This window comes from Pipistrellus hanaki (assembly GCF_964339955.1).
Source record: "Pipistrellus hanaki genome assembly, chromosome: 1".
NCBI lineage: Eukaryota > Metazoa > Chordata > Mammalia > Chiroptera > Vespertilionidae > Pipistrellus > Pipistrellus hanaki.
In genome coordinates, this window is record NC_140503.1 from 205064778 (window position 1) to 205136866 (window position 72089).

The following is a 72089-nucleotide window of genomic DNA, read 5'->3' on the forward strand; positions in this document are numbered from 1 at the left end:
AATAAATAAATAAATGCAGAAAAATGAATGTCTGATAGTATCTCCTCCAGCTTGGAAAATAGCAAAATTATTTACCTGATCATTAAAACCAGAAATGGGTTGTGGGGAGGACATTTTGAAGCCCCTTTTCTGTCTCACTTGTCACATTCTGTCTCTTCTCAATCTTTTGCAAGTGATTCTGTTAGTGCCATCTCTCCACCCAAGTCAGAATTATCTTTACAAATTTCAAATCTGACCTTGTTGGTAATCCTTCAGTGGCTCCCTATTATAGGTATCAAGACATTCAAACTCCTTAGAAAGGCTTATAAAATTGTATTATCTCTGCCTATATTTCTAATCTTATATTCTAATATTCTTTACACATCGAGTTGCTAGACTTAGCAAAAGGAAAAAGAGGACAACCACTTAATAATTTTTGGTATATGTATATCTTATGCAATATTTATACTAAAATAATATTCTTTGTTGATCTGAAATTTAAATTGAACTAAATGTTCTGCATTTTATCTGGAAACCTCACTTACATAGGTACCAAATCCAGCTTAAAAATATACTCATTCACTTTCCCAAATGTACTCAACTATCCAGCTCAGATATCAGCTTTGTGAGAGTAGGGCCATGTATTCAATCTCAATGTTTCCCATATTATCCATGTTAAACTCAATAAGTATTTGTTAAGGGAGGGAAGATAGGGCAAGAAGGAAAATAGAAAAGGAGAGGAAATAGGAGAGTGAGAAAAAAAATACCTTTAAATAGGACAGACTTACACTTCCCCTGAAGTAAAAAAAACTTTTAGTTCTAAATGTCTCTAGAAAGCCTTCCTTAACCCCCATCTCCTCCTAGATCATGGACATGCAGCTATAAAAGCACACATTAGAGTTATGCTAGTATTACTTCTGGGTCTCCTACTAGAGACCATAAGTTTATCTATAGCAGAAAATAAATTTCATTATCATTTATTCCTTCCATGTTGCCTGGAGCATTTGAAGCATCCAATATGTTTGGTTAAATGCCTGGTTAAGTAAAAAGTGTGCTAAAATAACTAGCAAAACTGTGATTTTTAAAAAGAGATCCAGAAAATTCTAAGACTATTTGTAAGAAGAATCCAAGCACACTTGAGAGATCTGGCCAACAAAGACCCTTCAACGTAAAAATCTACATTGAAGCAGGCTTCTTGCTCCCACCCTGCGGGAACTCAGGTGCTTTCTGGGCTCTTGCCTAGTATCCTGGTGAGGCTGGCACCACACTGAGTGATTCTCCATTGGCGAGAAGTGACTCTCTTCTTTATTTTTTTTTTATGTGGACAACCAAGGAAACAATAGTTCACAAGATGGGATCTCCTGGGACAAAACACATTCACACATGTAATCATTCATGTGTATAGTCATATATGTGTGTAACCTAGCAATGCTGCCACACAACATCAGATTCTTGTTGAAGGCACTCTTCATATTTAACATTTCAAGTTATTTTTCCACAATTAAAAATAGTAAGTTTTTTTATATAACATATGAAGAAAAAAACATCTATTTTCACTACCTATATAAAACCACTGTTGACATTTTAGTTTTTTTTTAATTTAAGTGATGTGCATTTTTAATTATAATATATTAAAATCAACATAGTTATTTATAATACTGTGTACTTTCCTCTTATTTTAAGAGAGCAAATTTTATTCTGTAGAAAAAAAGTGAGACATTTTAAAAATAATAACCAAGTATATAGCTACTATAACCATAAATAGCTACTTGTCTTTATGTCTTCCACTTTATGTATTTTGATGTGCTTGAAATAATGGCATGTGCACTGTTTTTAAGCACAAATAACTCAGAGATGTTCATAGTTCCTAAATGAGAAACAAAATAAAGATGGGCTTAATGATAGATAATATCAGTCAGTGGGTGGTATATTTCCTTCCAAAAACTCAGGCTTTTCAAATAAATTTTAAAGATGCAGAAATCACTATTCAGTTTCTATGATATTGAAAATAGTCATACATATGTCACTCTGAAATTCTACTTTAATAGCAGTGAAATGACTTTTTGTTGTTTATTGATCCTCTCAGAGGTGCTTTAAACATTTCAGTATTTTAGCGATAATTACCAACTGCTTCAACAAAATAGCAGGAATTATTGTTTAAAGTGGGCATCGATTGTGGACACAGGGTCAGAGAGAATTAACTGCTCTTACCATGGTCCTCGCCATCCTGAAGGAGCTGGCCTGCTCCAACAGTGGAATGGCCTTTTGAAGACTCAGTTGCAATGCCAGCTAGGAGGCAAAACTTTGCAGAGCTTGGGCAAGATTCTCCAGGAATCTGCATGTGTTCTGAATTAGCATCCAACAAGAGATGCTGTTTCTCCCAAATCCAATAGTCACCGATCCAGGAATCAAAGGGCAAAAATGGGAGTGGTAACTAGCAAAATTTGAGCTTCCTGTCCCTGAGGCCTTAAGTTCTGCTGACCTAGACATCTTTAAAAAAAAAAAAAAATATATATATATATATATATATATATATATATATATATATTTTTTTTTATAAAATATATATATATATATTTTTATATATATATATATATATAAATATATATATATATATATATATATTTTTAAAAAATATATATATATATTTTTTTTTTTTTAATTTACTTTTTACAGAGAGGAAGAGAGAGGGACAGAGAGTTAGAAACATTGATCAGCTGCCTCCTGTACACCTCCTACTGGGGATGTGCCTGCAACCAAGGTACATGCCCTTGATTGGACCTTTCAGTTGGCAGGCCAACGCTCTATCCACTGAACCAAACCAGTTTCAGCTGGCCTAGACATCTTAACTCCGGGTTAAAATGCTTTCATCGGGAGACACAAAGGGGACTCCATTGACATGGAAGCTGAGACTGCCATCTGGCTACTTTGGGCTCCTCATTAGTATTTAACTATTGTTAATTTTACATCGTAGAATTTAAGTTTCAGGATATTAAGGAGAAAAGTAACTATCATTCAAGTACTTTACTTTCTTCTCTGAAGCAAAAGTTAGTGCATTTTTTTTGTTGTACTCAATAGAGTTGTTTCCTTGTTAAGCAGAATTACCACCTTGTTATTATTTCTATTTGGAAATTAAGTATGTTTTAAGCAGATCAACATGAATGCCAAGTTGACATGAGGGTCACCTTGGCTGGGCCATGCCAGGCCCAGGTTAGGCATTATCTCTGGGCATGTCTGTGAGGGCATTTCCAGAGGAGATTAATATTTGAATGGGTAAACTGAGTAAAGAAGATTGTCCTCCCAGTATGGGTGGGCATCACCAATCTATTGAGAACCTAAATAGAAACAATAAACAGAGCAAGGGGAATTGCCTGTCTCTCTGATGCCTTGAGCTGGAGCAGGGGTCTTCCCTTGATCTGGAATGGGACTTACACTATGTGTCCTTCAGTTTTGAAGACTACACCTCAAGCTTCCCTGGGGCTCCAGCTTGCAGATGACATGTTGTAGGGCTTCTCCATTTCCATAATAACATGTCACAATTTCTTATAAAAAATGATATATGTACACACATAGAGCTGCTGAGATCTTTAAATTTTGAGCTCTGAAGCTTTCATTTGTTAATATTGATTAAAAAAAATGAAAACAATTTCAAGTCAGGAAAAATGTTAGTAATAAGCTCACACAATAGCTATTGTCACTGATTTGTATATTTTATGAAAAAGCTAATTACTGCATATTTATTATTTTCTTATGGTTAATGTAACATGCCAAGTGTGGAAGAATAAAATCCTTTATGAACAGGAACAATGCCTTATTCCTATAAAGACAAAAGCGGGGGGGAAAGAACAGAAAAGGAAGAATGAGTACCATAACACTTCCAAAGCTCAACTCTGGAAATGAATCCAGAGTGGTAAAAGGACTTGTCCTAAGTCAGCAGTTAAAATTGGAACTATAATCCAGACCTCTTAACTTCTAGGTTATTGTTCTACATAACTTCTAGGCATATTCTCATAAATTGAAAATATACCATTTTCTATGTGAACTTCATTTATTATGTGTTACTTTGCAGTTTCCAAATGCTTTTACAAAGGACATTAGGTCATCTAGTCCCCACAAAAATCCTTGGATACAAGAAGAGGAGGTATTACTCTTTCATTTTGTGGGTGGGGAAATGGAAGGTCAAACTTTCCAACTTGGCACATTGGTTCATTGGCTATTACTCACATGGCCTCCACTAGACACTCAAAAGCAAAGCGGACCCAGAATCCTGAGGGTTGTGAAATTTGGAGGAGAAGAAAGAATTGACTGGCCAATACTGGTAAGAGTCACAATAGAGGTATTCCCAATGATTTAGAAAGTAGAAAAGAAACAGGTAACTTAGAAAGAAGGGCTGCTGGTGGCTGGGGAATCTAGATATAAGTCACAGCCATGAGAGGCTGTGCCCAGAAAGGCGGCCTGAAGAGCTGCCTGAGCCATGTGGTGCTAGGAGGAGATAAACTTGCAGCCACCTGCTGTACCGGTTTGGCTCAGTGGATAGAGATCGGTCTGCGGACTGAAAGGTCCCAGGTACTGGCAGGTACTGGCAGAAGAACAGATGTGGTTCAGGGGCACATCCCCAGTAAGGGGTGTGCAGGAGGCAGCTTATCGATGATTCTCTCTCATCGATGTTTCTAACTCTCTATCCCTCTCTCTTCCTCTCTGTAAAAAATCAATAAATTAAAAAAACAAAAAACTTCTCTTTAAAAAAAAAAAAAGTTGCAGCCTCCTTGTTGTGATGCCTTTGTTTTGTTTTGCTTTTATTCGCTAAACCCAGTTCATAGTATTTTTCCATTAAAAACACTCACCGAGGCTGCATTGCAGGTGGAGGTGCAGATTCGTGGAGTCTGGAGAGAGGCTGTAGAGGGGAGCAGGACAGGGAGAGGTGACCAGAATTCTAGTACTAAGACACTTATGACTCGCCAAACCTAAGCAGCCATTTTTCTCCTGAAGAGCCAGCCCTTCCCAGCAGCCTCAAGGCAGCTAATACACCAGACCCAGCCTACACCTTGAGCTGTACAAAGGAAACAAAGACTCTGAATAGCCCTAAAAAGCCCTCAGGGACTGGGTTGAGGATGGACCATTCAGTTCCAGAAATGGATACAGTATCACCCCCACCTATAGCCCTGTCAGAAATTGTTGCTTGAGTGACTAATATTAACATCAAACAGATAGGCAAAATGAGCAGATTGGTCCCACCTGCTTGCAACCATGGTCTGTGGCAATAGACACAAACAGAGGAGTGGTGTATGACTTCGAACTTCAACATGGTATTCACTACTTAACAGGAAATAGTGAAGTGGCAAATAGAAGAATGAGATCTTAAACCAGCCCCTATATAGGGCATTAAAACTTGGCTGAAGTAAACAACACTTCAATTTTTTATTAATTTTTTTTCTTTTTTTGTATTATTTTTTCTTCATTCTAATTTTATTAAATCAGAAAGATTAAAAAAAAAAAACCTTCCAGAGACAGGGGAGACCTACCAAACATTCAAAGAACTAAAACCTATTCTCCTCAGACTATTCCAATAAATTCTAGCAGAAGGTGCATTTTCAAGCTTTTTCTATGAAGTCAGCATTACCCTAATCACAAAACCAGATAAAGACACTACAAAGAAAGAGAATTACAAGCAGATATCCATGATGAACATAGATGATAAAATCCTCAACAAAATTCTAGCAAATCAGATCCAGCATTACATTAGAAAGTTCATACACAATGACCAAGTGGTATTTATTCCGGACATGCGACGCTGGTACAATATTTGCAAATCAATTAACGTTATACATCACATAAACAAATTGAGAGATAAAAGTCACATAATCATATAAATTGATGAAGAAAAAACATTTGACAAAATCCAACACCCTTTCTTGATAAAAACTCTCAGCAATTTGGGAATAGAGGGATCATGCCTCAATATAATAAAAGCCTTATATGACAAACCTGTAGACAACATCATACTCAATGTGCAAAATCTAAAATCATTTCCCCTCTAAGAACAGAAACAAGACAGAGATGCCCATTTCACCACTCTTGTTTGACACAGTACTGGAAGTGCTAGCCAAAGCAATGAGAGAAGAATTAATAATGAAAATGCATCCAAATTGGAAAAGTGGTAAAACTGTCCTTATTCACAGATGACATGATATTGTTCATAGAAAACCCTAAAACACCATAAAAAAAAACAAACTACGAGGCTTAATAAATGAATTTGGGAATACAGCAGGATACAAAATTAACACCCAGAAATCTAAGGTTTTTTTATACACCGATAATGAATTCACAGAAAGATAAACTAAAAAAACAAAAACAAAAACAAACAAACAAAAAAAAAAAACACCATTTGCTATTACAACAACAAAATTTAAGATACCTAGGAATAAACTTAACAAAGGAAGTAAAAAAACCTGTACTCAAAAACTACAGAATGTTGGGAAAAAAAAAAAAAGAGAGAGAGAGAGAGAAAAAGGAAGACATAAACAAATGGAACAATATACATTTTCATGGACGGTAGAATAAACATCATTAAAATGTCTATTATACTCAAAGCAATCTATAGATTCAATGCAATTTCATTAAAATACTGATGGCATATTTCACAGACATACAACAAACTCTAAAAATTCAAATGGAATGAAAAAAAAAAAAAGACCCCAATAGTCACAGCAATAATGAGAAAGAGCAAAGTTGGAGGGATCACAATACCAGATATCAAGCTATATTACAAAACCACTATTCTCAAAACTGCCTGGTACTGGCAGAAGAACAGACATATAAACCAATGGAACAGAACAGAGAACCCAGAAATTGACCCAAACCACTATGCTTAATTAGTATTTGACAAATGAGGCAAGAGCATACAATGGAGACAAGACAGTCTCTTCAATAAATGTTGGGGAAATTGGACAGATACATGCAAAAAAAATTGAAACTAAACCACCAACTTACACCATACACAAAAATAAACTCAAAATGGATAAAGGGCTTAAATGTAAGATGGGAAAATAGTCAATTAGTTCTAGGTAATTAAATAGTTTTGTGTAGGAATGAAAGCTGAATTGTGGAACTCCCTCCCCCATTTGTTGTATGTCTGTGAAATATATCATTGGTATTTTAATGCCATTTAATATGCCATTGGTATTTCACTGGCTAAGTGAAATAAGCCAGGAGGATAAAGATCAATATCACATGATCTCGCTCATTTGTAGAATTTAATGAACATCATAAACTAATGAACAAAAATAGATCCAGAGACATAGAAGCATTGAACAGACCATCCAAACTCAGAGGGAAGGGAGAGGATGGGGGTGTAAGAGATCAACCAAAGGATTTGTATGCATGCATATAAGCATAACCCATGGACACAGACTGTAGGGGTAAGGGCATGTGCTGGGGGTGGGAACGGCCAGGGAGAAGTCAATGGGGGTAAAGGGTGACTTACGTAATACTTTAAACAATATAGAACTTAAATTTTTTTTAAAAAAATTAGTCCTTATATAAGAGGTTTATACAGTAGACAAGAGTTTCATTTTATAAATAATAAAACTAAGTCTCAAAGAGTAAAGTGTATATATATTATTGTGGGTGGGAAGGAGTTCCACAATTCAGCTTTCATTCCAACACAAAACTATTTAATTACCTAGAACTAATTGACTGCTTTCAAAAACCAAGTATCAGCTACATGGCAGTAGCTTCATATCCCCCCTTTTCAGCATTTTATCAGCAGTGCTTACCACATTTCATAATCTGTAACACCTGCAACAATTAGAAATGCAAATAATAACTACTAGTCCTGAGAGCCTACATTCCAGGAACTGTATTAAGTGGTTTATCATATTTAATCTCATTAATTTCCACAACAGCCTATGACATGGGCTCTCCTGTTCCCGGGTTTCCCTGGACTCAGCACCCCCTCCCTTCCATGACAAACACATCCCCTATGTATTAGTTTTCTATAGCTGTCCTGATAAAATACTGTTACACTTAGTGGCTTAAGACAACACACATTGATTAGCTTACAGTTCTGACGGTCCAAAGTCCTAAAGCCAAGGTGTCAGCTGATCACACTCCTTCCTGGAAACTAGGGGAAAATCTGTTTCTTCATGTTTTCCACCTTTTGAAGGCCACCCACCTGTCTTGGCTCACGGCTCCCTTCTTCCATTTTTAATACCAGCAAATTCCTCTCAGAACCTCTATCTTCACCTTTCCCTTTGGCCACACCCAGGAGAGATGTTTGGCTTTTAAAGACGTGGGATTAGAGTGGGCCCACCTGGGTAATCCAGGCTCCTTACCTATCTCCAGGTCATTAACTTTAACCATGTCTTCAAAGTCCCCATTGTTTGCTGTGCAAGCAAACATATTCACAGGTTCTGAGTGTTACATATCATAGACGTCTTTCAGGGTCAGCTCTTCAGCGACCACTCCATTATGCTTCTGGCTAACCTGAAGGCTAGCTTCCTTTCTCACTTACACTTCCAATGCTCCAAAAGAACCAGAGGTGGAGCCTGCATCATCTTGCTTCCACATTGTTCATTCCCAAGCGTTATTTCAAAGCACCCATTCTTATGAGTTTCTACCACCCACACAAAGCTTCTACCCACTTTTTCATTTTCTCTCTGTCATTAGGCTTAATCATCCACAATAAATGTCCTTCTTGCTACTTATTCCCTCAGCCTCCTTCTCAATTTTGCATGTAAATCTGTTAGACTACTAATCTATAACCCCCTTTTTTTCCCATTTTTCTGCTGGTTTTTGCCTTTTTACCTGTTTTAAAGAGAGAGGAACAAGTTTCATCTTTATGGGCATCAGAGAGCAGAAAAAATTAGAACATTTTCCTCAGTTATTATCCTGTCTCTAAGATTCGCCAAGACCACAGTCAGAAAACAATTTATTTAATTACTAATTGGGACATCTTAAAATGGAAGAACAACAAAAGAGAGAAAAGAATCAACTCTGGATAAAAATGTTTCTGCCAGAGGTCAAGAAAAAAAAATTCTTTGAAATTAGTCTCTTCCAAATATTCCCTTGCTAAGTGCAACCACCACCCCGTCCCGGACCTAACTTGGTTCTTTGCCCTGAGATCATGTTTCTAGTTCCCAAATGAATCATTCATAAAATCTCACCATAGAAATATCCACCCACCTCTGAGGAAAGCCCACTCACATACATAGGGGTTGGCTGAATTGAGTGAATCCATTTTTTCCTCTCCCATTCATTTGCCAAAATTTGAGGGGTTGGGAGTTTGAGATGGGAGTGCAGGAGAAGATAGTGGTAGTTTTGCAATGAAATCTGGAATTCTACCATTAAAAATGGCCATAAATAGATCTTTATTGTTATTTTCACTTTTAAGAGGTTAAGACATAATTATTTTTAAACTAGCGAACCTGCAAACTCAAGCACATATACATAATCCAAGGACAGAAGTTCAGGTGGAGATGTAGTCTAATCTAAATCCAAATTGAAGAAGCAAAATTTTCCCACTTTACTTAACAAGCTCTCTACCAGAGAGTAATTCCCATTTCTTGGTTTGTTTTCATCAACTTTAAGTGCCTTATCAAAGTAACAAACATAATAAATTACCTCTTTGCAGGGGAAACAAATCAGTTTCACTAAAAAGAGATGTTGACAGGAAGCCAGGAAGGCTGGTCAACAACCTTAATTGCTCTAACCACTCACCCTTTAGTTGAGACATTGTTAGCTGAAGCAGCCTCCACCTTCTTTGTCCCTGGTAAGTTTCTGTTACATCCTGCCTAAGGGCTACATGTAAATTTCTGTTTATGTTGCCTAAAATGTTTTCCCCAAAGCCTCAATAAAGGGATGGCAGGGCCAGAGCAGTGCTTCTCCCACTAGAGTTGGACTACGGCCTGGCCCCCATATCGCCAAATTGAATATCCTCAACTCTGAAGTCCCTTCATTTGTGTGAGGCCCTTCTCCAAAACCCAAACCCTGAATTGGTACTCTTTCCACGCGGGCCGTGAAAGAGATTCCTGTACCTCTTTCCTAGGTTTCTCTTTGGTTATCACAGCAAAGGGCTCTAGTTTGTTCATTCCAGTAGAGACAAGAGGAAAACATGTGTTATTCTGTTTTACTTTTGGATCTGAAGGGTTTGTAGTTTCTTTGGGGAAATGTTTGTTTTCTATATGTGTGTTTATTCCACAGTATGCCTTTTATTGCAACTGATCTAAAAATATGGAGTTTGGTGACAATGCCATAGCCTGTTTATAAACTCAGAACCCTGAGTTCAAATTTTATTTCATTGCAAATAATCACTGCAAATTTATCTTCTTAGCCAGATTCCTCATTCATAAAGTGAGGACACTGTCATTTAATCTAAAGCTTTATGTGAGGATAGTGTCACTTTACTAACCCAGCAAATGCATTTATCTGATACTCAAAAAAATGAAAACTTTTATAAACATTATCATAATATTGTCTTACTTGGTTTCTCAGGTACATATTGCTGTAAGAAAAGAATAAATACACTGTAAATATAAATAAATTGTAAAAACAGAAGAGGCCCATGAAGAGATTGAGATCAGATATGAAGGCCCTTCTATGCTAGGGTGAAGACTTTGAACTTAATCTGCCAGATAAGCAGGCTGGTAAAGATTTTTAAAATAAAAGTGCGGCATGATCACATCTGTGTTTTAGAAATGCTTTTGAGTTTGAATATCCCCCTGCCAGGTTCAATCAGGTAACAAAAAAGATGGGCATAAAACAACAGTAATAAGAGAGATTATGATGAACTAAAGAGGAATCTGATGCCGAAGCTAAAAGGAATGGCCACCATTGAACTTCACCCAGCTGGTATTACACATGGAACAGTGAGGTGAGATCATTTGGATTTTTAAGAGAAACTGGAAATGTGGATTTTTATCTAAAAGTATTTGATTTTTTTTCAGTCTGTGCATCTTATTCCAAAATGTACTTTAGACAAAAATAAAAAAGCAAGGCATCAGTGTCCTGCTTTTAAACAATAAGCCATCATTTTGTCACTTGACCTTCGTACAATATGGGACTCTGGAGGCAGGGAAAGCAATGAGGGATCTATTTCAAAATTATGAACCTAAGGCAGGAATAAAAAGAAGGGAGGTGACTGACCATCGGAAGATAGCTCTAGAAGGAAGCCACCAAGACCAACAGAAGCAATCTGACCAGGGGTCTGGACTCTGGTCTGTGATTTAGGCTTCTTGTCACTGTTATGGTTACAGATTTAGGTTTTACTTTTTTTGCTGTTGGTGTTCTGGACACAGAAAGAAGAAATGAAGAGTGTGCCCTGAAACACAAGTTTTCAATTCCACCCCATGGGACTCAGCCTTCCAAATTCAAAATGGCACATGCCAGCTCCAGTTTGAATTCTGAGTGAAGCTGAGAAGAAAGATCCATGTTCTCTTTGTTCCTTTGCTCTAGCCTCTGCGGTATTCAGTTAATGTTCTCTGCCATAAAAAAGGAAATGGTTGGTCTCCTTTCCCTAACTATGCTGTCTCTCTGATTTAAGTACTTTTCACCTGTGAATGTCCTTGCCAACTCCTGAACTTATTCTGTCCCATAAAAGGCACTAAATTAAAGACTGCTTTGGCTCTAGTTTAGTGAAGATTTTAGAAGTGCTATAAGATTTCTCCTCCCTTCAGAGAGCCAGTGAAGTTCACCATAAATGTCACTTCCTTTCTGCAACTGGCCCTAAAAATTCACCCCTTATGAATCTGCTCAGATGACTTCTTTCCCTGAAACTTTTCTCTGGACCCCAGCATCCCTCTGCAGTCCGAGATTGGGTCAGGGCACCTTAACTCTGTACATCATCATCATCTGTCACCATCTAATTCATTTCCTGGCTTGAAAACCTGTAGTTTATGTCCCATGTAGCAGCCAGGTTGGTCTTCTTAAAACACAAGTCAGATCATACCACTACCCAACATCAGTTCTTCACTGGCTTTTTTTAAGCAGTTACAATAAAATCTAAACAGCTTGAAATAATTTACAAAACCCTGGATTATTTGATCCTGTCTGCAACTTCTGCCACTCTGCTCTTTTTCTGATTACATTCCAGTCTCATGGGCTTCTGTGGGACCCTCAGATACCACCACAGTGCCTTTGCATGTGCTGTTCCCTCTACTTACAATGCTGTCCCTTGTCTCTTCACATAGCTGGATATTTCTTACTTTTCTGGTCATAGATACAATGTCATCTCCCCAAAGAGACCACCTCCCCCTGATCATCTAAATGGTAATTTTCCCAGGTTATTCTCTCTCAGCATCTTGATATTTTCTTTATAGATGTGGCCACTATAATAATCTCTTTGCAGACCTCCAAATGCTGGGGTCCAATTGTCTAAGGACCTCAGCTGCTGGTGTCTGAAGTCTATCCATAACATGCTCTGAGGCCACCTTTCCCATGGCTGACCAGGACAGGGACCCTGAGGCAGTGTGTTTCTGGGAGACATGAAATCTCTGACCAGTGAGTTTGACTTGGGGACCCACCATCAGCTTTATTTAAGCTTTCATGGACTGTATAGCAATCTGAGACAATTTCTACTCAACCTTCTTTTTTTCCTTCATTCCCTCTTCCTCCAGAGTCAGACCTGCATCCTATCCAATGTTTTCTCCAGTCTCCTTCAGAATATTTTCCACATTCCCTCTTGGGTCTATGTTTTACTTCTGCTTCCCCCCAATCCAAAACTAACACAAAAATTCTTCACTGAATATTTATGTTGGTTAGTTAGTTAGTTAGTTAGTTGGTTGGTTTGTCTGCTTGTTTGTTAGCTAGTTTATTATTTGCTTGCTAGTTGGTTGATTTGTCAGTTAATCTGATTGTTAGTTTTTAGTTAGTCTGTTTGTCTGTTTAATTGCTTAGTTAGTTTCAATAAAACAATGTCTCCTTGAAGGAAAGACTCTTGTTAGACTCGCTCACTTCCATGTCTACAGCACTAACACCATACTGGCACAAGTAGGTGTTCATTAATATCTGTCCAATTTTGTGCAAAGATCTATCAACATTGATGCATTACACTGGAATTATCTATAAGCCATGTTCATCTCTCACAAAACTGTAAAATTTCTTGAAAATATTTTATTTACTGGGTGTGAATTCAGTGTATTGCCCAGCGGCACAGTAGCAACTCAATCAATATTTGTTGAAGTGAGATAACACTTTTTCCTTCCTCTTGCACTTCCTCACACCCAGTACGCTACACACACCTCAGGCAACACACATCCAATTCTTATCTGTCTTCCATAATGAAATCTCCTTTACGCCAAGCAGTTCATCCTTTTGTGTTCTATATCTTGATGAATGCCCTAACCATTCTCCTAGTTTTCTATGAATTCTGCGTCTCTATTCCTGGCCTATTCCTCCTCAGCATCTCAGGCTATACAAACAATCACCAGGTTCCATCCTTTTCACCTCCTAAGTATCTGCTCATTTAATTAACTTCCCTACATTTCTACTGACACCACCTGGATCTATGCCCCCATCATCTGTTTCCTTGACCAATATAAAATACCACCTTAATAGGTCCTTCTTCCTCCATATTTTCATTTCTCCCATGCAGTCCCTTCCCAACAGTAAGAAAGTTCTCTCTAATGGCATATTAGATCAGTGCACACACTCCTTAAAGCCCTTCAAATCTCAATAGTTTGTGTTAAAGAAGTCTTTCAGGTACTATTATACAGATTCACCAACCCCTGCCTAACCTTCTCCCTCTCTCTACACACATCTCACCCAATCTTCTAACTACACAGAGGTTTTCTGTGCCCCAAACGATTTCCCTCTTCCTTGGAGAACTGTGTTCCTCTAAATCACCCCCATCTTCATTAGGCTAATGTCTGCATGGTTCACTTCCTCCAAGAAGTCTTCTGCAGACAAACCCAATCTAAATAAAGTTATTTTCCTTTGGGTTTCTAAAGGAACCCTAACTACTCCCATCATGATACTGTTTTAGACAATTCGGGCTGCTCTAAACACAGCTTCACTCAAAAGTCTTTGCATATTTTGCTTTCTTGCATGGACTACCTTTTCTCATCTTCCTTCTGGTTGATTATTTTTCATCCTTCAATACCCTATCTTGAGTATTCTCTTTTCCATAAAGTCATTTCAATATTTCTCTCTCTCTCTCTTTCTCTCTTTCTCTCTGTAGATTTGACCATCAGCTTATGTCATCTATAGAAATTTCTTTTAACTTCTTTCATAGCATTTCTTGGTTATCATTCTAAGTCTGTGTCTGCCACTGGATTACCAAATTTTAAAGGGTAGTGTCAAGGTTCAATTCAGTTTCCTTTTCCCAGTGCCTGCTAAATACAAAAAAGGTATTTAATACATATTCATTGAATACACAAATGAATGAATGACTGCATCCATTTTTCAGGGCTTGACAATTTTATCACTGCAGATATCTGTGAACTACAATAGATCAGATTTATTTATATTCTGAACTGCATACATACATAGTTATACAATCTTTCTTAATAAGAACTACCATAAGCATCTAAAGAGGGTAACAAAGTCTTATAATCTCTTTAACTCTGCCTCTCTGTCTTGAACTTAAAAGAGCCCATATACTTTTACTAATTGTTATTGCTCTATCACCATTCTTTCTTGATTCATCAACTTACTAAAAAATTAAAAAAGAAAGTCATCTCAGAAACCAAACAACTCAAATCACAAAATGTTCTTTTCTAAAAATAATATATCCCCAAACCCTAAGGCAAAGCCAAGTGTTTTCTCCTTTTCCATTAATGATAGACAGTTGCAACTTTCTCCTTTTTCATTTTATCTGTGTCGTGTCTGTGTTGCCTGGAGATTTGTGGCTGTTGTTTCAAGAAAAATCAAATGACAATGGGAGATGGATGGTCTCCTTGATTTAAAAAGTGGCACTCAGATCTATCAACCCCCTCAAATCTGAGGAGAAAGTTATTGCACAGCTAGTGTCTACTTCAGAGGCAGGAATCCCTGGGAGCAGCTGGGGTAGGTCATCCCCATCCGGATCTACTCGCATGACCTTCAATGCACTGACAGATATAATAGAATCACAAGGGCACTGAATTTGCCATATGTTTTACTTATAAATCTCATATAGATCATTAAGTAAGTATTATCCTCATTTTATAGTTGAGAAAACTAGATTTCTGAGAAGCTATCTAATGTATCCAATTACTATCTTTGCAACAGAATGAGCTAGCCCCTTTTCAACAGCCTCATAACTCTGTTTTTCAAAAGGGATGATAGGTGGTCAGGACTTTGAATACCATCAAACTCACACAATATCCAGAGGGATTTGTGACATAGGCCCAATGGGTTCTCATTAATACTACTAATTCTGGCATTAGGCCCACATTTCTCCTGCACTGGATCCACATCTGAGTTTTATTAGACCCTTTAATGTCTTTAACTCAAGAACATTGGACCTCAGATCTTCCCACTCCAAGGGAGAAATGATTAGAAACTCATTACCAAAAACCTAGAAGAGAACTGGCCACAACTGTTCTCTCTAGTGCCATTTCCCATGGACAACATCCTGTCCATAGGTTCCAGAGACTAAAGTGCCTGCCAAACAAGATAGACTCCTATGCCCTATCTTACCTGCACATGGATGGGAATACTTACCCTTCCTGGTAAGTATTCCCATCCATGGAGCACTGTGGCTTTTGTGTGTTTACCAATCTACCAGAGCATCTTCTTGGGTAGAAGTTGTGAGAAATGTAAACAGGCCTTGAGCTCCCTCTAGAGGTTGCAATCATGTGACCAACACACAGAGTCCTTGAACACTATAGGTATTTCTTCAGCACAGTGAAATAAAACCATCAGGACACCTACAGAGATGGTTGTTCTCCTTTTATTCCTTGCCAAAAGAACCAAACAACACCCTGTTATTATTTGCCTGAAGATAAATTATGCAAACAATTCTGGGCCTCAGAGTTCAAGAACATGCCATGGAGGGATTGCTGGACAAGCTCTGCAGACCCCAAGGCTTCCTGAACTAAGCAATATGTGGGAGCCGAGAAAGATCAGAAATCATGGGCACACCTCAATTCCCTCATGGAGAACACTGAGCAGTAGATTTCTTCCTAATCTCTTTGTAAAAATAGATTTTGAAAAAGTGAGCATGTTTCTGAATCATACAAGGCATTCATACATTTCATGCTTGCTTATGTAGTTGCAGAAATAGCTCATTCTCTGCTTAAGGACAAAAAATAATCTCCATGGCCTGTTTATCTTATCTGCTTCCCAGGAGAAAGGAGAATCATCACATGGAAGTGACAGAAGGTCTCCATACCTTACCTTCAAAAGGAGGGGTGATTATTCTCAGAGTCCTTCCTTTCAAGGACCTGTCCCACTGGACTGGGAGCGTCCCATGACAGCAACAGCCCTTTTTGTCTTTGAATCCATGATACCAGGACCAGGTCGGGCATCTTTCAGGTTTGCTGGAAAAAAGTCTGGGGATGGGAGGGATGAATATGGAAAAGGTACGCCCATATGATGGGATCTGCCACCTCAAAGGTCTCTTGGTCCATCCTCTTTCTATCAAATTCTCTGAAGACATGAGGAAAACCTTGTGTCAGAAATTTTGTATTTGTTAACATTACTTCTGAGTTACATCCTCCATAGAGCCTCATCTGTACAATGGCTGGCCTTCAATCAAGCCAGCTGTGTTGCTCAAGACCAGATATTTAAAACTATTTTGCATTTAATGAGACAAGGTCTGATGTAAACAGAGCATTGTTCAAACCCATGTAGCTCCACCTAATCAGCCTTAGTCCGTGCAGTCTTTCTGTAGGCACTGACCTTTGGTCTCTGTAGTTGCTGATTCTCTAGATTACCTGATATGTTTTCTTCCCAAGGGGCCTCCTGGAAAGCCCCTATTTGGCCCAAGCCCCCAAATTCCCATTGATGAGCTCTCTGGACACTCATCCTACTGAGTTATAACTGCTCAGTGGATAGCTTCCCCCTCCCTATCCTGATTCTGGAAACAGGGGTCCCCAGTGACTGAACAGAGAGTGAATCCTGAGAGATTAGCTTTCTCTAACCCATGGGTTCTCCAAAGGTCCCCTTGGATGTAGTCTGTGCCCAGCTGTGCAAGGAGGGGAGCACAGGGAACTATTCAGAATCAAGGTCTCCACTCATCGCAGCATTTAGGCCTTCAAAGGCAAGTGAGCCTTCAAGAGAACTGACAGGGCCAGACTTTAGAGAAATGTTTGATATCATCTTGGCTAAATTTGATGATGGTTAGAAGAAAAGAGGATTGAAAAGGGGAAAAAGAAGAAAATTGGGAATGTAAGAGCAGCTGCTTTTGCAAATCAGCCTTAAAAAAGAGCTAGAAAGCACATTTCAAACCCAGCTGGCTTGGCTCAATGTTTGAACAAGAACCTATGAATCAGGAGGTCATGGTTTGATTCCCCAACAGGGCATATGTCTGGGTTGCAGGCTCAATCTCCAGTAGGGCATCTGCAGGAGACAGCCGATTATGATTCTCTCTCATCATTGATGTTTCTATCTCTCTCCCTCTCTCTTCCTCTCTGAAATCAATACAAATATATTCTTTAAAAAAAGAAAGTACATTTCTACCTATTTGGAGGAAATAATTTCAGATACTAGTAAGAAGAGGGCAGATAGTGGAAGGTCCATATGTCCTGAAGTGCTCATGGAAAGTTAGTGATGAGAGAGAGAAAGAGAGAGAGAGAGAGAGAGAGAGAGAGAGAGAGAGAGAGAGAGAGAGAGACTCACAGACACACACAGTTTTTTCTAGCTCAAGCCCTCTGGATTATTTGAATCTCTTGGGTTTGGAAGATGACAGCCAACAACATGACTTGGAAAGAAGGGGAATCTGAGGTGAGTGGTAGGAACACAGTTGGAGCAAGTGCAGATATAACTGGGGAAGAGAGTTTGTGAGGGCAAGTGAGAGGGTGGCTGAAGTTCACCAACAGTGTTCCTTGAGGAAAGGGCATTCCTGAATCAAACTCAATTCACCCTCAAAATGAGCTGATAAAAACAACTTTTCTGTGTACTGAGAGGACACATAAGGATTATATAAGATGATGGTTGTTCAGAAGCTTTGAAAAGTACAAACTCTAAACAAGTATGAAGGGTTATAATATTCTCTTGACTAATGCCCCATCACTTCCTGAAGGCACAAAGCTTGCTTATGGAAGAAACTGTGCACCAAAAACTTTAGGTGAAGGAGGGCCAGATGAATGGAGGTGCTCACAGAATGAATCTCCTGACCATCAGGTGACCTTATTGTACAATTTTAGTAAGCAGTGAGATTGTATTTGATGACATTGATGGAATTGTCCTGGAGTGATGGCACTGTAAATAGAACACACAGTGAAAGCTGAGCCACAGCCAGGTGAAGGGCCCTCAGTGGAAAGTCAGGAGAACTGGATTCTCATAGCAGGTATGACAAAGCATGGGCCCATGAGGTCACTATCATCATGACTGTTTGCACAGTTATAAATGAAAGTGTCCCTGCTTAGTCTTTTCCAAACTGTAATACTCTGTAAGTATGTGCACATGTGTGCACATGTGTTATAATGCTTATGAGAGCTCATCTTATTCATTACTTAATGCTCAATCCCTTGCTGAGCACCTGGCTTACAACAGGTGCTTGGTACACAGCCTGTTGGATGAACGAAGTGCTCAGAGCAGTAGTTTTCAACCCTGGCTGCCCATCAGAGTCATCTGCAAAGCTATACAATTTTGACATCCAGCCCCATTCCAACTGATCAAAAGTAAAGCTTTGGCATAAAAAGTTTTTAAATTTTTATTACGTTTATTGGGGTGACATTGGTTAACAAGGTTCTATAGGTTTCAAGTGTACAGTTCTATAATGCATCATCTGTATATTATATTGTCACCTTTCGTAACCACATATTTGATACCTTTCCCTTTTTCTGCCTCCCCCCACCCTTCCCATCTTCCTTTCCTTCTGATAATCACCAAGCTGTTATCTGTGTCTATTAGTTTTTGTGAAACACTGCCATTTGCAACAACATGGATGGATCTTGAGACTATCATGCTAAGCAAAACAACTCAAATGGAAAAAGTAAAAAACCATGTTATGTAACTCATAACTGGGATATAAAACAGAAAGCCACAAATGAACAAATAAGACAAACAAACAAAAACTCATATTTAAAAAAAAAAAAAAAAAAAAAAAAAAAAACTCCCAGGAACTCTCACAGGCAGTAGAAGTGGAAAACCATTTCAGAGTTTCAAAGATCAGCCAAGCCAGTGATGTCCAAACTTCATTTTCTGCACTAAAACTATTTTTCAGCCACAACAAAATCTTGAGTTAAAAAGTAATGCATGGAAGAGAATGAAGCAGTCTCCCTGAGGGAGATGGGGAAGGCAGGCCTGAAGGCTTTCCTTCCAACCACCGAGCTCCAAGGTGGTTCACAAAACCCACCATCCCTGGGGTCATGGCCTGCTGGAATTAGAAGCATCCAGTCCTGAATTCTAAGCAGGAGCATCCCATTCCACAGAACCCACCCCTCTGCATCCCATGGAACATAATGCAGTCCTCACCCTGAAACTGGCCCGAGACAAATGGCAACTGTTTTTCCTTTCCAGCCCGAATTCAGTACTCTCAGCTCTCAGGGAAAATCAGGCGCAGGCCTTGCAGGATAGAGGAGAGAAAAGAACGCCTAAAATATATAAATAATTCAAGGCTGAGTTTATTCATGATGCTGTGTTTGCTCCAGGCAGTGGTTCATGTAATCTCTCTTACACTGCTGGCCGGGCTGCCTCCGTAGCATTTATTACTGCAGACAACCCATTTGAAGCTGTTCTGATTTATGCATCTACATTCCATTACAGAGGTAAGTTTATAGTACATTGCGATTCCTGCTGCTGACATCATAAGAAGAAGAAGAAAAAAGACTAGAGAAAAGAATATGGGATAGTCATTCTGCCAGTCTAAAGGGGGTAAATGAAATGGACCTGTGTACTTTTATGGCATATTTAATTAGTTATCTGGTACAAATAACTCAAATACAGACACTCTCACACATACCTACATCAGACAAAATCATGTTTACCAAACTTATACTAAGTGCCACCTTATTGTTGTAGGTGATGGAGCTACACTGGTCACTATACTAGACAGAATCCCTGTTCTCAAAACATGTTCTTACCAACAAGCTTCTGGTGAAAATAATGCTACCGCCATCTTTGTCCCCCAACAATGCTCATTGCAGGGTTGACACTTGGCAGACACTCTATATCTGTTCAATGAATGAGTAAATCCAAGGTGAGGAATAAAATGAAGTTATGTTACCAACCAAGGTCACTTTTTACTTCTCTCTTCACAGTAATGCTATCTAAGAGAAACCATATAAAACCTCATTTATTGTTTGTGTGTTGAGGCTGTTCGTCTGGGTGGTTCTGCTCATTTTGGCATGGCTCTCTCACAAAGCTTGCAAATGGCTGGGCTGCCCACTGACCAGGTCAGCCTCTCCTGGAACCAATGGGGTGACTCAGCTCTGCTCCACGTGCCTCTTACCCTCTATCAGAGACAGTGCGTCTTCATGGCCATTGCAGGAAAATGGAAAATAGAGGAAACACACAGGCCTTTCAGGTGTAGGGTGGAACTGAGAAACCATTACTTCCAATGAATTTCATTGGCTGGAAGAAATAATAAGGCCAGTTGAATCAAGGATTAAGGGGTTTCATCTTCAGTGACAGGATTTGCAAAGTTACTGAGTAAAGGACAAGGTCAAAAGGGGTGAAAAAATGAAGCCACCATTACAATATTTTACAAGTACCCAGCAAATTAGCTAAAATCTGTGACTGGAACCAACCTCTTAAGTGAAGAGTACTGTCCCTTCCATTAGCAACTAGGCACATTCCCACCAAGTCTTCAAACAGCTCCCTGGGAAGTTTAGGAAGAAAGTATGTATGTGTCTGGAAATAGTTCAGTGTGTCTTGAGTGTCCTCCTGCCCTTGTCCCTGATCCTCACCTGTCCCACTTAGGGTTGGCACATGCCTCCTATCCCCTCTCCTATCTCTCACTAGTTCTTTTTGCTCCCTTCTTAACTCATCACCTTAGGAGACAAGATGTACTTATCTATAATAATAATAAAAGCATAATATGCTAATTAGACAGACATCCTTTCAAAAGTACTTCCAAACGACCTTCTGGACAAAGCTGTGGCAGCAGGGGACGAGGCAGTGGTGGGGACCCAGCCCCTTGCACAAATTTTGTGCATCGGGCTTCTAGTAGCAAAATAATGAGGCAGAATTTTAGCTATAACATGCTCCAACCTCAGTGCTAAAGACTTTGCACGTCACCTCATTTAATCCTTAAAATGATCATATAAGTTGTTTATAATTATTACTCTTTTTACCATGTGCTCATCAACTGAAGAAAAAAAAAAAAAAGAAGAGGAATACTAAGAGAGATTAAGTCATTTGTCCAAGGTTTTACAGCTAGTAAAGAATCAAGTCAGGTTTCAAACCTCATCGGTCTGAATCAGAGCCCATGCTCCTAACTACTAAGCTTTGTTCCCCTTCCCTGAATCCATAGGGTCACCTTCACTAAACCATAGCACCTACCTTGGCAAAGAATTACCACACTCTTAAACTTTCCCTACTGTATGATTTCCACCAGCTCCCACCAGATATCCCAGGCTGTGTTAGTCAGAATGACTGCAAATGAGACCATAGATCCTATTCTTCTGCAGGCCACTTGGAATTAACAAAATGCATGGTATAATTTGCTCACCCACACAAGCACCAATAATTCTTTGTGTAATTTCCTCTTGTTGATCAGGAAGGAGACTAAATCTGGAGCAGAAGGAAAGTATAAAATACCATCCACATTATTTCAAAAGAATTGAATTTTTACAGAAGCACCTTGATGTAAACATGTGGGAGAGTGTGAGCAGGGGAATACATGGCAGCTCACTTCAATGTCCAGCTGTGGACAGGCATGGAGTTCCCAATAGGTAGGCTGTCTGTCCAATCCCCACCCTCTTCAAGGTATGTTCAGCTACCCTTCTCCCTCCATTTGCCATTTACACCCAAAGAACAACAGGAAAAAATGGAAACCTACCAATGGATCCTTAGGTTTCCAGGCTTGTTTCAGTTCCAACATAGAACCTTAGTGAAAGCTGGATTCAAGATCATGTCCTAAGTTTGAAGCCCTGAGAGGAACATGCTCAGGCATGCTGGAGAAGGAAGAAATGCATATAACTAACTGGTCAACAACCAGCTTCTTAGTGCATTTAGCCACCCAGTGGAGTAGGTGGGAATGACAGGCCTGCTTTACTCCATTGCTCAAAGGAGAGTTCAGTGGGCACCAACTTGCACTTAGAGAAAAGATGGAATTTTCAATAGGGGGCACTCACCACATTAAAGAACAAGAAGGAAGAGAGCCTACTGTGCCCAAGCACAAGGAAGAGTGAAGTGGGAACCCTGTCTGTAAGCCACAGTGACCTCATCTACTAGTGAACAGGTCCTTGAGTGTTAAACTGGGACCAATCACACAGGTCTTTCCTTGGGAGTGACTGGGTGAGAGATTAGGGACTCTCATTCTTTAGCATTCCCTTCATGGGGAAAATGGACAGAAGTCACCTAATTGTTGAAAAGATCCTATGAAACAAAGAAATGGACATCAGCTTGCCTTCTCTCAGTGAAGCCAAGTAAAGGGTGCTAACTTTGAAGACTAGTCAAGACAAAAATAAACACCAGGGAGAATGAGAATGTGGACAAAGAGAAGCTAAAAGAATTTAGGGGCGGCCCATTCATTGTAGCCTTTGCTTTGGCACAGCTGTGATGTATGGGACAGAGTTGGGTCTATAAGTGAATGCAGAGGCATTATCAGAGGATCAGGTGCTAAATGTTTCTTAGCATGAGCTAGAGCTGAGAAGTGATCCAACTGGGAAGTAGGGAACCAGCAAAATGAGGGAGTAGACTGCCAGAGAGGACAAGAGGGAGGTGGCAGGAACCCACTCTGAACATGGTTGTCTTCCCTCGCAGGTGGACTGCTATCTTCCCCAGGGGTCTCAGGCTAGGCTAGGATGGACGCTGTCCAAGGGAGGCTAATTACATCCTCCGTTTTGGTCTCTTTGTTCTATAAAGGCATATACGACCGCATTAGTATGCTCAGCAAAGGGCCTCCTTTTGTTGTGGCAGGTGCTGTAGGAATTCAAAACAGCTGATGCTTCATAAAATCATGAACCTGCAGAGCATCCTGGGAGGTCAGAAAGCCCAGGCCCCTACCTCTCACATCTGGCCCATCTGTTGAAAGATGTGTCAACTTACAAATATTTTTAAATTATGTTTATTGTATTTCATCTTATTTCTCTTTCATCAGAAAAAAATGTGGAGCCTGCAGTAAAGACTAGGAAAGAAAACAAAAATAGTGTCTAACCTTAATCATCACCCAATGAGAGCTGCTGTTAGCATTTTAGTGGAGAGCCTACTCTTCTTCAATTTCTTAGCTATGGGGTACAGGTGTGTTGTTCACGTGTGTCTTCATGTGTGTGTGTGTGTGTGTGTGTGTGTGTGTGTGTGTTCTGTAAATATAAAAACTTGGACTTTTCCTATTACTCTATAATTAGCAAATAAAAATGTGAACAAAGGCATTAAGTGCCATACATTTTAACTAAAGCTAAACATCTTTTTCAAACCTTGCCAAGAAGTAAATAAACTGGCACTGCTAATTTCAATCAGCACTCAGCACCACCATCACCACCCTTGCTATCTATGAAAGAAGACCTATGATTACTGCATGAAAATGCTGGGTGATAGCACACCAACGGCTAAACAGGGGGTTATGAAAGATACAAGGGGATTTCCAAGAAAATAACTCATAAATATTGGTAACACTTGCAAGAAGGAAGTGCTGACCCCACATTCCCTGGATGGCCACCTGGGAATTAGCAGCCTTGTTGATTTGCTCTGTTCTTGCCTACATATCAAAACAGAACTTGAGAGAGATAGCAGGGCAGGGAGAGGGCATCCATGGAGCAGCCTGTAACTTCATTGTCATGGCAAAGGTACATCAACTTTCTGAAGGTCAATAGGACAATATAGAAGATAGTCTTGACCCATCTATCTCACCCTTGACATAAGAGAGTGGGTCACCAAAGAAGAGGACCTGAAAAGCATGAAGCTGTGGGAGAACTCCAAGGGAGATATCTGAAAGAGAGCTGTCAACTAGAATCAGATTTTCTGCAGTTGGGAGTTCCCTAAAGAGGAACCTAAGAAAATTGACAATACACCCACCAGAAGAAAGCCAAGGAGTGGGGAGTCTGCCATGGAGAGTCCTGAGGTCCCATCGCTGGGAACCAAATAAACAATGACAGTTACCAGAGGGAACTGAAACAGTAGCCAGCTCAGCAAGCCATGTTTATCCTTGCCCTCTTCCTCCTCTCTCCCTGACACACCAGAGGCCCTGTCACTGATGTGAGGGAGCAAAGAGAACTGTTACCGGACAAGGAAGGAGGAAGATAATAATGAGCAGACTAGGTTCCTCCCATTCACAGTCCTCAATTCTAAAGAGCCCTGGAAGGAGAGAAGAGGATGAGGTTGCTCTTTTAAGTGGAAAGAACTTGCTATAATTAAAGCAAAAAGGAAATTATGGAAAGATAATATTTATCACAGCATCACTGGTAACAGACATTTTTAAATTACTTTTTTTTTTATCTCAACCAAATAACAAAATCAATAAGGGAAAATGTCTTCCACATTAGAAGTTTACCCCTTTGCCTCCAGACCAGGCGTTTAGATCTCCAAAGGGGAATAAAGTAAACAACTTATATGACGATTGATTTATTTTGCTAGATTAAAATAAATTTAGATCTCAGAAGGGCATTGTAAATAATGTTTTTCTATTTTCCTAAATTTTTTCTTCTATCAAAGCCACTAAAGAAAAATATTTGTTTAAAAGTTTCCCCAAAATATCCAATTTCCTTATCTTTGAGTTTGATTTTCTCTAACAGTAGAGAATTCTTCAAGTTCAAGAGTATCTACAAGAAAAATGGATGGTTATTCTCCAAGGACTTTCTCTAAACTAACATACAATTGGCTATAAAGTTTCTCAGAACCCTTTGGAATAAATGTTAATTAGGATAAGGTTTGTATAATGCATGGTCTCAAATGTTTAGCTTTATATACTGATCTTTAGGAATGAAGATAGGGGAAAGCACAAGGCTTTTCCAACAACTACTACACAGTTATGACTAATGTTAATAACGCTACCAAGGATTGATCAATTATGCAAGCTAGACATGGTTCTGTCATTTAATTCTTATGACCAACAATATTTTAGGAGAAGTATTCTTAGCATCTGTACCTCACAAATGAAAAAGTAGGATTAGAAAGGTTTAATGACTTGCTCAAGAGTCCCCAGACAGTAAGTGATGGGGTCTGCTCTTTCCAATTCCAGGACTCATGCTCTTAATGAAGTTTTATACCTCAAATCCTACCTTGAGAGAATAAAAGCAATATCAGCAATCATTCACGAAACCCTGCTGAGTATGCTCTACCTTGCTTAGTATTTGGTACATCTGCATGTGCATAGCATGAATTTATTCCACACTATCATACAAGAAATGTATCTTCTAAATCAAAGTTTATCTGTGAAGCCCTGATAAACATAGTGGTAGAAAGCTCAACAGCAGTAATCATTATGGGGCCTTCTTCTCTAGTGCCATACAAGTATCCCATGAAACTTCTTGGTCTAGAACATTTGGGGATGGGCCCTCTAGTCCTCATGCTCTCTAGTCATGTCTGAACTATGCTGCTCAGTGTCTAGCCTCTCTGGGTTTGTAATTGGTCATACCATATTCAGGATTATACATTAAACAGTGCCAGTTCTCTGCCATTTCCAAAAGCCCTGAAACTCTTTTCATCTCCAAGTCAGAGAAATACCTAGTGCCAGTGTATAAGCTATCATTTGGGACTTATTCTTCAGGGATTGGCATTTAAGAACTAATACTTTTACTTGACCAGTGTGTTGAGCATTGCCCCACACACTAGAAAGCCACTGGTTCCATTCCCAGTCAGGGCACATGCCCTGGTTGTAGGCTCAGTCCCTAGTAGGGGGCATGCAGGAGGCAGCTTATAGATGTTTCTCTCTCACATCAATACCTCTCTCTCTCTCTTTTATCTCCCTCTGAAATCAATAAAACATATTTTAAAAAGAAAAGAACCAATATTTTCAACCCTAAAGATCTCAAAAAGCTTTTTCAAGGGGTTGAACATACCAAGGCATGCTTCAACCAGCCATGGATGGAGGAAGGAAGAAAATATGACATGTTTGCCATATTATATTCTACCTCTCCTACCAGACTGCAAGATAGAAATTGTAATGGTTTTTAAGATTAATAAACTAAAAAGAAAATAGAAAGTTTTTAAGAGGTCCCCAAATCATATAGTCATTTCACTCTTCATAGATGGTCTGGTGAAAACTTGCAGCTAATCTTAATAATAATGACCATTTCTTGCTGAAACCTGTTTGGCTCAGTGGATAGAGTGTCGGCCTGCAGACTGAAAGGTTCTTTTCCGGTCAAGGGCATGTACCTTGGTTGCGAGCACATCCCCAGTGGGGAGTGTGCAAGAGGCAGCTGATCGATGATTCTCTCTCATGATTCTCTCTCATTGATGTTTCTAACTCTCTATCCTTCTCTTCCTCTCTGTAAAAAGTCAAAATATATTTTTAAAAAATAATAATAATGACCATTTCTTGAGCTCTCACTGTGTACCTAGACATTGAAGTAAGAACCTCATATTCACTAGTCCCCATAACAATTCAATAACCTATCTCTTTATCTTTACCTAAGATATGAGAACCACTGGAACTCAGAGAGACCAAGAGATTTGCCCAAGGTCATAGATCTGGGAAACCAAGGAACTTGGATGCGAAGCTACTATTTTAAATGCCAAATCTCATTCTTAACCAGAGCATAGCCTGCCTCTCCTCAAGTCTATAAAACGCAGCTCCCATCGGCCTGGAACCCAGTATGGGAGGGAAGTGAATAGAAAGAACAGAGTACAGACTGGCATTTCTGGTGTTCCCTCAGCCTTACCACTGAGTATTTTACAGGAGTGAATCAAGGAACAGAAGGGCAGAGGTTTTGCTTACTTTATTTGACAAACCACACACTTAGAATAAGAATAATTATTAGTCATTTTGAGCCTTGTGATGCTGGTAGCTTAGTCATTCAATAAGTATTATAGATCACCCATTCCTAAACCTCCAGGTAGGGCTACAAGCAACCCACACAATTGTTAAACAAAACCCATTGTCTTGGATTCCATGGGGCAGTGAGTAGCTCCAGACCTATTTTGCAGGAGCTATGCACTGTTCTTATTAAAATACAAAGTTAATAGTATTAAGAATTCATTCATCAGAATAAGCAGGAGTCCCTCTTCTGCTTCCAAAAAAATTACCTTTCTAGCAAGACAAGACAAGATACTCCAAGCAATTTTAAGTCTCCCTTAGGGCACAGGAATTTCATCTTAATTATGTTTACTTGATATTTATGAGAGATGCTGTACATGTGGAAGAGATACAAGAGGAAAATACAATCCTACCTAATAAAAGGGTAATATGCACACAAGATGGCTGCCCCCATGTGGTCAAAGATGGCTGCCCTCATGTGGACACAAGATGGCCACCAAAAGATGGCTGGCAGGGGAGGGCAGTTAGGAGGGACCAGGCCAGCAGGGGAGGGGAGTTGGGTGGACCAGGCCTGCAGGAGAGGGCAGTTGGGGGGGGGACCAGGCTTCCAGGGGAGGGAAGTTGGGGGCAATCAGGTCTCCAGAGGAGGGCATTTGGGGAAGGACCAGACCTCTAGGGAAGGGCAGTTGCGGGGGAGGGGGAGGAGGGGATGGAACCCAGCCTCCAGGGGAGGGCACTTGCGGGCAACCATGCCTACAGGGGAGGGCCATTGGGGGTGACCAGACCAGCAGTGGAAAGCAGTTAGGGGCAATTGAGCTAGCAAAGGAGCAGTTAGGCGCCAAACGGGCTAGCAGGGGAATGGTTAGGGGGTGATCAGGCTGGTAGGCAGAAGCAGTTAGGGCAATCAGGCAATCAGGCAAGCAGGCAGGCAGGCAGGCGAGCAGTTGGGAGCAAGCAGTCCTGGATTGTGAGAGGGATGTCCAACCGCCCATTTAGGCCCAATCCCATCTAAATAGGTAGTTGAGTATCCCTTGAGGGGTCCCAGATTGGAGATGGTGCAGGCTGGGCACGAATTTCATGCACTAGTCCTCTAGTAGGCATGTAAATGGGTAAGGATAAAGAAAAATACTGAAGCTGGCTTTATGGAAGAGCTGAAAAGAACATGTGACTTTCAATGTTGCAGCACTCCTAAAAATTCATCCTCTATAAACAATTTAACTATCATAAAATCTTTAAGCACAAAAGGGCTCATCAAAATGTTCCTTTACAGTGTCAAAGCACAAAACACCTAATATCCAGTTCTAAGGTCTTATTTTTATGAAGGGTGGTATATTCAATTAGTGAGTTGAATTGTACAGTTTTAAAGGCTTTCTAGCATGTGAAAAAGTCACCTTATGATATCAAGGTAAAAATAGTACCACACTTTCTGTACATGAGTATAATAATGATTATCTAAGGCAAACCACCCCCAAGTTTTTGAAGGAAAGGAAAAGAGGCTAACAGGAAGTGACTCAACTCCCATCTGAGCATAGTAGTTGCTTTAGGAAGTAATTTATAGGTCCTTTATTTTATTTTATTGCATTTTCCAACATAGTTATAAGGAGCACATATTGCTCTTGTAATAAAAATCACTGATGGATTATTTGATTATCCTCACTTACTCAGTTCTACTTATAATTAATCCATATAACAAAGGCAGTGAGTTTAATGCCCATCATGCACAGATGACAACAGTCCAAGGTGACAGGTTTTTGCAGATTTACTCATCATCCAGCCAATTTAGGAGACCAGAGATGAAACAAATTAGTCTCTTCCTCAAAAAAAAGATGAATAAAAAAAAATTAGTCTTCCCAAACAAAGGCTTGGGAACAGTTTTAAGAGGGGAGGGTAAGGAAAGGTTATATATATTTTTCATTCTATTCCCAGGGTCTGAGTGGATAGTCTTGGCAGTAAGCCTTCTAAGGTTAGGAACATGGAAGGGCCAATAGAGATTAAAGAAGTGCCCACTGAGTAGAGTTCAGTTTAGCAAGGCCAAATTTAGTCCCAATTCAGCTCTTCTTTATTGATGGACCTCTAGTGCACTAGAGGCCAGCTCGGGGTTATTTAGCTGTTAACTATGCTATCCCAGTTTCAGATCGGGCTTGGTCTGTGATCTCTGGGGCCCTATGAAGAGGCCTGTGGTTACCTTTGGAAAGACACTTAAAACTAGAAAAATAAACTATTAGGATCTGTTTTCACTGTTTTGGGATTCATGTGCAGTTGGTGACAGCAATAATCTCAGTGTGTAAGAATGAACCCGACCCCAGGGGGATGGCTTTATAAATGATGGTTGTCTAATCACTATGCTGTTACATCTGAAACTACTATAAAATGATATTAAATGTCAACTTTAATTGAAAAATAAAATTAAAAATTAAAAATAAATAATGAACGCACTAGCACAGCTTCTTATCAGGCCTACATCCCAATCCAAACTTCTTTCTCATTTTGGCCAAAAATAACAATGCTACATAACTCTGTAGAAACTGTCCCCTTGCTTTTATCATACCAATTCCTCTTCCCAATATGCCTTTCTTCTTTTATACCATGACTCTGGCAGCCAGTATCAAAACACTCAGCCCAACCTTATACCTTCCTGAGTAATCTAAGGAAAAATATTTCACTTCTTGGAGTGTTAGTTTTCCATTTCTATAAAATGGAAATAACTTCTGCCTTCATTTTGCTCATGACAATTACACAAAAGTATCTCTTTCAAGTGCCTAGCATATGGTAGGCACACACAAAAATATATGGGTTGTCCCCCAAAAATGCATACATGTACTTTGAATAATTCTAAAGGAACTATTTCTTTAAATACATTTCATTTTCAAAATTGAGCTACCAGTTGTTAAAGTGTATATATATTTTAGGGGCAACACCCTGTATATTAATGGTAACTATTATTTTTGTTTGTTTTTCCTATGAATCCTATTCCAAGACTGCATCTACCTGACCACCTAGCACATAGAAATCACTTAAGTCACATTTATTGGATTAATAGACACCCCTGGGGATGATAGCAGACCCCAGAAGATACTGACTTGTGGATGTGTGATATTAGATGGCTTGTCTCCATAAAAAAGCACAAGTTAAGAAGCTGCTCAAAAAAGAAAACATTCTTCCTACTTACGGAGAAGAGCTTTATCATCTTTGATCAGAAAGAGGCTTTGGAAATCTGCCTACGGGCATCACTGGAAGTATTTGCACACAAAGCAAAGAATATCAGAGAGTAAGATAGAAAGTTTCTCCCTCTCCTCTCTGCCCACCCCCACCTTAGGCCCCTATCTCAAAAGGAGGATCTGGTTGTGTTTTTAAATGGGTTTCTGCACTTCAGAAATCAGCTAGATACTAACATAGCCCCACAGCTGAATAAGCACGATTAAGATGAAAGATGTGTCCTAGGAGCAGCATAACCCGTGATCCAGCTGCCTCTCCAGCTTGTGTAACCTCTCTTGTTTGGTGGGAGCAGCTGAGAGAGTAGAGTGTCCTATCCAGTGCAGGGTGAGCAGCCTCAAAGTCCTTTTTGAAAGAAGAGTTATAATGCCTGGGCCTTACTGAACTTCCTCTGGATCTCCTGTGCTCAGAAAACCCTTGGTTATAATAGTGGCTAAGTTTCTTTAGCTCGGCTCTTACAGGGAAATCAGCCTTATTCAAAGGCAAGCAAAGGAATCCTTCTCCTTCAATCTGCAAAAATTTAATGCAGCTCTTTAGCATAAGGTTGTCAATCTTAAATAAAAATAAAATAGTGTACACATCATATCATCTAATTGGTAGATGGTTCTCATGGAGGTGTACTTAAGGAAACAATGAGTTCACCAGAAATTTGAGCACAACATTTGTAGAACAGCTTTCAGTTCAGTGAAAAGCAGTCCACTTGACAAATCCATTAAATTATTCATTTGTTCAACAAACACTCAATAACAAACAACTTTTCATCTGCTTATTCACTTATTCATTCAGTAAATATTTACTGAGCACCGAATGGATACCATGTACAGTCCCATGTGTTATGAAGAGTATAAGCAGTAAATGCTGACATTTTTTCAGTGATTACAATACACTAGGCATTGACTAAGATGATACAACTGGTTTGTTCTAGAGTCCGGTGTGTATCCAGGACCTATGTCTTTGACCTCATGTTGTATTGCCTCTCAAAAGTTCAAGATACCCAGATGTTACGATACAAATCTTGGCCTCAAGAAGCTTAGATTGGAGGAGAGTTAAGACATGTAAGTATGTTAGGAGCGGTTCAAAAGAATATATCAGAGACATTTGGAGAAAATAGCACCATTACACAAGCCTTTCCATAAGGCATCTGCTCTCAGCCACACTGGTCTTCTCCCAGCTCTTCCCCTGGTCCCCATTCCCACTACAACAACACTCTTAACTGACTCTCTCTCTCTCTCTCTCTCTCTCTCTCTCTCTCTCTCTCTTTCTCTCTCTCTCTCTCTCTCTCTCTCTCTCTCAGCAACAAATTCTGTCCATTATTTACTGCCCAGGTGTACTCACCAGTACTTCATAATACTGTTTTCAAGGGTCAAAAGCTACTATAACTAGAATAAAAGTTTTGTTTATAACTAGCAAAAAGAAGTTCTAATTTTTATAACATAAAATAAGTATTATTAAATTTAAAATAAGTGTTTTATTATTTGCACCAAATAGAAGGGAGTTCTATTTCATTCCTCCAAACATAGTAGGAACCACATGCAGAAACCTAAGTCAACCTGCACCTTATTCTGATTTGTTCTAGAGATATTTTGTACCCCTCAGAGAGTTAGGCCCCAGTTAGCTGCCCTGTGTCTTTATCCAGATCTGAGCCAGGCAAACTCCTGCTCAAGCTACAAAATGTAGCTGAATGAATATTGCACTGCATGAAGCCTGTCCTGACTCTTCCATCCTTAACCACCCTCCTGGCTCCCTTCAGTGTTCACCAGATTTCATGTGGCTGTCAGGACTATGATTATTTTATAGTATCTACAAATATGGAGGCATTTATCAATTATCTCCAGTCTGCCTCCACTAAGTTGTGAGCAAGTAGAAGAAGGAGTTTGCCTCTTTCATCTGTGATTTTGCATATTTCCAGAATAGAAACTAAGACAGTCTTTTTTTTTAAAAATATTTGTTATATTAAATTGAACACTTAAGTCTCTTCCAACTGCTACTTAAATGCATCCATGCATATATATATATATATATATATATATATATATATATATATATATATGTGTGTGTGTGTGTGTGTGTGTGTGTGTGTGTGTACATATGTAGGTACATGTACACACACACACACACACACACACACACACACAAGATCTGGATTCTAAGCCAAGTTGACAGCAAACTGACTTTGAAGGCAAAGTCTGCCCAGCATATTCTACCTTTAATCCAGTCAAAAGAAACCTGGTCTTGATGCAGTCCCAAGTATAGCATTATCTGTAGGTGGAAAAAAATATGAAGGCAAGAAAACAGGAGGCAATTTGTAAGGGAAAATGAAGCACGCAGCAAGTTAGATTCCCCAAGGCCCCTAAACTGGTAGTTAATTGAACCCAGTGTTCCAAGACCTTAATTTTAAACAAGGTCTTTGGGAGAAACAGTCAGTTGCTCTCCCTCAGGCAAAATAAAAACCTTTTCCCTTAACTCTGAGGCCTAACAAAGCTCCCAATTTCTCTGCCTTAATCCTGGTGCTCACAGTGTAAGGCTGTACCGGTGGGGACTTTCGGAGGCAAGCACTGAGTACCCCAGCTTATCTGCAAACCCCAACAGAGGTTCTTTAATTCAAAGCTCTCTACATAAAAATACCAGGCTTCCCAGATGGGAGCCCTTGCCAATCTGGCCCAGGTCATATGCGGTCTCCAATTCTTGGAGTCAGGACCCAGTGAAGCTCTCTCTCTTCTAGCAACTGGCTTTGCCCTTATCATTCCCTGTTCCCTTTTATATTAGAGTAACTTCATTCATTCATTCATTCATGTAGTAAACATTAAAATGTTAGTAAAATGTTTACTACATGTTAGGGCTAAAGATACAAAACAATAGTAGTAGTAGTTGTAGTAATAGTAGTAGTGGCAGTTGACATGTATTGAAATTCATCTTCACTATAACAAAATTTAAAGGGAAAATAAAATCTGAATCAGCCAAAACCAGTTTGGCTCAGTGGTAGAGCGTCGGTCTGCGGACTTAAAGGTCCCAGGTTCGATACCAGTCAAGGGCAGGTACATTGGTTGCGGGCACATCCCCAGTAGGAGGTGTGCAAGAGGCAGCTGGTTGATGTTTCTCTCTCATCAACGTTTCTAGCTCTCTCCTTTCCTCTCTCCCTTCCTCTCTGTAAAAAATCAATAAAATATATTTTAAAAAAATAAATAAATAATAAAATCTGAATCATTCTTTAGCTCATTTAATCCCCATAAACATCTTATGAAGTGGGGATTTTAGAAATGAGGTGCAGAGGGTGTGCATGACTTGCTGCAAATAACAGAAAAATCAACCCTGTGGCTTAAATAGTGAGAGAACCATATTATCTAACCCAACAGGCAGGCGGTTTCAGGCTTAGTGAATTCAGAAACTTCACACCTAGGTTATTTCCAGCCTTTCACTCTGCCAACTCCTTAGTCCTTGTGGTGGGGTGGGGAAGGGTGGTCCTTGGAGCTGCTACAAGGTTAGAGAAGTTTCAGCATGTTTGTCCACACCCAATAATCCAAGGGAGGAGACAAAGAAAACACATATTTTCTCTGTGTCTGTATTAGTTTCCCAGGGCTGCTTAACTACATGCTACAAATTAAGTGACTTCATAAAACACAAACAAATATGTTCTCACTGTTCTGGAACCTAAATATCTGAATTCAAGTTGTCAGCTGGGCCATGCTCTCTCTAAGAGCTCTGGGAAAGAATCACCTCTTTTTGGCTTCTGGTGGTAGCGAGTAGTCCTTGGCTTGTAGCTGTATTGCTCCAGTCTCTGCCTCTGGAAGATTATTTCCCCTGTGTCTGCCCCTTTGTCTCTTCTCTTATTATAAGGACACCAGTCACTTTGGATTTACCATCCACCCCGCTCAATATGACCTCATTTTACTTGATTACATCTGCAGAGTCCCTATTCCCAAGTAAGATTACATTCAGAGGTAGGGGGTGTTTAGGATTTGGGAGAACAAAATTCAAACTGCAGCAGTATCTTATTTTAAAAGCTACAAAATGTTTCCTGAAAAACTCTTAAACTGTTAATCTTACATCTCATTGTTCAGAATTGCATTATGTGCCCAAGCTTAAAACAATCACTGCCTAGGGAAATGGGGACCACATTATCAGTTTAGACCCACGGACAGCAAACTGCAGCTCTTGAGCCACATGCGGCTCTTTGGCCCCTTGAGTGTGGCTCTTCCACAAAATACCATGGCCTGGGCGAGTCTATTTTGAAGAAGTGGCGTTAGAAGAAGTTTAAATTTAAAAAAGTTGGCTCTTAAAAGAAATTTCAATTGTTGTACTGTTGATAGTTGACTCTGTTGACTAATGAGTTTGCCGACCACTGACTTAGACCAATCCAGACCCACCCTAGAGCCTGGGACAAAAACATAATCTCTCCCAAAGCAATATATGGCTAGAAGAGGAGACTGAATATATTAGCATTATTAAGGAAGATGGAAGGAAAATTCAATGTCTCTAGGAAGAGCAATCAATGATGCCTGTTATACTTGCCCATGGTCCCACATGGTGTTTGATTTCAGAACCTCATGCCTAGGAGCTCTCAAACTTCCATTTGAACACCTGCTATGGCACCATTTTCCTTATATCCTACAAGGTTCTGTTCTGTGGGCTTTATAGATACTGTCTCATTTATTTCACACCAAAGAGACAATGAACTGTCATCAAGCCCAAGGTTTCACAGCACTTGTCCATAGATGTCTACCCCCCAAATGTGAGCAACTTAAGTTTAAAAAGCACATCAAACTGTTTTTGTGAACCCATCACCCAGTATCATTCCAGGGATAGAAAAAAAAAATGTTTGTTGAATGCTTCCTACGTGAAGATACTAGTCCTTCCCTGATGGAAAATCCTTTGTCTATCTTCAAGAGGACATTTGAAGTTTAATTTCTACAAAGCATTCATTTATCTTTTATCACATCCACCATCATGACTAAGAAACCCTTCTTTGCACACCTAGAGGGAGTGTGGTTCTTTTGATCAGTAGAAATGAGCATATAAGTCACGGTCCCTTGCTCCCCTTGGCTTGCTCCAGCCTAACAAAAAATGCCCCTTTCTCTGAGATGAGCAGCCAGTTGTTTTTCTTGGAGAAGGAACATCCAGCATGTAATCCATCCCCCAAATTCCTTAGGAGTGCTCAGACTGGAAAGCAATAAGTTCTGTAATCTGCAAAGAGGCAGGAAAACAGGGCGAGGCCAAAGTCTGGAAAGGAAGCTTCTTATCGTCCCTTCATCCAGTAAGTTAAGAGAAAGAGCACTGGTCTTGGATGCAGACTGGGTCCGTTCTTAGTTCAGCAGCTAAGTGGCCTGGCTCATAAACTTAGACAAGTCACTTTCTTCTTTAGGGCTCAGTTGTCTCCCCTGTGAAATGAAGGAGTTAAACTAGATCAAGTTTCAGTTTCCTTCCATCATAACACTCAAAGCTTTGCTTCTCCCTGCCTTTCCTCCTATTCCATTTAATTTACAGATCTCGTTGGTGACAATGATGTGAAGGATAATACGTTAAAATGATGCTTCCACTGAACATTATGGTTTAAAACTGCTTTCATGTTCATTATCTTGATTTTTTTTTTCTTATGACAGCCCTGTGAGGGTACTAATTTTCTCATTTTTTAAAAAATCAAGAAATTGAAAAAATGATGGGTCTTGCCCAAAGTTACTAAGCTAACAAGTGACAAATCCAGAATTGAAGTCAGATGTTTTGTTCCCTATGCGTACCCCAGGGTCTGACTGCTGAGAACACAGAATCTCACAGCACACAGGATCCTCCCTTATCCCCCACTGCTTCACCAAAGCTAGGAGAACCCTGACTTAATGTTTATTCTAAGGAGATGAAAGAGTATAGGTCAAACATGCTTTTGTTATTTTAGAATTAAACTATAGCCATGGCCAGTGTGGCTCAATTGGTTGGCCCATGCACCAAAGGATCGCCAGTTCAATTCCTGGTCAGGACATATGCCCAGGTTGCAGGCTTGGTCCCTAATAGGGGCAGTGCAGGAGGCAGCTGAACAATGTTTCTCTTTCACATCAATGTTCCTCTCTCCCTCATTCTTCCTCTCTGTCTAAAATCAGTAAAAACATATTTTGAAAAAATAATTAAACTACAACTCATCCACAAGAAATACAGTATAAGGGAAAAACTGTCTAAAAGCAAAGTTGTCTAAGAGGCAATTAGTTTGTTTGAGAGATAGTGAGCTGCCTATTATAGACAATATTCAAACATAGGATAAACAAACATCTATAGGAGGGCGAGGCCAAATAGAAACCAGGCTTTATAACAGAGGTTTCATTCCATCTCCTATGAGATGTGATTTTCCCTGAAGCTATTTGGAGACTTATTTTGAGTTTGACCAACTGGTCATCAGTAATGACCAATAGGAATTTAAATTTTAAAACATACTATAATTTATTAGGTCTAGTAATAAATAATGTCGTTTTCTAATACTTTTTTAAATCGAATTTATTTAAACAATACAACAAAATTTAATCAACAATATAGTTGCCGTTGTTTTCTACTACTTGTGCCCAACACTCAGGAAGCATTTTAATCCCTCTGTTGTAAAATTCTTGTGATTTTGATGCAAAAAATTCGGTCAATGCATTTTTGAGGCATTCTTCATTATTAAATTTTTTCCAAGAAGAAAGTTTTGCAAAGAACGAAACAAATGGTAATCGGAAGGGGCAATATCAGGAGAATATGCAGGTTGAGGGAGAACTTCCCATTCCAACTGGCGCAGTTTTTCAGCAGTGATTCTTGCAGTATGCGGTCGTGCGTTATCGTGGTGAAGAATTACGCCCTTCCGATTAATCAGCGCGGGTTCTTTTTCTCTTAAAGCTTGGGCTAACCTTTCCAATTGGGCACTATACACTGCACTTGTAATGGTTTGGGTAGATGGTAAAAGTTCATAATGAAGAATTCCTTTAAAATTCCACCAAACACACAACATCACTTTTTTCGCATGCAAGTCAGGTTTTGGCGTGGGCTGCGGAGCCTCATTTTTGTCCAACCATTGAGGCCGCCTTTTCAAATTAACATACAGCACCCATTCTTCATCTCCGGTAACAATTTGCTCTAAAAACGGCAAATGGTTTTGACGAGAGAGGAGCGAACTGCAAATTGTGACTCTTTGATTACGGTTGTTGTCAGTCAACTCATGAGGAACCCATTTTCCAAACTTTTGGACTTTGCCAAGTGCACGCAATTGATTGGAAATTGTTTTTTGTGAACAATTTAAAGTTGTCGCAAGCTCTTGTTGGGTGATTTGAGGATTTTGCACCAAAAGAGCTTGAAGAGCTTCTTGATCAAAATTGGACACACGGCCTCGACCACTCTTGTCATCTAACGAAAAATTTCCCTCGCAAAATTTCTCAAACCAACGCTGGCATTTTCTGGCGCTAATTGCATCTTGACCAAGAGCACTACAGATGTTTTTTGCAGCCTCACTTGCTTTTCTTCCTAATTGGAACTCGTAAAGCATGCAGTGCCGAATATGCTCTTCATCCACCATCTTCTTAGCCCTAGTTTTGCAACAAAAACCAAACCAAACACAAACTTTTTCAAGCAAAACTTGTTAATTGCACTTCACACGTTCTGTAGATACCACGTGTTTGAAGGTTATGTCAATACAAGTCAACGCCAAGCAAGATTTTAAATTGATGTTTAAAAACGACATTAATTATTACTAAACCCGATATATTAGCATAAAATTCATGCACTCAAGGGGATCCCTCCACCTGTCACAGTCCAGGAGAACTCAGGGAGTGGGCCTAAGCAATCTGTTGGACACATTTAGCACTGCCACAGAGGTCGGAAAGGCTCCTGGTACTGCTGCTGTGCTCACCAGTTGTGAGCCTGGCTTCTGGCTGACTGGCGCTCCCTCTGTGGGAGCACACTAACCATCAGGGGGCAGCTCATGCATTGAGTGTCTGCCTCTGGTGGTCAGTGCACAACCTAGCGACCAGTCATTCCGCTGTTGAATCAATTTGCATATTAGCCTTTTATTATATAGGATATGCATTGTTCATGGACCCAGAAAATGGTGCAGTGAAGGCCAGAGAGGGGCTGGTGTGGAGTGGAGGGGATCAATAAGGGGGGGAGGGGGAGGGGAGAACATCTATAATACTTTTAAAAATAAAAACAAATTAAAAACAAACAAAAAAAGTGTGATAGATAATTTAAAAAGGTCAGACCTCACTAGTGTGTAAGGAAAAGCAGAAGGGAGAGACTCACCATTCTGAGAAAAGGAAGGTTTAAGAGAGCCAGAGGCCACCTGAAAATACTCAAAGCCCCAGGGAGGCAGGGAGGTTTGTATATGATTTTAAGGCACAGACAATAAGGACTATGGGGTTTTGAAAAGGGAGGGAGCTGTGTGATGGAGGGATCAGGGAAGACGTCCTGACTGTACCCTCAATTATGCAAGATTGGGAACTGGGATGAGAGCGGGCTTTCCTGGCACAGACACATGTGAGCAAACGTGGCACAGAGTGACCCATTTCATAAAAAGTAAGTTCTATCTGGAAACATCATTTTCCAGCCATAATGGTAGCAAAAAGATTGCCTCCTTGTGCAAATTTTGGAACCAGTTTGTGAGCAAGAGGATCACACACACAAACACACACACACACACACAGGAGTCCCTGAAGGAGTCACAAAGTATGTCTGGCTCACTCTGAAGTTATTTTTTCTTCCCAGAATTGAATGCAAAATTGTGTTTTCACATTTCTTTCAATCCTAGTCCTGTGGATCTGCTTAAGATTCAGACTTTCATTCCTCCCATCTGAAGAACTGAAGAAAAAGAAATCTCCTGGGTCGTCCCTGCTTGGATTCTCAGCTGACTTGACAATGGAAAAGTTCAAACAGTATGTCCTGCAGTCATTTTCTAAAACAAACACAACCAAAGCAAGCCTCCTAGGCTCTTTTATGGCTTGCAGGACTAAACTTCTCTTTCTCTCTCATTTCCCTAGGTTTATTTTTTTTCCTCCCTCCTCCACACATTCTTCAAAAACATGTGAGTCATTAAAACTTGACTGATGATGCTCTCATATCAGTGTGAAATGTCAGTAAGCAAATTAAGCAAAAGTTCTGGCTGGGGAGATAACTCTGGTGGATTGCTGCAGAAGCTGCTTTTTTAGATCTGGTTCCCCCAGGGGAGTGAGGACAGGCAAGAAGCCAGGACCAAAGAGATGAGGCAGTTGTCAAGGACAAAGCTCATGGCCAAAGCTGAAGACAATCTGGGAAGATGTGGGAAGTTGGGGCAAGGCCAAAGCCATTAGCACTCCCATGAAGCATGCAGAGACCTTGATGGTGGAGGGAGAAGTCATGAGACAGGCAGCCATCCTGGGGAGTGTTTGCAGTGTGGTTAACCTACTGCCACACACCCACACTTCTTTTCATAGTATCCACACCATGTCCTTGCCTTACCTTGGGATCAGTATTCCCTTGGTCATCTCAGATAGAATGTACCCATTCTCAACATGTCCCTCCACATTCCTCAGAGCTGTGGTCAGCATGCTGGCTTTGTGCCATCCCCACTGCCGATGCTCTGATGTCAAAGCCCTCTCCTCTTGAGTCTCATGTCCTCTAGAAACTCCAGCCTCTGATCCTCTTCTCCCTACCCCTGACATGCTGTCCCTAACTACCACTTGGTCATTACTCATTCTGCCAGTGGTCTAAATGATGGTTTGATGGTGAGGGTAGTATCTGGACCATAGCCTCCCTATCATCTTACATTGCCAGCTTCTACAATCCCCAGACTTGTCAGGTTCATGGCTTCCTCATCTCACAGACTCTCTTCCTTTCTCCATGCAGCACTCACTCCCACTCACCATTAAACAAATAGCAACCAGCATCTACCATTCACTCTGCACTAGCCTGGATCTGGGAATACCGAAGCAAACCCAGTCCTTGTCCTTGAGGAGATGACAATCTAAAATGAGAGGGTCACATAGAAGGAGGACACATAGGATCTCAATATGGTAAGATTTATTTGGCAATAGGGCTTCTGTCAGCAGAATGGCAGAACCTATGGTGTAGAGATGGTGGATAACCCATCTGACCTATAGCAGGACCCCATCAGAGGGGTCCAATTCCAGGAGGAGATATGGGAAGATTTGCATGAGTTACAAGTGTCTCCCAAACCCTGCTGAGGTTTAGGTTAAGTTTAAAATGAGGGGGTGGAAATAAACTGTTTATCCATCAGAAATCAAGGCAAAAGAGCAGTCATAAACACAGGATCTGTTTTCTCCTTGTAACCTGGCATCTAATACTATACCCGCTCATGGAAAGTGCTCAGTATATGTTTTTCAGACAAAGCTGATCCATGATAAATATAAGAAGCATGATTAAGGGCTGGAGAATAAAAGCTACAGAACAACCTGTAGGCAACCAAGCAAGCAGGTGGATACGTAAGCAAGACCCATTCTAGATGCCCCTTATCCTTGTGGATACGGCTCCTAAAACACTCCACAATTTGTTTTCAGGGACCGTCTGGACATGGTTTAGTTGATAACATCAAAAGCTGGATGGGCATAAGACCCAGGTCACCCATGCTCAGAGAAGTATGTGGCACCAAGAGGAACCTGAAGTTGAAGAAAACCCATCTTCCAAATAAAGATGCTTCCATACCTTTGTCATGGTGGGAACCAATCTGCTTACTGGAATATGGACCAAACACACTCTAGAGCACATATGTCAAACACAAGGCCTGCGGGCCAAATCCAGTCCGCCAGGCCTTGCAATGTGGCCCGCACCGTGCTGTCATCACTGCACTCCGCTGTCAGTTTATGACATTGTCAGTTTATGACTGTTCAGTAAACCATTCGGCCCGCGATTTAGGCTGGATTTTAGATTTTGGCCCCTTCTCTGATTGAGTTCGACACCCCTACTCTAGAGCAAAGACCCCATTCAGGGTCACCAGCAGAGCCGTCTCAACCCACAGGAGTCTCCAAAAGTGACCAGGGGGTTCCCATAGCATTCATTATCCTTAATATCCTAGCATAATTTAAGGCCTACAGGCTAACTAAAGTACTCTTGTTTTTTTTACTGAAATTAAAACCAACTCAGTGTATTAACACTGGTCATGCAAATCAGAAAGCATAATTAGAGGTAATATGTGCATTTGATCAAATTTAAATGGGGAAGTGAATCAAATATTTATTATTAATTACAGTTTTCCTGACAAAATCTTTCAAAACATGTTATACTTTGCAGGGAATTAATTTAAAAAAAAAAAAGGCCTCTTTGGTGTGGGAAGGTGGGAAATCATTTGACAACAAGCAAGAAAAAAACTTGTATGTTTCATCAGCTCATTACATGGGGCCACAAGTATCTCATTCCCTGCCTGTGGAGATGCTAAAGATGTGTTGTAATTCAGGTTCTTCTTCAGAGAACCACATGCTCTTCAGCAGGAGAAAGCTAGTTCACAAATCAAGCATATCCCCTACCTTTTCTGATCAAAGTTTATGAGAGTTATCTAAGAGTTAATGAGGTGGTCTGTTCAGACAAGTAGCCAACTCTATCCCTTGCTCATGGTTCTTCACGTTACTTAATAGAATACAGTTTTAGATATTAACAAACCTGGATTTGAAACCCAGCTCCCACTTATCATGTACATGACGTTGGACAAATGTATCACAGAAGACATGCAGCTGTAAATACAAATATCCAAGTGAATAGTGGTTTACAAAATTAGAGGTTGTTTTTCTCTTATAACAAAAACTTAGTGACAGTAATCTCAGAATCGAGTGGTTCCATAAAGGCATCATCCCAATTCTATTTCTACTCCTCTTCAAGAATGCATATGAGAGTTCATGCTCTTTGTGGTGTGATCACTTTCACCTTCACCCTTCCAGCCATTGTATCCACATCCTAGGTCCAAAGAAGGGGGGACAAAGTGTGCACCAACTGAATCTGTCTGCTTTTATCAGGAAAGCATTAGCTTATTTGGAAGCCCCATTCAGTAGATTTCTGCTCATGTAACTTCATTGTTGTTTGCAGGGAAAGTCTGGAGAATAACCACTTGAAAAAGAATTGACCTTCAGAAAAAGGATGTCATAAAAACGTTGTCTTTCAAGAGAAATACTCTAAAATTAAAGAGTAACAAATCATATTGAAACCTATCAAATAGGTTAAAATTAGTTAAGATTTTTTTAATAATAAACATGGTTAATATGTTCAAACTCTTTAATAATGGGAAATGAAGGGAAGAAAGAAGAATGGGAAGAGATTGGAAGGGAAGGAAAAGGAAGAGATAATGAAGAAGAAATAAAGGGAGAAAGGTAATGAGAAAACATAATTGATCACTTTTGCTGTTTTGAACACTGGAGTGTAAAAGTAATCAAGCATGTATCCTGCCTTTCCTGTACAAAGCATATCTGGGATATTCACAGGCCTAGTGAGGGGATTCTCTTTATAGAAGTATTCCAGTTTAGAAGAAAAATGAAGAATGATAAAATTAGAAACTCATATTTTGTTAACCCCAATGCAGCAATGGATCTAGGCAATCACCATAAATGGCTGCTGGCATCATAGAGAGTCCATCTTTATGGAAAAGTACATCATCATCTAAAGTTGTGGTATTCTTGCCTAAAACTCCAAGTTGAATCTATCAAGCTTGAAGCTCTAACTCAAAATTTACAGGAAACAGAGGAGCAGAGGAGCATGTTAAATGATGCCACAGGGATTCAATCAGCAAAATCCAGAACACAGGAAAGGTTACAGACCAAGCGAGTTGTTTTTCAACAAATAAATCACAAGAGGGGAAAGATTAGGGGAGGAGAAAAAAGACTTGAGGCATAGCCAGGAATTTCAATGTATGAAACTGATAGAAAAAAAAGAGCTTTAAAAGAATAGAAAATAATTGGTAAAATGTGAATACTGACTATCTCACGATTATAAGTACTTATTTTGAGTGATATAAATATAAAAATAGTACTGTCATTATATTTCCTTAAAGAGTGCTTACCTATTAAACACATGCTGAAATCCATGTGGAGTAACTAATAGAATATCTGGAGTTTGTTCCAAAGTGATTCAGGGGTTAGGGGGAAGTGGATGGAAGCACAGATAAAATAATATAGGCCATGAATTGATAATTGTTGCAATTGCATCATGGGTCATGGGGTAATTTATTATACTATGCTCTCTACTTTTTTATGTTTGTATTTTTCCATAATAATTTAAAATATTAACCAACCTCAGAATAAAGAGCATTAGACTAAAGTACCTTTGAGCTTAGCCCAAAGTGAGGAAGCCTGGATAATAAAATGCATAGCATGCAAGTTCTTGTATCATCTTAACAAATTTCTGAGTTTAAAAATTCTTTAGATCTTATTTTAAGTACCTGAAATAAATGACCCTTCTTTATAATCAAAATCTATGTATGATTGTCCCCAATGAACAAAAGCAGGAAAACATACCTTGGGCAGATTGTTTTGAAGTAGCAAAGCTTCCTTTCTCTTCCCCTGGTATGCTCCCAGTTATACATCCACATGTATTTTTACACAATTATAAAGTTTTAAAAAAAAGAACATGTAACCATGGAAAACTAAGATACTTTTCAAGCCATCCCCTATTAAGTGTGTCCATTCATTTAGTCAACAAATATTTGTGTACCTACCCTGCCCTGGGCATTGTCCTGGGTTCTAATGAGACAGTACTGAAGAAACTCACAGTGAGTGGAGGCCTGAGAGACAGAGCTTGCACCAGAGATGCCCATGAGTAACTGTAAATGACCAATCTAGCTTTATATCAGTATCATTCTCAATAGCTAAAAGGTAAAAGCAACCCAGTGTTCACCAACAGATGAATGTACAAACAAAATGTAGTAAAGACATGTAATGGAATACTACTCAACCTTATAAAAAAAAAAGGACAAGGACATTCTGAATATGCTACCACATGGATGAACCTAGAGGACATCTTAGTAAGTGAAATAATCCCATCACCAAAGGACAAATCCTATATGAATCCACTTACATGAGGTACCTAGAAGAGCCAAATGCATAAGACAGAAAGCACAGTGGTTGCCAGAGACTAGAAGGTGAGGGCTAGTTGGGAGGCAGGAAATGGGGACTTATTGTTCAAAAGATACAAAGTTTCAGTTCAATGGATGGATGAATGGTGGTGTGGTTGTACAATTTAAATATACTCAATGCTGCTGACACTTAAAATAGTTAAGATGGTAAATTTTATGTTATATGTATTTTTCCACAATTTTTAAAAAGTTTTTATTACAACCTAGCTTAATTGCCAAGGAGAGTTACAAAGCAGTTCCAGTGAACACTATTGGCTGCCTCCCATGATCTATTCCCTGTTCCCTCTAGTATAACCCATATTTTTTTAGGAGTCCATGTCTTCTAAACAAAGGCATGTGACACAAGAGATACTAGTATTTTTTTTCTGTTCCTATTGGTGGATCTTAATTAGTCTAAGCCAATCACATCAGGATACCACCCTTATGACTATGATGGTCTCAGGAGAGTTTTGCACATGAACTCTATTGGCTCAATCATAGTGATGTAAAACACTCATATTCCATGGCTGGAGGAGATGAAAACAAGGAAGCAGGTTCTCCACTGCCAGTACTCATTTTGTGAACATACTTTAAGCTGAAGTTAATGGAGAGAACAAATCATGGGAAATTTCAAAGAGTCTAAACATAAAGAGAAGTCATTGATACTGCTGAGCCACCAAAACAGCCAACTCTGTAGCTGTTTTCCTACTTTTGGACTTATTGTTATATAAGACTAGAGGCCCGATGCACAAAATTTGTGCAAGGGGCTGGGCCTCGCATCTGTGGCGGCTTGCCTCGGCCCTTACAGCCATAGCTTCGTCCAGAAGGTCGTTTGTCTGTCCAGTCTAATTAGCATATTATGATTTTATTATTATAAATAGTACATATCCTTATTATATAAACCAACTTAAGTTGGGTTTCTAATCATTCAACCCAAGTAATTCTATTTGAAGTTATAATACCAAAGAAGTAATGAATAGGATTAACTGCCTTGTTGTAGAGCTCAGTACAAGTAGAATCCAGGCCAGGCAACAGCACATGCAAAGGCCCTGTAGCAAAGGGGAGTTTCTGTCCAAGAATTCCAGGAAGTGAGAGAAGTCCAGTCTGGCAGCAGCTCAGAGGGAGGGTGTGAGAGGAAAGTATGTTATGAGATGAGGTTGAGAGGTGAAGGGAGCCAGTATATAGATGTAGATCCTACTAAGATTGTTTTTATAGCAGCATGAGGACATGATCAGATTTGCTTTCAAGTGTGATAAAGAACTGATTGGGGGAAGATCAAAATGGAGGCATAGAAATGAGTATTTCAGGCAAAAGATGATGGTAGCTTAGACTTCGTTGGTAGCTCTGGACATGGAAAAAAAAGTGAACGGACGTGTAAGACAATATCAGTGGAACTTGGTGCTGTATAAAATATATGTGATGGGTAAGAGGGAGGTGTCAGGGATAATTTCTAAGTATCTGGACATAATAGGATAAATGATAATCCTTTTTGAATAGAAAGGGAACCAGATTTGGGGAGAAAGATCTTGAACTGTAAGGCTAAAGCTAATCCCTAATTTAATTTCACTTGGGTAGCACTCAGTTGTAATCAATAGAAATACAAACCATTGCCATTGACTACACATTTATTAGGTGACAATATCTATACAATGTACTGTACTTTATATTAACACTGCAGCGGAATGACTTTTCCCAAGAGCAGCACAACATTTCATGTTCATCTAGATGTCATCTTGTCCCTACTCCCATCAAGAGGTGGTGTCTATGTCCCCACCTTGAATCTGGACAGTATAAGTGTTCTAACTGCTTCAACCAGTAGAATATGTCACAAGTGACACTACTTGATTTCTGAGTTTAAGTCATAAAAAGCCATACAGTTCCTGGGACACTCATTCTGGGGGAACGGAGACCATGTAAGTGGTCCTATTCTGAGACCTCCACGTTGGGAGGCCACGTGTAGACACTAGTTGTCAGACTTAGTTGAGCACCTGGCCAATTCCATGCCAACTTACCAGCCAGGTAAGGGGCCACCTTGAAACTCCCCCTCCAAATCCAGTCTGTCACCACAACTGTTGCAAAAGGTGCAAAAATAAGCCATTCCCACTGAGCCCTCCCCAGAAGAAAAAAACAAAAACTAATTGAGTAAAATAGATAATTTTGTTGATCTTTTATGACACTGTTTTAGGAGTGGATTGTTACATTCCCACAGCACTGTATGGATGAAAAAATAAAGACTGGCAGAGATTAATATAATGTGCCCAGGATCACAGTGCTATTAATCACAGAGGCCAAAATCCAAGCAAAATCTCTCTATCCTAGACCTTGTGCTATTTCTTCAACCTCATTGCCGTCACCTTTTTGGTCACATCCCAAAATTAAATTGTTATTTCTGTTCAAAATCTTCCACATTATCTCAAAACATGTCTTTGAAGCTTAACCTCAAGCACATACACTCTGAGAGCAATGTATTCTGCTTGAAAAATAACAGACCCACTGGTAAAACATGAACTATTGCAAGTGGTTGGAAAAGTTTTATGTGTGTGTCTCCTAACCCTGTTCCCAAGCAGTGGGGGATTGATATGAAATTAAAACAGACAACTTCCATTTTCTTTCAAGAGAGATTTATGACCACTGTCTACAGCATTTCAAGCTGTGAAGTGAAGTGTAAAACAAAATGTTTTAAAATAATATGTTTAAAGCAAAGCAGTGTTATGTGCAATTAATGTTAAACTGATCAGAAGTGATAGTTGCTGAGCAAAAGTAAAAAGAGGGAAATATGAGCTATTCTGATAACAACATTTCATCAAGCATTAATCGATCAGCCAGCAGCACAAATCAAGGGTCTAATCAGGTATATTAATGATTTCAGAATAACCTTCTCTTACTAATCACACAGCTTAAAGTGGAATTCAATCCTATTGACACTGTCTTATTCCAGGCTCTTAGGATTTTGCTCTTATGCCATATAGCTTTTCTTAGCTGGTCATTCTTCTATCCTCCAGCCTCTCCACCAGTACCACACCAACATCCCACACCCATCCCACCTCCTCCTCTTTCCCAGGTTCCCTCCCTCTGCTGACAACACCCACCACCTTCCGTTGGCTAGGATCATGCTTGCTCATGCCACAGGCTTTCACTCATATGCCAGCTTCTGGGAGCTGCTCCTTCTGGGGTGTTTTCCATCATATATGGAGTATTTCCCTCTAAGTTCCAACTAAACCACAAGCTTAACTCTGCAGCAATTCTGCAGACAGCTTGTCAACCCGTGTTTAGTTAGTGAATATAGCCTATGTACTTAGCGCATACATCCTATGTCAGCACTCTCTTCTAGGCACTAGAGATAGGAAGATTATGTTCCTTCTATTCTGAAAGACATGCCTGAAATTAGTGCTTCTCTACTGGGGGCAATTCCCACCCCACCCCCCTCCCTCCAGGGAATTTGACAGTGTCTGGAAACATACTTTATTGTCATGCCCAAGGCAGTGCTACTGTCATCCAGTGAGTGGAGTCCAAAGGCACAGCTAAAGATCCTACAACTCACAGAATAGCCCTATGACTTTGAATGATTGGATCCACAATGTCAATAGAGCCAGGATTGAGAAAGCCTACTCCAAACAAAGAACTAAATTAAATCATTTCAGAACTGGGAGCCACAAAGAAGACAAAGAGGAAACCATTAGAGCACTGGGAAAGAGAGAAGAAAGGCCGCTCTAGAGAGACAGTGAGGAATGTTGGAGAAGACTCCAGCTCCACCAGTCTGGTTGGAGCACATGGTACACACACTGCCTCTCACAGTGTTATTTATAATAACATCTCTAGTACTGAGCCCTTCCAAGTGCTGAGGACGTGTCCAGAGACACATTCTGATAACCACATCCTTCCATGTAATTCATCCACATGCCTCTACCCTGGGTGGGCATCTCATGCATGACCCCACTGGCTGACTGCTGCTTGCTCTCTCTCTGCATCTCCTCAGCCCAAGCACCAATGGAGCCATCTCCCCTTGAGCACAGTGCTGCTCTGTGAGATAGATTTTCCTGAAAGCTTCAGGAACATGGGAAGCAATTAAAGCTTGAGCTAGAAAAGACATTTGCTCTCAGTCACCACTGCTTCTAAAGTCCATCAGTGCAGTCCCCTGACCCTGTTGCTGAGACCAACATTATCCCAACAGAGAATCTCTCCCATCACGTACCACCCACCCTTATAACTAGGTGTCAACCACCATCCTCACCTAGGTCACTGGCTCCTACCCTCTAATTCCCTCAGATCCCCAATAAGAATTTTAAAGTCTCCTTATTGTATTATATAGGACAAGTTTAGATCCATTTGATCAATCTCTCCACCCTTAAGGAGTCAAAAGGTCCATTTTATAGTCAAAAGGTGCATTACATAATAAAAAAGGATAGATTCTACTACTGTCCCCTGAACCTCCAAAATGCAGAATAACTATAGCCTGCTTTTATATAGGAATTCTTTCTTTTTATGATACAAAAAGCAGATTCTTAATCCATAACAATTTCTCATGGACAAATTCAGAAACTAAGGGAGAGGTTGGTTGATTTGCCACAGAACTATTCAGTTGAACAAGCATAAAAGGTCAACCAACCAGGAGCAAAGCTATGTAAGTTGCTTACCTGGGTCAGGTCTGTTAACTGAACACAACTCCAGTTGCGTATGCTTAGAAATACCTAGAGGACACTTCCCAACTCAGCAAAGTGCTCTCCAAATTTTGGGGAAACTGATATGCCAGGTCAATATCTTGTTCTGGTCAGAACATGTCCATTCAAATGACAACCCCCTGCTTCATTCTCCCACACCAAGCTTTCTCCCTCATTAAAGCTTCTTTGAATTAACCTCACTGCTTGCCACTGCAGACAATAATCATCAGAGTTCTAAGATGCTAGCAGCAGAAACAGAACTGGCCACGTTAGACAGAAAAGGGATATACGAAAAGACATCAACAGCTAGCAGAATTTTAGGGCACACTGGAAAACCAAGCTTAGAGCTACACAGCCAAAAACTATGCCCCAGAAAGTAGAGACTGAAGTAAAACTGGAGTTATTTGGTCAACTAGGGTGCATTGTAGAACTAATGGAGAGTAGGGGACAATCTCAGAAGCTTGAGGGACAGGTTTGACAGTCCAAGAAAGAGATGATATATATCTGAACTGTATTGTTGAGATGGAGAGAGTAGACAGACCTAAGGAACAGTTGAAAGGACAGATTAGCAAAACCTGCAGATATCTAAGATAGGGGTGAGTGAGCAGAGCATTCTAAAACCACTCATTAGTTGCTGTGTGGGCAGTAAGATTGGCAGTAATGCCACTCACAGCAGTAGGAAATGCAAGTGGATTTGGATGGCAGATGGAGGGGTGGGACCCTTGGACCCAACATGCTTAGGTGAATATAACTGTGGTTCATCTCAGTGAGTGTGTCCATCAGACAGATGGACTGAAGCCAGAGGGAGAGAAGGACAAATAGAAGGGGTAACTAAGCACTTGCTGGTGTTTGAAGTCAGTGGGATGCACGAGACTGCCCAAGAAAAGATGGTAGAGAATAAAATGGATCAACAACAGAATTAGGGTGACCATCTTAACAGTTTGCTTGGGATTTTCTGAATTTTAGAACAAAAATCTCACATCACAGAAAACCCCTCAGTCCAAGGAAAGTTAAAACCCACTGTGAAGAATGAATAAATAACATGCAGGAAGATGATTTGCAGTCTGGTTGATTGCAAAACGATGGCTGTACCCCAAACCATCTAACTCCCAGTCACTCTCTTCACCTCCTGCTGGATGTAAGCTGAATTGCAGGAAATAAATAAGAGAACCAAGTACCAAGGTCCAAATCCTGGATTTCTGGCTCACTAAGTATAGGACATCAGGTAAACCAGTTGGTCTTTCTGAGCCCTGCTTCCCTTACCTAAAACAAAAGGGAATATATGCATACTCCTAGTCCCAGGGGGGTGGTCAACATAAAGACAGAGAAGTTATGGAAGATGGAGATTGAATGGGCAAGACAGAGAGAGAATGATGGACAAATGAGCCTGTCCCCTGATTTTGGAATCCAAGCACAAGGGTACTAGATATCTTCTTCCCCAGACTTCACACTGGCTTGAAAAGATTAACCCTCACTAAAGTGTCCTCACCACTCCTTTGAAAAATATTATTCCCACTACTGAAACTGTTGGAATAAAATATATTTCTTCCTGAAAACACTGGTGTATTTATCACAACTGGGCCATTCATCTGTTGAAAATCAGAATGGCATTTATTGCCAATGGCTCCCTTTATGGGAGAAAAGAAACAGGGAGCCGAATAAGCTTGATTAATTTTTTTCTTTTATGGCTCTAGCAACCTCACTAAATATTCTGTCTGCTTTACTTAGGCAGTTTGGAGATGGCTCCAAACTTGGGAGGAAGATTCCGGCAGAACTATGAGCTGCTGCTGATTCAGGAGGAGATGCTGGGTAGAAAAAGGCTCTGAGAACCAAGCCTAGGAAATGTTCCTGCTGGGGCTTCACATGGTCGCTGCTGATCACTTTACAATACCAAGGCTATAACTTTAAAAATCCATCCATCAGTGGGTAAGTTATCTGTAGTGATTTGGCTGAAATAATTTTGAAATTCATTGGGCTTTCAAATCACATAGAGCAGCAGAGTAGCTTTCTGAAGAAAAGGACCATGGAATTAGTTCCAGGTCCAAGCCCTTAAATGTGTGAATCTGGTTAACATCTGGGACATCCAGAAAGCCTGCTGTAACTACTCACTCCCAACCCCTACAACACTCACTCTCCATCCTCAATGTTGCTGCTAATCTTACCCTGACTTAAGGAGTTTGAGAGCATCAGCTGTACATGACACACTGTGTTCTCTGGAGCACAGCATTGCACAAAGAGCATCAGATTTTTGCTTACTCAATCCTGACTCTACCATTTAAATAACCTTTCTGGCCAGCACTGTCCAGAAGCATTTTCTGAAATGATGGGCATATTCAAATACACACCGCACAGCGTCCAATAAGGTAGTCTCTTACTACATGTGGCAAATGAGCTCTTGACATGACTGAGGAGACGGCGGGACTGAATTTCTACATTTTTTAAAAATTAATGTAAATATAAATCTAAATAGCCACAAGCTCAGATCTTGCCTGTCTGGACCTCAGCTCCTTCACCTATAACATGGCATCTGTAGGTACATGCTGAGCAAGGTTGCTTTGAGGATCATATATCATGATGCAGGAAAAATAGCAAGCCCTGTGCCCAGCATGGCATCAAAGCTTCGTGAGATCATACAATGGGACTCCTCATGGATCTGTCTTCATTTGGCCCTAGCAATGGTACTTCCAGACTTGACATTAACTGGGATCATAGGGTAGCATAAAGATTCTGACTAGTAGTTGTCCTGAGGCCACAGGAAAGCAATTCATCTTTAGGATAATTTTCCATTGGTGGCCAAGAATGTTCTGCATGAGAAAATCCATTAACTGCTTCATGTGAGCAAATATTTATAGGAATTTAGAAAATGCTGACTGACTTGAGTTAAGAAAAATACCCCTCTGTGAAGTTTTACAGCCAATTAATGCCGTGGAATTTCATTGAGGGGGTTTATAAGATAAAGGTTACTAACTACATAAGTGCATTTTTAACATGCTCTGGCAAACTGAGGTTCCATTCTAGGTGTGGCACTGGGCTTCTAATGAGTAGAGGAGGTCTCTTTAAAATAAAATACAGTCCCAAATAAAAACAACTGTGATGCTCCAAGGTTGGCAGCCAGGGGCAAGTTGAACAAAGAATTTGGCTCTCAACCTCAGAAGAAACTTAAAGGACTTATCCCAGTCTTTCTCAAATGCTTAAATTCTACCAACACATTATGTTCAACTTGAACATCTCCTGTGATCAGGATCTCCCTGTGTCCTAAGGCAATAATTGTGTTATTGGACATGTGTCATTGTTAGAAAGAGTTTCCTATGTTGACCACAAATACAGAGAAGGAACATCATGCCTAAGAAGAGGTCTAATTTCTACCATTTTCAACTCTGTAAGCCTCAGAATCCTCGGACATAAATAGGGATAATAAAACTGTAGTAGAGGGATGATGGAAGAATACGATGGGTAGAGATGCAATGTAGTATGGCCATCTCATTCCCTTCCACTTACTCTGTCTCTATAACCCTAGAGGTAAGCTAAAGATTATCAGTTTTTTATATGCCTGTCCTCACAAGAGCAACAGTAAAAGTGGTTGCACAACTGTTGTTATCACCTTATTTTTACTAAAATTTCTAATTCATTTTTCACAGACTTGAAAATACATGAAGATGTGGCCTCTCCCTTCATAGGGTCCAATCACTTTATTTTCTTTGACAACTCTCATGTGTTAGCGTTTCAATTTAACAGGCAGGGATTAATGTGCTGGTGATCTGCGAACAACCAGAACTGCAAGATGAGTGATAACTAGAACTTATCTAACACCACAGCCTCACCTTCCTTGATGAGGATGAGAGTGATGGTGATGGTGGTGGTGTGAAGATGGTGATAATGGTGATGGTGGTGGTGATAATAGTTGTGATGGTGATGATGGTGATGGTGATGATAGTGGTGGTATAATATTATGCCATTAGTTAAGTTCTTTAAGTAATGGCATAATATTAATTATTTAGGATGACCATGAGTCAGGCAACTATGTTAAGTACTTAGCATAGATAATTGCATTTAATCTTCACAACAATATCATAGATTAGATATTGTTAATATTATCTGCAGATAAGAAAACAGTAAGACAAGAAACTTCCTCAAAAATATTTAGGTGAGCTGAAACCGGTTTGGCTTAGTGGATAGAGCATCAGCCTGTGGACTGAAAGGTCCCAGGTTCAATTCCGGTCAAGGGCATGTACCTTGGTTGCGGGCACATCCCTGGTGGGGGGTGTGCAGGAGGCAGCTGGTCGATGTTTCTCTCTCATTGATGTTTCTAGCTCTCTATCCCTCTCTCTTCCTTTCTGTAAAAACTCAATAAAATATTTTTTTAAAAAGAATATTTAGGTGAAGCTGAAAATTAAACTGGACAAACCAGATTAATTAAAGGCTCTGTGTTCCTTCCCACTGCATACTGGAATATTAATAGTATAAGCTCTGAAGCCAGCCAGGAGGGGCTCCACCTGAAAGGCAGACAGACTAGCAAGAGACTATTATATAGTAACAATTCCAGTGAAAGACAAAGAGACCTTGATCTGGACGAGGAGAAAGAGAGGACCAGATGAATGAAAATATTTTTGGAAGATAGGATTCACAAAAAGTGGGGTTTGATTAGATAGAGGTAGTGCAATATTTCCCTAAGGGGTGGAATGGGGAGTAACACATAATGCCAGTGACCATTAGAGATACCAAAAAATCCTTTCAGATTTGTAAAATGTTAATAAGTCAAACCATTTAGACAAGAGAACTCAAATGCTTTTAAAAATAAGAAAAATTCAAAACTAAATATCTCTTACCATACAATCCAGCAATCATGCTTTTTAATATTTACCCAATAAAGCTGAAAAGTTGTGCTCATACAAAGGTGCACAAGGATGTTTATAGCAGCTGAATTCTAAATGGGTAAAATTTGGAAATAACCAAAATGTACTTTAATACACGAATAGATAATAAATGGTGGTACGTTCAGATAATAAGTAATTATTCAAAGTTTAAAAGAAATGAGCTATCAAGTTGTGGAAAAGAGGAACCCTAAGTATATATTACTAAGTGAAATTTAAAAGCATGGTACTGAAAATATTGCATATTGTATGGTTTCAACTGTATGATATTCTAGAGAAGGAAAAATTATGAAGACAAAAAGATCAGTGATTGCTATGAAGGGGCAGGGAGGAGAGGGAGAGATAAATAGGAAAGTATAGAGAATTATTAAGGCAGTAAAAGCTCTCTGTAACCTATATAATAAAGAGCCAATATGCAAACGGTCATCACTCCCTCACATTGTCAGCCATAACTGCTCATACACTCAACACTAGAGAGAGGTATGGGGACCAGACAGGCACAAATGAGCTCTCAAGAGAGAATGGGGACCAGCCAGGCTGTGGCCTGGGGGAGAGACAAGCTGCATGCCTCGCCCCACGGTCTCAGGTGCCAGTGGCTGTGCCTACGCCTGCAGCCTGGGAGAGGGGAAAGCCACACACAATGCTGTCCTGGACTCCAGCACCTGGGGCTTCAGCCCAGGCGAAGCCAGCCACCATGTCCCCTGCGGCTATGGCCAGCCCAGGTGAACCTGGCACTGGTTCTGGGTGCCTGAGGCTGGCCAGAGGGAGGAAATCCTGGGTCCCAGGTATGGGCAAGGCAGATGTGGTTAGGGGCAATCAGGCAGGCAGAGGTGGTTAGGGGTGATCAGGCAGGCAGGCAGGTGAGCAGTTAGGAGTCAGCAGTCCTGGATTGCAAGAGGCAGTCTGACATCCCCCATGGGGTCCTGGATTGGATATGGTTCAGGCCAAGCTGAGGGACCACCTGTCCCCTCCCTCCCCACCCATCCTTCACCTTTGCATGAATTTTGTGCACCAGGCTTCACTATACATTTGTTCAAACCCATAAAATGTACATCAAGAGTGAACCCTAAGGTAAACTATGGATTTTGGATAATTCTGATGTGTCAATGTAGGTTCATCCTCAGTAAAAAAATATAATAATAATAATAATAATAATAATAATAATAATAATAAATTAAAGTACCACTGACTGATGATAAAAAGGAAGGCTATGAATATGTGGGGAATATGGGAAATCTATGCCTTCCTCTCAATTTTGCTATAAATCTAAAACTGTTCTAAAAAATATTCTCTAAAATTTAAAAAAAAAAGAGAGAGAATCCACTTTATAAAAATAAATGTGACCATTGGGATCATCAGAATGAGTAGCACATAAAACATTCTTCCCTGAAACCTGGCCCCAAGCTTCATCTTTAGCCATTTTTCACCCAATAGCTTTCCTCTGCCCTTTCAACATGCTCATCTCCCAGGAAAAGCTGCATCCTCTTCAGGTGTCCAGAGACCTCCTTTTTTAAAATGTTGTCTTTATTGTTGAAGGTATTACAGATGTCCTCTTTAATTTCCATATTGACCCTCTCCACTGGCCAACCTCCCCCCAACACGTGCCTTCACCACACTTTTGTATGTATTCATGGATAAAGCATATATATACATAAGTTCTTTGATCAGAGACCTCCTTTTTTGATCCCCTACCAGTGGTCGGCAAACTGAGGCTCGAGAGTCACATGCAGCTTGAGAGCCGCGGTTTGCCCCTCTGTGGACTAATAAGTTAATCACAAGGAACAACAACAGCCTGTAATTATTGGAATCGAGAATCCCTAACCCAATTCTGTCCTACTTCAGACCTTGATGTCCGGCTTGAATTTACTGAAACTAAGGTACATAGTTGAGTTCTGCATTGTGTGTGTGTGTGTGTGTGTGTGTGTGTGTGTGTGTGTGTGTGTGTGTTTCAAATTTCTCAAGCAGCCAAAAGCAACTGGCATTTACTGAGCACCTACAATGAGCCTGACACTGCTCTTGCACTATATAGTTGTTAACTACAATATATCCCTCGCCTGATCCTGTGAGAGGGATGGGTGCTGTTATCATCTCCATTTTACAGATGGGGAAATAGATCAAGCAGCTTGTCAACTAGTAAATGGTTAAGTCAGGATTTGAACCCCAGCAGCTGATACCACAGCCTATGATTTAAAGGCAGTGTATTTTTAAATTCCATCCATCAAGTCTTTATTGAGCTGGAATAAAACAAAGTGCCAAAGTATTAAAATCAGAGGTCAGGTCAACTAATTCAGCTCCAAAATCAGAGGGAAATCAATGCCCAAGAAAGGACAGTGACTTATCTAAGGTCACTCCATCATGACAAAGCCTGGCTTCAAACCTTAGTCTCTAATTTCACTGCTATTTCCATGACCCAATGCAGTACTTTGAAAAGAAACCTGCTGTACAAGGTTATGATACATTTATTATTGTTAACATTATTCTTCTCCCACCAGGCAAAATGTTGTTTGTTTGTTTTTTACACAATAGGTGGCCAACAGACAGGTTTAGGCTATTTTAAAAAGTAGACCTAGGAATATAATGTAAAATTCAAGGTCTTAAGTAAGAAAGACCTTTTGGGCCAAAACCGGTTTGGCTCAGTGGTAGAGCATCGGTCTGCAGACTGAAAGGTCCCGGGTTTGATTCCGGTCAAGGGCATGTACATTGGTTGCAGGCACATTCCCAGTAGGGGGTATGCAGGAGGCAGCTGATCAATGTTTCTCTCTCATCGACGTTACTGGCTCTCTATCTCTCTCCCTTCCTCTCTGTAAAAAAAATCAATAAAATATATTTTAAAAAAACAAGAAAGACCTTTTGGGAAATATATATGAAAGGCTTTTTTTTTTTTTTTTTTTTGCCAGGCCAACATGCCATTAGTACTTCAAATCATGAATCATATGCTGTACTTCACATCAACACAATGGCTTTGCCTTTAAACTTCTAACAGATTAAAAAGAGGTGACCAGACCAGACACTCTTTCAGCAGGGAAGCACTTGGGGGAAAACTGCAATGCAGGTTAGCAACTGAGGCCCAGGATAATGAGGGCTGGGCACACCTATGACACTGAACCTCAGTGTGGAATAGGCTGGTGCGTCACAGAAGCTCATAGCTCAGGCTGAAAGAGCCAGTCAACTAAACAAGATGATGACTTTGTAAAACAAAAAATTAAGACTCTCCACGGGTCGTGGGCACACCGGATAAACTAAGAATTGATGGAAGCGGAAACCAGACTCGGATCTTACAACTCCGAGATTGTGCATCATTAATCCTAGATATTCATCCTACAGATATAATTTCATTATGGAGGGGAAATGATTAATAGCTCATTGAAACTCACATCTACTGAGCCACTGTTTTTCATCCAGAACTACACTGAGTATCTTGGGATTTTGTAGGAAGTGTTTGATGTGACTTAAGACCTAGGAGTGTCTATATCACTAGTTAGCATTCAAAATGTTTTCAGGAAATCTCTAAAGATTCTTTCGATTCTTGCATGATTCTGGTTGATCCTAAAGCCACACAATAGAGTAGCCAAGGGCAGGGACTCATGAACCAGACATTTTGGGTTCAAATCTTGTCTCTAACACTTACAAGCTTGATGTTGGGCAAGTTACTAAATATCTCTAAGCCTCAGTCCCTCCTATTCCATATGTAAAATGGAATGTTTTTAGTACCCCCCTCATTGGGCTATTGTAAAGATTAAATGAGTTAACATCTTATAAGGTACCATGTCTAGGGATGGGCATGTAGAAAGCATTCTGTGAGCATTCAGTATGTCTCTATAGATTGGAAAACCAAGGCTGACAAAGTGTCACTGCACCCAAAGGCAGCATCAGCAACAATGACAGTGTAAGAATAAGAAGCCGCAGGCATGTTGTTTGGATGACATGCCACATGTAATGCCTCTTTGTTTGACCCTTTCAGAACCACAAAATCAATCAACTACCCCACCAGAACTGGAAATGGGCAATTCCACTCAAGCCGCCTGATGTAGGTGTTGTTTGGATGTAATAATCTGTTTTTAATCTTGTGTGTAAATGAATACAGAGGTTAGTCAGTGGGTGCATATTAATCTAAAATAAATGAATACATTTGAATTAATCAGACCTTCAGTCTATGTAAATGGATGATTTATAATGATATTAGCACAAATTGAAACGATAAATCATTTTAAAATTAGATCCAGTGCTATTGTGTAAGGCTGCAAGGACTCTGGAGATTTGAACACAACTTGAGACAACTTTAAAATGGGGGTGGGTCTGGTAGACGCAAGGGGCAGAGACCAGAGAGCAATGCGGAACCAGATCCTCTAAAGGGGAGATGGTGACAGACCTGCAAGGTCATAGAAATAAGTAAGAAGCAAGAGAAAGTCAATGAAACAGACACATTCTGCATTCCACAGTTGATTTTTTGACTTGGGGAAGAAGACCTTGAGACTTCTATTCAATTCAAGGCAGCAAGGAGAAATTAAATTGAGGCAGCTTGAGAAAGAGGACAGATTTCAGCTGGCTCTTCCACTTTCTTGCTGGTGATCTTGCACAAATTAACTTTACGGAGACTGGTGATTTCATCTGGAAAAAAAATTGCTGATACTGGTTTGGCTCAGTGGATAGTGTCGGTCTGCGGACCGAAAGGTCTCAGGATTGATTCTGGTCAAGGACATGTACATTGGTTGTGGGCACATCCCCGGTAGGGGGTATGCAAGAGACAGATGGTCAATGATTCTCTCTCATCGATGTTTCTAGCTCTCTATCTCTCTCCCTTCCTCTCTGTAAAAAATCAATAAAATATTTTTAAAAATAGATTTTATCCTTCTAACTTTAAAGTACAGTTATTAGAATTAAATAATATTGGATGTCAAGTGAAAATCCAGTTCCTTAAGAACAGATTAGTCACTAAAACAAGAAGTCAGACTGCTTGGGTACAAATCTTGGCATTGCCATTTGCTAGCTGGAGATTTAGGAGAACTCATATTGTCTTTCTGAGCTTCCATTCCATTTTCTCAATTACAAAATTGGAATAATATCAGGGCTAATATCTTAGTATTGGTGAGAGAATTAAATGTCAATACATAGGTCCTGTACCTAAGAAGAAACTTGGCAAATGTTAACTTTTAATATAAATGATCGTCATTGATGTCACTGTAATTCCTGGGTAATGAAACTGTGAAACCGGCTTAAAAAAGGAAGACAAAAGAAACTATGATAGATGTACTAGTGGAAGAGAGAACTTGTAACCAGGGAATCAAGAAAACGAGAAAGAGAATAACTATGTGGGAAGGCAAATATATGGCACCCAAACCCCCAACTCTTCTCCCTCAAAGGAAGACTTTGCTAACCACATATAGCTTCTTCCATGCTGAGCCTATATCCAACTTGTCCATTTTCTTCATATGCACAAGGCTTGGGAACTGCCTGCAGAGAGATTACCTGAAGGTAAGAAGTAAGCATCATTTTGTAAGATAAAGCATACGGGTCAGTATTGTTCTGGGCTTCCTCTCCTGAGAATGGTCCCCAGGTAAGAAATGCGAAGAGCCTGTGATGAGCCTAAAGATCAAGTAAGCAAATTTACCCTGGTGTCCAAGGCTGAGTCTTACTTGTAACTGTTTTTGAAATAAAATATCATTGTCCTTGGATCCAAAAAGAATTTTTGGAACATCTGGTTGATGAAATAATTTTGGCAACTTAAGAAGAAAATTCCAATGTATCTGTATAATGCTGTTCCATAACTATCCTGAGTGGGAGAGAAGAGTGGATAAAGGAATAAATGTGACAATAAACTATCATTAAGCAAAAGTTTGTGACAACAAAATCCATGTGCATGTTATAGAAGGAGGTACTGAGGCCATTCTTCAAAGAGCTTGGGATAGGATGAGGTAACCACTAGTTATAAAGTGGATGTTTGTGTCTCCTGAATTCATATTTTGATGATCTAACCCCCAATATGATGGTATTTGGAGATGGAGTTTTTGAGAGGTAATTAGGTTTAGATGAGGTCATGAGGGTGAAGCCTTTATAATGGAATTAGTACCCTTATAAGAAGAGAAAGTTACAGGTGACATTATAAGCAGTGTCTGTACCATGTGGGGACACAGAAAGGAGGCAACTATCAGAAAGCCAGGGAAAGTGTGATCACCAGCAACAGAATCAGCCACCACCTTGAACTTGGACTACCCAGCCTCCAGAACTAAAAAAAAAAAAAAGTCATTTGACCATTCTGTCTCATTTAATCCTCACCTGGAGATTAAAATATCTATCTTAGAAAGATGCTATATAAATTAAATGATGGAATAAACAGTATTTATTTGTAACAGCTAACAATTACATAGAGTTGCTATGTGCCAGGCACTATTCAAACTACTTTTCATAAATTATTCCATCTAATCCTCACAGGCACTGGTAAGTATAGTACTAATATTCTTCTCAGGTTATATACAAGGAGATTGAGCCATGAATAGTTTAAGTAACATTTTTCAGGTCACAGAGCTAGTACAAAAGTAGAATCCTAACTCAGCAATTTTCTTTGTGATAACTACTTTCAAAATCCAGAATAGTCTGATTGGTGAACACAGCAATGATTTTTTTACTGTGGATGATGTTGTGTTATTTCAGAGAAAGTACTCAGCATTATGGTTCTATCACTAGGCTCCTTAACCCCCGTCTGTGAAAGGTTGGCCTAACGGCCCTGTCAGAACCAGAGAACCAACCATGAGGACTCCCATTTCCTGAAGAGAGAAGCTGAAACACCAGGGCTAGAGTGTACCTCCCAAGCTGTTCCTCTCACTGAAGATTAAAAGCAAATAACTCTAAAGAGACCCACTTGTGAGGCCCTAAGCTGAATCTTCCAGCAGGAAAGCTAGAAGGCACTTAACGCTTAAAGTTGTGTCCCTGGGGTGTTTGATGCTTCCGGATCCATTGAGCTAAATGACTCCAAATAAATAAAAATGAGGTGGAGATAAAGGTGTCCTCAGCTTCCAGGCCTGTGACATTGGGTGTGAGCATCACACACACACACACACACACACACACACACACACACACACACACACACTCTGAGGTTGCCTTATGGCTCAGACTCCTTTCTTTCCCTAAGTCAATCCCTGTCCTTTCCAATGATATTTTACAATGAGACTAATAAACCACAATAATGTTTTCTGTTTCATCCCATTATCAGAACTGTCTAGTACACTTGGGAACACAGAAGCACAGAAAGACTAAGTAGGTCACCCAGGGTCACATTGCCTGAGGTAGTGGAAGCTATGTCCATCCATGTTTTTCTTCTGTCTCTCTTGCCTCTTGCCCTTGCAGCTACAATATGTTTGGGAAGAGCTTTCTTGGTAAGTTTGATCATCTTCACCCAAACTATAAACCAGAGTTCCCTCTGAATCTTCCCATAATCTCCCTTCTGCTTATGAAAAGGAAAGAGCAAGTATCCAGGGAAGATGGGAAGAGAACTAGATTCAGAAACTCAAAACCAAACTCTCCTCCTCTGAGGTTCTGTCACTTAATACATTTGTTAGAAGTCAAGAGTTCACTCTCTAAGCAAAAGGAAAATCCTAAAAGTTTGGGATCTGCTGGTAACTCTTGTTAAGTTGCATTTAATGATATTAAGTCAAGTAATGTATAAATTACAGATGAAGCCTCTAGACTCAGAGATACTAGTTAGGAAATTTAGGAAATAGTTAACACAAAAGACAATCTGGCCCTAGCTGATTTGGCTCAGTGAATAGAGCGCTTGACTGTGAACTGAAGGGTCCCAGGTTCGATTCCACCCAAGGGCACATGCCCAGGTTGGGGGCTCTATCCCCAGTGGAGGACTTGCAGGAGGAAGCCAACCAATGATTCTCTCTCATCATTGATGTTTCTATCTCTCCCCCTCTCCCTTCCTCTCTGAAATCAATAAAACTTTTTTTTAAAAGACAATCTGTATTTGCCACACCATTTCCTCTTTCTGTACATATAAAAAATATGAATTTTCCAGTCTACCCTGCAATTAGTTTGAAGCCATGAAACTGACTTCTGGCCAACTGATAATGGATCCATGTGATATAAGCCATTTTCAGCCATCCCACTACAGTTGCATGAAATTTATATATATAAAAGGCTAATATGCAAAGTGTTCCATTGAGAGTTTGACCGGGAGACCATGAGTTCAGAAACTCGCTATGATGTGCACTGACCACCAGGGGTGGCGCAGAATGAAGAAAGGCCCTGGAGACAATCAGTTGGAAGGTCCTAATTGTCCTTGATCACCAGCAAGGCCTAGTGCATGAATTTTGTGCACTGGACCTCTAGTTATATTATAAAAGGGTCCATGCACTGTTTATAATACTGAACACTTAAAAAGAGATCAGAAGCCCAACATGTACTAAATAATTATTTGGTGTGTCCAAAAACTTGGAATTTTGTGAAGCCTTCAAAATGAATAAAATAGTCCCAGTTAATATCAGTAGCTATGTCATACTAACCCTCCTTTTGAGAACACCCTAATAGCTGTACATCTTAAAAAGACATTTTCTGAAGGCATCAGAGAGTAACCACAAGGGAGATAACAATTGAGGTTATAATTTCAAAGAAAAAGAAAAAATTCCAAGAAGAGCCTTATACCATGGCCACTTTGTTCCCAGGGACTTTGTTAATCTACGGCAAGGGACACAGAGGTTTAATCAGGAAGCAAATAGAGTTGGCATAGTACCACTAACAGAGGAAGACAAAACTTGGAATTAAGGGTGATTAAGGCAACCAAGACTAGAGGGACCTATGTCACAGAGACCAGGGCACTACAGAAAAGTGAACCCAAAATTACTCATGCAATTCCCCCCAAATTACCCATTGTAAACTGTGCATTCATGGAGCTAGATAATAAAAAAATCAAGCAAGAAATAGGTGCTAAGAAGTTCAAAAATCTGAGAAGAGATTTAGGCAGAAGTATGGTGGTGAGAAAGGATGAATTGGAGTTCCATGTCATCATAGAAGAAGGCCCTAACAAAATGTTCAGGTTCTCAATTGAGTATATTATAAGGCTATGCCCAAGAAGCAAGGAAACACATACAAAGATAAGCCCTCATAAAGCCAGACACTCAGGATTTATTGGATCAACTCCCCTACTTTGCATAATTTCCAGGAGAAAAGGAAATCTTCTCTCTAGAAAAAGTAGTGTCATCCAGACCCTCTAAAATGTTCCCTACACAATGTTGGGCATTTAATAAAAATTAAAAGTCATTACAGGATAAATAAAAAATGATCAAATACAAAAAGAAAAAATAGATAACAGAAACTTACCCAAAGATCATCACACAGTTGGATTTCCACACAGACTTTAAAGAAACTGTGATTAATGAATTCAATAAAATATAGGATAAAGTGGAGAGTTATACCATCTGCTAACTGAATATCTTTAAAAATAAATAAATAGAAACTTTAAAATTAAAAACTATAATAAATGAAATTAGAATACAAAAACAGGTATAAATAGCTAAAGAGAATTAGTGAACTAAAATACATCAGTAAATAATGTCCATATTGATGCACTGAATACAAAGATGAATATAGAGGGGAAAAGTGAAAAGATGTATGGGACATGGAAGAAATATCTAGCAAGTATGCACAAAAAGAGGGAGAAAAAGAACTGAGGAGAAAAATATTTGAAGACAGACTAGGGGAGTGGATAGGAGGTGCACTGGATGAAAGAAGGTGAAGGGATTAGCCATAGAAGATAGACATAGACAACAGTGTGGAGATGGCCACCAAAGGCAGAATGAATAAATTATACTACAGTCAAACAATAGAATACTATGCAGCAATAAGAATAAGGTACAAATCCATGCAACAGTGAAAGAATTCCAAATCTATATCAAGCAAAGGGATAAAGAAAGAAAAAAAAAATAGTGCTAAATGATTCAACTTATATTAATCTCAAAAAAATGTTTAAACTAATGTATGGTGTTAGAATTCAGAATAAGGGTTATACACAGGGAGAAGGGATAAAAAGACAAAAGGGTGTGAAGAAAAGTTCATAGGTAGTGGTTATAGTCTATTTTTTGTGAAGTGATGGTGACATGAGTATACTTACTTGGAATAAATTAATAAAGATTATACTAAAATTATGTGCATGTTACATAATACTTTAACTTTAAAAAGTACTTTAGAGTTTAGATCTACATATGTGGACATAGAAAGATGCCCAATCTATAAAAGAAAGTGTACAATTCTTTCTATAGGATGAGTCTAGGGTAGAAAAGTAAACTTCTATCTATACTGTGTGTAGATCCAGAAGACTACACTACCTATAATAAAGGCTGTGTATGATAATAATTCCTCTCCACATCTGTATTCTTTATTATTCTAGGATGTTGTCTTATTACAAGCATAACTACTTTACTGTTGGAAATATTTTTTAAAATAAAACTTCTGAAAAGCAATTAGGAAAGAGGGAGCTTGGACTGAAATATACTTAAAATAAAGGCATGGTATCAAGAAACATTTAGTATAAAAATAATTTGAATTTGATCTATTTGCCCAAAAGAATGTCTGACTTTAGAAAATGAGAGAGGAATCTAGAAGTCTGCAATGTTTCAAACATAAGCCACAACCCTGGTATCAAAGTTACATATTTTAACCCAGTGCCAAAGTTACAGGATGTGTCCGGGTCTTGTATGGCCCTTCTCTGCCCTGCTTCCAAGACTTTCCTAAATGCTATATATTAACCAACTTTATCTCCCTCCAAAGTCTTCTGCATTTCCCCCCTCAGGAGCACAATGTATTCTACTATATTACTTTCAATTACCAATTAATAATTTATGAAATTACTCAGCATCATACCTGCAGTATTTCAGTCAGGCTCCATTACCTTGTAATGAGGTTTGATTTAACATGGTCATTATAAATGCTGCTAAAGGTTAATAGGGAAAAAAGTTTCATTTCGATGCATTTTATTTCAATCATTTAGAAATAAAATAAGCATCTGTCACTAAACATGGGATTTCCCTTTCCTGTAAGCAGCAGGGTATGTATGGCTATGTCTCTCACAAAATTTCAGCAGAAGATAAAGGACTACCATCCAGCAGGAAGCCAACCTGTGGGAGGCACGGTGAGGAGCAGGATGTTGCAAGGATTGTGCCATACTCTTTGGGGGCAGGACAATCCTGCCTTTTGCAGGACTGTATTTCACAAGGCAGAATATTCAGCATTCTGACCCGAGTCCACTAAATTTGCCTAAGGGCTTAATCATAAGGAACAACAGCAGCCTGTAATTATTGAAATGTAGAGTCCAGGAGTAACTCAATTATTGCTACCTACCAAAGTAGCTCCGCAAACTTCCAAATGTCCTCTCGAGGGCAGCACCTAGGCCCATTTAGTCCCACTGGTTTAAAAGTTTGAGAGCTATAGATACAGAGACAGTAAAGCAACAAACAGATTGTCAAATTACAGCAGGGAGGGTAGAAAGATATGGGGGAGATAAGAGATCAATCTAAGGACTTGTATGTATGCACATAAGTGTAACCAATGGACACAAAACTCTGGGGAGGAAGGGCGTGTATAGGTTGGGGGGGCAATGCTAAGATATGTACACATATAATACCTTAATTTAAAAAAATAAAATAAATAAATAAAAGGTTGAGCGCTAGTTTGCAAGTCTAGAATGTCTAGTTTTGAAAGTCTAATTTATGTGATTGTTTAATGCAATAAGAGGAAAATGTAACTGTGAACTCGACCATCCTCTGAGAAATGTGGCTACTTTGTTTTTCAAACTCTTTCAGTGACCTGAGGGCCACCTTATAGGAACTCTAAAGAGCTGATCAGCATTTCTCTTCCCAAATCTATATCCAGGGACCCTCCCGTCAGTCCTTTGAAATCAGCCCTGGTGGGAATTTCAGGAGAGCAGGTTGTTTAACACTCACCTGTGACCAATGCTCTTAATGGATGTAATAGATAATGGCTAGAGGACCTAAATTGTTATGCATTATAGAAAGAAAAGTTTGTGGCTCCAAGGGGACAATGAAGAAAGAAGGATTTCAGAACATAGAGAAAAGAAGAAAGTGCAGAATATTGCAGCCTTACTCTTGTTAAAATAACTTCTAGGTTCAACATGGAGTTGCTCCTGTCTGGGATGCCTGGTCAATAAACCAACATTTAGATAACTTTGTGTCCCTGTAATCAGGGGTGGGGCACGTCTGGCCCATGGATTGTATAAGGCCCATGAAGTCATTTGACCAAATATAGAAAGCTAATTTTTAAGTTGATAACTTTGTATGGCCTGCAAATAATATCATAAATATCCAAATGGCCCATGGCAGGAAAAAAGGTTTCCCACCCCTGCCTTCTCTGCTTGACCAGAAACACAATATGACCAGTCAGCCCAAAGCCAAGCCAACTCTGGGCCTTCTCACTCAAACAAGGTTGGCTAAGTGGCCCCAGCCTCAATATTTTTCTGTTTGTCTCTTCCTTATTCATTATTCTTTATTCTATTGGTAAAAGCTTGCTCCTTTCTTTCCCATTTTGAATTTCTCTGAGAAGAGACATGAATTGTTAATAATATTTGCATTGCCTAAATTGTCTTCTTCAACCATTTTTAACATTCTATGGTGACCACCCATCTTAAAAAGTGCTTGAAGCAAGAGTGCAATCTAAAAAGATGCTGAGTTTTGTCTAACTGTCAGTCTCTCCTTTCTTTCAACAACATGCATTGGGTATCTGCCAAGTGCCAAGCATTGTTCTAGGTACTCAGTTTTTATAGTCATTCAAAGACAACACACATACTTGCAGAGGAAACATGAGCCAGAGGAGATCCATGGGAAAGGAAACTCCATACATAGAAACTTATGGAGGATTTGAAACATTTGTTTGGAATCAGTGAGACTCCAATCAAATCCTACTTTAATGTGATAAAAGCAAGAGACTGCATTTCACATGGAAAATCAAAATGTAACAGAGGCCTCCTTGGATGAAGCACCCAATTTCCTGGCATCCAAGACTGAATTGCTTCCTCTCCTCCAACTCTAAAAGCAATATCCCTCAATCCCTGAATCCTGGCACTTGGGATATGCTGGATTCAGAGAACACTAACGTGGCGAGGAGTCTGGAGCCCGTTTGGCATGAAGACATCACCAGGAAGCTCAGAGGAAGATGAGATCTGTCTTCACGTGTCTGCAGGTTGTTAGGTTAAAGAGAAATTAGATGCTTCCTCACTAGCTCTCAGGGCCGGGGTGAAAACAATGAAAGAGAATGGCAGATTTGATGTCAAAAAGAACAAACTTTCTAGCAGGCACACCGACAGGCATCGAAGCGACCGTATCTCAACCTTACTCAGCCATGTCAACAGGGTACAGTCCAAACTCTTTATTCAATAGCTCCTGGAGTTTCTCTGCCTTTGGTACCAGCTCCAACGTCCTCCACTCCCTGCCTCACATTAACATTCCGTGAGCACCAAATTGCATGTAGTGTTGGCATATGTCAAGTGCTTTATTTTCCCAGTATCTGGCTTCTGCATGAAACCTCTGGTCCCCTCTTCTTGATTTGACTGTATTCTGCTTATGGCTTAGGACTCAGCCCATGTATCTCTGACTGGGCTCCTCAAATCTGCTCCTGCAATGTTCTATATGCATCTCTATCGTTGGCCTTCTGCAGACATACACATAAAATAAATGTTTGTGAGTGTCTCTGTTAGTGTAATGATTGAAAATACTTAAATGAATTTTTATCTAATTTGGGTTCTTTATGGAATATTTTATATTAAAATACAGACTATTCAGCAAACATGAAATTTATGTGAGTAAGCCTCGGTGGTACTCCCTACCATTCTTCTTCTAGAGCAGCTGAAGCTGAGGTACAAGAAAGGCAAATCTAACTGCCAGTTGAGGCTGGCCTTCCATGTACATGGCATCTCTCGTTGTGGCTGTAGCAAAACAATGATGGCTTCAACTCTGAATCCCAAGCCACGTGTCACAAGGGTAGACACTCCAAATTGCAATTGTGATTTAAAATTGGGCTGCTTTTCATCAGTATAACTTTTAATCACAGTTAAAAGTGTTCTTGATCAGCACTAGTAGACTAGCTATTCCTATTAAACTTGTCTGATTACTTCTTTTTTTCTCCTAAGTCAATGAACAGATTCAAGTTGGAGACCCTGCGTGTTGTCTACACCAGTGTTTCCCAACCTTCTCTCATGATGAGAATCACCTGGTGGAGTTGTTAAAACACAGATTCCTGAATCCCAACTAAGAAGTGCTAAACTAGAATTTTTGGGAACATATAGGTAAAATTGTATACTTAACTAGTGCTCTAAGACAGATTTTATATACAGAGCACTAAGTTAGGTATGCAATTTTACCTATATGTTCTCAAAAATTCTAGTTTAGCACTTCTTAGTTGGGATTCAGGAATCTGTGTTTTAACAACTCCACCAGGTGATTCTCATCATGAGAGAAGGTTGGGAAACACTGGTCTACACCATGACATTTCTCCTACTTAGCAGAAGAGAAAGGAATTAAAGTAATTGGTCTGTGGTTCATTTCTTTCTTAGTTGTCAGAGAAAATAAACAATCTAATCTCCTGTAAACACATTGATAACTGGACTTCCTGGAAAACCAAGTCCATATTTCCTAGGAGACAGTAATTATCGGGTCTAGTAATAATTAATGTCGTTTTTAAACATTCGTTTAAAATCTTGCTTGGCGTTGACTGATATTGACATAACGTTCAAACACGTGGTATCTACAGAACGTGTGAAGTGCAATTAACAAGTTTTGCTTGAAAAAGTTTGTGTTTGGTTTGGTTTTTGTTGCAAAACTAGGGCTAAGAAGATGGCGGATGAAGAGCATATTCGGCACTGCATGCTTTACGAGTTCCAATTAGGAAGAAAAGCAAGTGAGGCTGCAAAAAACATCTGTAGTGCTCTTGGTCAAGATGCAGTTAGTGCCAGAAAATGCCAGCGTTGGTTTGAGAAATTTCACGAGGGAAATTTTTCGTTAGATGACAAGAGTGGTCGAGGCCATGTGTCCAATTTTGATCAAGAAGCTCTTCAAGCTCTTTTGGTGCAAAATCCTCAAATTACCCAACAAGAGCTTGCGACAACTTTAAATTGTTCACAAAAAACAATTTCCAATCAATTGCGTGCATTTGGCAAAGTCCAAAAGTTTGGAAAATGGGTTCCTCATGAGTTGACTGACAACAACCGTAATCAAAGAGTCACAATTTGCAGTTCGCTCCTCTCTCGTCAAAACCGTTTGCCGTTTTTAGAGCAAATTGTTACCGGAGATGAAGAATGGGTGCTGTATGTTAATTTGAAAAGGCGGCCTCAATGGTTGGACAAAAATAAGGCTCCGCAGCCCACGCTAAAACCTGACTTGCATGAGAAAAAAGTGATGTTGTGTGTTTGGTGGAATTTTAAAGGAATTCTTCATTATGAACTTTTACCATCTACCCAAACCATTACAAGTGCAGTGTATAGTGCCCAATTGGAAAGGTTAGCCCAAGCTTTAAGAGAAAAAGAACCCACGCTGATTAATCGGAAGGGCGTAATTCTTCACCACGATATCGCACGACCGCATACTGCAAGAATCACTGCTGAAAAACTGCGCCAGTTGGAATGGGAAGTTCTCCCTCAACCTGCATATTCTCCTGATATTGCCCCTTCCGATTACCATTTGTTTCGTTCTTTGCAAAACTTTCTTCTTGGAAAAAAATTTAATAATGAAGAATGCCTCAAAAATGCATTGACCGAATTTTTTGCATCAAAATCACAAGAATTTTACAACAGAGGGATTAAAATGCTTCCTGAGCGTTGGGCACAAGTAGTAGAAAACAACGGCAACTATATTGTTGATTAAATTTTGTTGTATTGTTTAAATAAATTCGATTTAAAGAAGTATTAGAAAACGACATTGATTATTACTAGACCTAATATTTATGGAATTTTCCTTAGTGCGATGTCCCTGGTTTAGAATCACTTGTGGTAAATAAACCTAATATTGGGGTTATGATGTATGGTTTCCTGAAGTATATCACATTGGTTAAGTAACTATCTGCAGTATAAATGAAGATGTTTCTTAACCATAAACACTCTCTTCTGTGAACAGTAACCTGCAAACATCACGCAGAGATTTCATGTTATGCTGAGCCAGAGATTCTGTATCTGATGCAGGACAGAAAGCCCTGGGGAGTTAGACAGACTGGGCCACACCTCTTACTGCTTCACCTATACCATTTCATTGCTCGTACTGTATTTCTGAAGTTATTAATAAATCTTGATACTTGGAAAGATCTTTGATTCATGTAAGTCTTATTCGACAACCCAGTTCTCTATGTTAGCTCACTAGCAACATACCTACCGCAGTGAATACTGGTTAAAACAAATATGCAGATAGAATGCTCCTCCTTGTGAGTAACTTAGTTCCCATGGCAGGAATTGTTACAATGGAAGCTGGAAGACAGTCTTTCAAAGACACCATCCATACTATCTTTGGGTTCTATGTTTAAGGGCAGGTTGTACTAAATTAAACTGTTAAGTCTTCCAATGTTAACATTCCATAACATAATAACTTATCTTTAAAGCTTAGAGTCTCATGCACTCAAAACCTCAGTTAAATAAGCAACCTTCAACAACATAAAGCTCAATTTATATGGCTCCTGCTATTACAGAGTCACTTGAGACAGAAACAATTATTACTTCTTTTACTTAAATATACTTTTATTGATTTCATAGAGGAAGGGGCAGGGAGAGAAAGAGAGAAACATCAATGATGAGAGAGAATCATTGATCGGCTGCCTCCTGCATGTCCCTTCTGGGGATCAAGCCTGCAACCCGGGCATGTGCCCTTGACTGGAATCAAACCCAGACCTTTCAGTCTGTACTCTGATGCTTTATCCACTGAGTTAAACAAGCTAAGGCAAAAATTATCAATTCCTATTTCCTATTAAAGCCACTAAAAAAGAGAGAGGGAGAGAGAGATAATTCTGATATATTGGTTCTATGATCCTCATAATAACCTTGAGAGATTATGAAGAGGGGGAAAATATTATTCTCTCTGATTAGGAAATAGATGTTTTTTAAAAAAGTGATTTTTTTTCCCAAACACACAGCTAATCGTTACCGGAAGTGGGCCTCAATCCAAGTCCTTGGCCTACAGAGATAATTAATTTTTCTTTATGTTGCACACAATGCCTATCTCATCCTTAACCAACTATAGACCAAGAAATAGCCACTAATCTCTCTAAATTTCAATTCTCTCTTTTGCAAGTGGCAATAATAAACCCTACTTCACAAACAACACCGAATGTTCGCAGAATAGAGTGTTTATGTTCAGTACTCAGATAAAATTCACAGTATCGATGAATTATCAGAATGATGATTCTATATATCTCCACCAAATTTTATAATATCATATCCCTTTCACTTTCATTATCACTTTTAATTTATCCCAACAATGTTTCAAAATGGGTTGAGATTTTTCTTTTCAAGGAGGTAACCATGACTGCAGAGGTTAAATAAACTAACTAAAGGTGAGAAACTGAGAGTAGAACTCCTTGTTGTCTAGTTATAAAACTCCATGATAGAAGCTACAAAAAATTTATAAACCAGTGAGAAATTTTACTCCTTCTCCTTGAGAAATGTATGCCTTATGAACACATAGGGCTACTTAATATGCAACATATGTTATCTAGAAAATTTAACACATCTTGGAAATTAAGGATGCATCTGTGGATTTCAAAGTTGTGTAGAGATCAACCTGTACATTCATCACGCTTCTGTCAGAAAGCCAATAGGATATGACCACAACTGGGTTACAAGCATATGGCACAGATACAGAGCTAGACACGTTATAGATGTTTGCTAAATCCTTAGTTTCATGAATAATTCACTGTCATACAGGTATGATGAAATGACCTTGAACTTTGTCCTGATCCATGCATGGGCAGGCAATATCTTCCCAAGAAATTCATTTGACCAGAATGTCACTGTTTGTATCAGTCATATAGAGATTAGAGTGCCTGTTTGATTTGCTATGAAAAGATTCCACCTTGTCCACTAAGATCTGTTCTTCTTTTTTCCTAGTTACAGAACTTCCTAAGTGCAGCCTTCATGCAATCCCATGGGAACAAATGGATATGAAGGGAAGTGATATGTGCCATGTCAAGACCTGGACCAT